At 41.4% G+C, this 72,089-nt stretch overlaps 1 protein-coding gene across 1 annotated transcript; it reads right to left on the reverse strand.

Annotated features, from left to right (window-relative positions):
* Window positions 1-16,463: 16,463 nt before the first annotated feature.
* Window positions 16,464-30,865, reverse strand: ZFP64 (ZFP64 zinc finger protein). Its single transcript, XM_086622747.1, has 7 exons — window positions 30,811-30,865; window positions 30,076-30,315; window positions 28,562-28,723; window positions 27,499-27,561; window positions 26,647-26,898; window positions 21,740-22,835; window positions 16,464-17,429 (listed from the first exon to the last, which is right to left on the reverse strand). Exons 1-7 carry the CDS (start codon window positions 30,863-30,865, stop codon window positions 17,228-17,230), a joined length of 2,070 nt encoding a protein of 689 aa, XP_086478873.1. The 3' UTR covers window positions 16,464-17,227.
* Between the last annotated feature and the right edge of the window lie 41,224 nt (window positions 30,866-72,089).

The raw sequence follows: 72,089 nt of genomic DNA on the forward strand, positions 1-72,089 counted from the left end.
CCCCTCTTTCTGTGCTTTTCCACATTGCCTGGTATTTACTATTCATTACTTTTATTTTTTTTTTTTAAAGCAGTAAAGCTTATAAGATGTGAATACATTGTTTTCTTGAAGATCTAAACATTTAACACCATTGATTTAAAGTTTCACTTCACACCACAAAAGCAATTCTTTTTGTGCTCACTTATTTTCCTAATTAACGAGCATTATTAAAGAGGTGTCCAGTCTCTGCCCACTCCTTGGCCATAATCTTTCTCTTCTCCAGTGAAGACAACTCTGAGGAATCTGACATACAGCAGCTTTTCTTGTCCTGGCAAATCTGTGCCAAGATAAGTGTGCAATGAATCCTCATCAGGTGAAAAGAGACAAAACTTGAGCTGTAGGACAGTGGCTTTGTTGACATATGACTTATGTCATCTTAGCTGCTATGTGACTTGTAGTTGTCCTGTTTGCTGCTGGGAATATATTGTAAGGAACAACAGAAGTCTCTTGCAAAAGCCACTAGTTGACTCCTATAACCATTTAAAATACTTCTACTGGTAAGGAAGTAACATGCAGATCAGATCCCAGTTAATTAATCATCTGTAGAATTACCAGGAAAAAAAAAAGTTTATATGAGAGAGGCTGGAGCAGCTGGTAGAATAGAAAAAAATAACCCTACACCAGCAGATTTGATAGATTTTGTCACAGATTTATATTTCAGTAAAGAACGTTTTAATCTTGGGAAGTTATACATATATTTTACTTATATGAATAAGACATAGATATGGAGTTGTTCACACTGTCATAGTGGCTGGACGGGAAACAGCAGGTTAGTGCAAAGAACTTAAACTGCAGCATCTGACAAAAAGAAAATAATAATGACTGGTTTGACAGAAATACAATATCTATTTATGGAGCTGAATAATAGAATAAATTTCCCAGTTTAACCTTTATTTATTGCCAGATGCTCAGGAAACATGCAGCATGCCTGAATCCTCTAGAGCAGAAACTCTATGTTAGAGTCTAGCCTTTGCAGCGCCTAAAGATTTGTTTAACAGAAAAGCCGATTCTGGCACCAATCCCAGCTATGTGAATGTCAGTATGACGGAGGCTACAGATCTAGTTTAAAGATTGCTGGAAGGTGTCAGTGGTCTCCCTTACTTTGGCAAAGTTCAGGATGGCACCAACAAGATCTGAAAGAGCTGAGAGCTAAAGAATTGGCAGCCCAAGACCTGGCACTGGTTATCATATATCAGCTGGCTTAGAACAGTCTTATCTCACTGCAAATGTAAACTGAAACATTAATATAATGTTTTGATTTAATAAACCAAAACTGTGGATTTTACGACAGATGTGCCACTGCCCAGCCTCGCTCTCGGTTACAGCAGCTTGTTGGATAAGGAATAAGGCCGTACGGATCTTTGGCTGACTTCTCAAGGCTTATCCAGGCAACCCAGTGCCTGCTCCTGCCTCTGGAGCAGGTATAAACTAACCCTCCTGCAAAACAGTCCTCTACTGGTCTCAGTATAGTATCTCAGTATAGACAGTAAAAACCATCACAGCTCTGCTGCTGAAAGAAACATATTACTACCAGGATTCAGAGGAGGCAAAGGGGGAGAGAAGCAGCAGGCTCTTGAAACAAGCGGAGGAGGCCAACACCACAGAGGGGCTTCAGTAACTCCGGGTGCAGCACGGGGAACTCGTGGAGGGCTGAAACCTTAAAAAAGAAGTGGGGGTTGAAGAAAAGAGGAGTGAAAACCACTGAGACGCTTAACGTAAGGCTCACAGTCCAGCCAGCTCTCAGCTGGGGCCCTGACACCAGCGTCACTCGGGGCACCTCGTGCCCTTGGAGCTGAGGTTCTGCCATGGGCGCGCGGAGCCCGGCACGGTTCCCGCACAGCGAGTCGCGGGTCGCTTCCCCGCTCGCCTTCTCTTGTGCTTCCCATCTATGTGGGTTAGCTGTCCCTGCAGAAGGAAATGGAAACTAAAAGGACTTTTAGTTGACTTAATTAATGCCTGTAACACTAGCCAATTGACATCAGCACCTTGTCTGTCACTCGCTGTAGGAGGGGGGAGATGTGTTAAAAATAACAACCTTCTTCCATTTCCCCAATCCCAGCTCTGCTGCAAACCAGCAGAAAAAGCCAAGGCCAAGTCAGTTAGTGACATCTTAAGGCTACTAACAGAACTGGCTAGGTAGTTTATTCGATGCATTTTGAACTATACAACAGAAAAAACAGTGTATTTCTGCTCCTCAACAGAGTACTTACAGTTGGAAACACCTGGGCATCACTTGGTTAACATGCTTGTTACCCAGAGATTGGTGTTGAAATATCCAGCTTACAAAGAAAGTTCAACTCATTTTAAAATAAAACTTAAGAAAATCCCCAAACAACAAACTACATTTCATTTAACAGTCTTTCTACTTTTAAAACTAAACTCAAGTGCCTCTAAAGTAAGCAAGCACGGATGAAGGAAGGGAGCCTCTGACACATCTCTCATCTTTACAGGGAATATTTGCAAAGCCCAAATTCAGCCTCATGGGTTTAATTTCACCGTGTATCAATGCAGAGAGAGCAGCTCTTCCAACGGGTGAGTCGAAGCTGACTCTGTTCTGACTCAGCCCCGGAGAAAACTGTTTCCCTCCACTGATATGGAGCAGGCAGGGTGTGATTAGCCTCATTAGGTGATGGCCTGCCTTTGTGACATCCCCATTAGTCCAGATTGCAAAGTTATAAATGGAGTTTTAAAACACAAATGTTTTGCAATGATTATTTCTTTTACCTTCCATTTGTAAGCCACTAAAAGAGTAGTAGGTGCTTTACAAACAGAACAAGGCCATTTTTGTCACCCTAAAGCGATAATTCTGCAAATTTCCCATCCGCACGAGGACTCACTGGTATCAGCCATGACTAATATTTGGCAGGATGTTCCCTCCCAGAGCCACCCCAGTCCAGGGCTCAGGCAGCGAGCCAAAAGGCTCACCAAGATGGTTCCAAACATTGCTGCTCTCAGCTGTCTCCTGCTTTCTTGGATGCTGCTGTTTCCAGAGGATAAAGCTTGCCCCATCACCCTGGCTTGTAGCACAGCACAACAGCTTTAACCACCAATAACAATGTCATTTTCTTTAAGAGGATAAATCGGAGCAGCAGTAGTGCTGCTACTAGTAAGCGCTTCATACAGCTAACTCCAGCTACCAGCACGGTACCTCTACCTCAGGAGATACCAAAAGCTGTATGGTAGCGAACATCATCAGCATCTTACATGGGCAATTCCTGAGTAACTGCTGTGTGCAGTAAGGAGGAGCTGGGACTGGAGAATGCACCTAAAGACATGACTTGCAGGGTGGTGGGAGCTGGTATACAGAGAAGGGAGCTGCACCTTCTCCAGCTGTGGCCCACTGCTGAAGCATGCTCACTAAGGGTGAGAAGCAGCTGGCCGCTGCTGCAGGCATTACTCAGCCTGGCCTTCAGCTGAGGATGGTATGAAAAGAAAACTAAGTGCTGAGTACTCTGCAATTACCAATACGAAGTCACTGATCTAATTCCTACAGGAATAGTTATGACTGCAAAGAAGAGAGGGTCTTCAAAAGTCCCTGGTTATATATAATGTATAACATAGCTGCACCTCAGCAAAACAAGCAGTCAAACCCTTTGGAGAATTCCAGCATTAAATTACTTCCTCCAGTCTCAGAGTACCATAATTTATGTGCGATACAGCTGAGAGAATTCAAAGAGTGAGCTGTCCTGGGGGATGTTTCATTTCACAGCCCGTGAACTCACACGCAGGCAGAACAAGCTGGTTAAAGAAAAAGGTTCCCCCCACTGAACAAAGCAGGTTCAACACCTGCTGTCTGAGGGCGGCTTCACTTGCGTCAAGTGCAGTGAAACTTTATTCACTGTTTTATATACAGTACTGCCTTAAAACCATCCTTTTAAAAGCTCGACTGATCTTTGCAAGCAGTTGTGATATCGCTTGCTTTACGTGCTGCTTATTTAAGAAGTTTAGGCGAGACAGGCTGAGTGGCTACATCCTGGCTACAACCTCACACACACAACAATGTATGATACATTTAAGTAGCTCATGCATGAAAAATACAAGTCTTAATGCCTCTCAGTGAGACACACCTTTACCTCCTGTGGTATAGGTGTTGTTTTGACAGCAAGAGCTCACAGGCTCTATCGTCACTGACATCTAGCCACACAGTTATGAGGGTGTGTGTTAAATCACTGAGTACAGGAGAACATCAGACTTCCTATGTAAATATGAGTAAGCTTGTTCCTTACTCTTTACAAGAGATTTTATTCTCATTATTTGATCGATAGACTCCTATGAGAGCCTGCTGCACGAGGCAGGCTGGTGACCCGGTACAGCACAGTAGGCTTCTGCGCCGGCATCTCGAGCGGGCATCGGGACGAGGTGTGCGAGTGCAGATTGCATTGACGTTTCTGTGGTTGATATACGAAGCTTCTTATTTAAATAACTGAGATGGTTACTCTTATCAATTTACCAAACACACAACACACCCCAGCATCTGATCCCTTCAAGCCATTGCCAGATTTTGTCAATGAAGCCTGTCGGGACCTCTGGCACACAAATGACAAATCACAGTGTTAGTAGAACTATTGACACACATTTTTAATACATAACTACTGTTGTTATATATAATCAGAGCTGATAGAGTTCAGCATAAAAGGGTATTTTAAAGTGCCAATAAAACCACTTAGCTTTTACAACACACTGCGTTTACTCCATTCCCCCCCTTCCTCCAAAAAAGCTTTTCTTTTGAACTAAGCAATTTATATATTGGGTCAGTGTTATAAAATAGGTATTTATAGCAGATTTCAATGGAGTGGAAGCTGGAATAAAGGCAACTCGCTTTTAAATGCAGCACGGAGGCAACTTTGCATTGATAAGATTATCAACTGTTTGTACATAGAAGATGATGTGGTTATTGAGGGGCCTCACATTCTGTTTCTGTAACTGTAACCCAAATTATTTGCTTTTCTAACAAATCATTTATACTTCAATCTTTCTTAGGTTCATTCAATGTCAACTGAGCAACTCATTCAATGATTAGAAGCTGAACTGAAGAATTTAGCTGATAACACTGCATGGTCTTCTTAATTTAATCCTTTTCTTTCCAAAAGCCACGATAATGCATCACCAGGCTAAGCTGTATTGTCACTATAAGGTGATCACATATGCAGACAATTGGCCATAACTTGCGCTTTGTTATGCCTCAGGGTTGCATTTCTCTTGGAAATCAGTTTGGTATTGATGGCATAACTCATCAGCGATGCTAACTAGCCCCTTACTGCCAAACTGCTCTCAATTACCATAGACAAGCTAGCTCAAAGAAGCAGGACAGGGGTCACACAAAATTAGCAAATACCTAGATTTTTACCAAGCATGGATATAGAAAATTATATACAATATTTAAACAGATCATCTTTAAAATTTAAAGGAACAGATTTAAGTTTTTGGGAAGTCCCCTTCAAAGATATTGTGCTTTGTAGTTTTTTTTCCACTAATAACAATGCAGAAGGAAAGAGAGGAAAATTCTTAACTTTATGGTACAGTCCGTATGTTTAAATATGAACTAAAATAATGATTGTCTTTGTGATTTAAAGAATTTAACCTCTTTATAACATGGAAGGTACAAAACGGAAAACCTTTGGATGAATTTGATCTTCTCTGCTTTAATGGTGAGTGCGCTTGTTCATTTTTGTTTGTTTTTTTTAACACTTGCTGTTAGTTATCATAGTACATAGAAGAATTGTGTGTGGGGGTCTTGTTTTCCTCCAAATACAAAGTATTTCTATTTAACAAACGCAAAATTTGAATGCACACAAAGGAATGTGCAGATGCATGGCGAATAATAGAAATTTGCACATGCAAATAGACCAATTATGTGTGCATGTGTCAATGGCTTGTGAAACAAATATTTGAAAACCTAACCCAAAGCAGGAAACTGGGATGTTGAAAAGGTAAAAGAACAAGTAAAACAAACTTATTTTTCTGTTTTCCTTTGTATTACTGTTAATTTCTGCACCAATCATATGCCCAAGCATATTTTAATTACCGCTCCAACATAAAGCCTGGTGAAGTCAATGGAAAGATTTCTGCGAACTTCAGTGGCCACATGAGTATTATATTCAGAGATTAATATAGACAGAACTTTGCATTTCTGCATATGGATCCTTTATAGATCATACCTTTTCCCATAAACGGGATTGATAGTTGAGTTTATTATTAAAGACTTATCCCCATGGGGAGGAAAAGAGGATTAATTCAAATTTAAATACATTGCTGCAACTACTCTGTGCTAGCTGGTGTTCAGTAACTCTGCGCAGAGCCAGCTGGGCTTTCGTCCCCAAGTCACTGTCTCTGCATGAAGGGGTTTCCCTCAAAGGAACACACATGTCCCATGCCAGGAATCCCCCACTCCTCACTGCTCCCACCACATCAGCTGCATTTACTACTATAGTGTCTGGAGGGTGTCAAAAAAAAAAACCACCCTGCTTGAGTTCTCTCCTGGCACAAGCCTTTTAATTTCCAGCCTGTTCTGTGCTGGAGCTGATGGGGTGAGGTTTCTGGATCTGCTGGCTCTTTGGCTTTGTACATCCTGAGTACATAAAAACCAGCAGAGTGAATTCAGTGCAGGGGGGATGTGTGCGTGTGTGTGTATATGTCAGTTTTTGTTAAACATGCTTTATGCACTTTTCTTAATTGTATATTGGAAGGAGGATGCTATTTCACTGGGGGGGGCCGGCGTCATTGTTAATTCGTGGTCCTGCCCTGCAGGACTGAAGGATGAAGAACAGGCAGGTGGGCTTTTGCCCAGGTTTGATACCATTTTGCTATGGTCAACGTGCTAGTCTGCACTCCTAAGAAGTTTGGGAATTGTTGCAGAGTATTTATAGAGCTGGGGAAGTTTAAAAAAAAAAAAAAAGGAAAAAAAAAAAGCAGGAAAAAAGAAAAAGGCTTGGAGGACTTTTACTCTATTAGACAGGAATATTGTGCCATTGGAGCAGAACTTAAACCTAATTTAAACAAAAGCATTCTCTTCCTGCAAAGGACTGGCTATTGAGACAGAAGCACAAGGTCTGTCCCTCTCACCTTCCGTATCTGGAACGTTTTGGCTTCATTTCAATGCCCAGAGGCTTACAGGAGCTGCTTCCTCCTACACAGGGTCACCAAGCATGGCTAACCAGCTCCAGGATTAGGTTGGAGACACCAGTAAGGTTCAGTTCCTATCAGGCTGCTGGTTTCATTGCTACACATAGATGAGCTGTGCCAGGCGTTATTTTGGCTGCAGTAGCACATACCGTGTCAAGTCCACAGACCTTATGTAGATGACTTCAGAAATTGATATGGAAAAGTGAGTAGGGGACAAGAGATGTCTCTTTTGCAGAGCGTGCCAGTCCCTGGCAGTGGCCCTTGCTCAAGATAAACACTTTTTCTACTCTCTCTTCATCACCAAGTATCTCTAATTCTTTACCTCACTCTTTTCCTTTGGACTTTCCTTCCTTGATCTCCTGTTTCTCAATGGCTTCTATGCTGAGCATTTTCCCTTATTTTTCCTTCCTTTGAAAATCTGGAAAATGCTGGACAGCGGGTAACTGGTATCCTTGAGTGTTTGGACACAAGGACTACAGAGGAGGAAACTGAGTAGTGTGTGTCTGTGGCTCAGTTTCCACAGCAACAAAGATTAAAAACAAGAAAACAGTACCTACTCCTAGTTATTGAGATGTTTTTGGATACGAGGAATTCCTTGTCCACCTTTTCTCCCATGGGCTGTGGATGCACAGTACAAGGACCAGCAGAGATGCTTTGCAGTGGTCAGTGGCTCAGTCGGAGATTAGAGTTTGAGATTACAGTTTGAGATTACAGCTCCTCTACAACATATTCTCACATGAGACAGAGAGGTAGTACTACTCACTGACCACGGTTTTAGAGCACTTTATGTAAGCACAAGGAGCAGATGGTGAGGTTGGCCAACAGGGCCAGAGAAGTGGTTGCATCTGTAACCCTGGAAGCAGTTCAGGTGGTCAAGGACTCGTTGCTGACTCACAATCAAACAGCTCAAAACCACACTTAACTATTGCTATGTAAGGAGTCCTGGGGCACATCAGAAATGTGATGTAGTGAAACAAGATGGTAATGAAGTAAGAAACTTGAGTTACTTTTGGTCAAGCTTTTATTTCAGTAGTTTTCTGTTGTGAAGACTCTTTCCCTAGGATTCTTGCCAACAGGATGGCTGTAACCACTTGCTCCATCCTCAATGAACGCTTTTCTCTCACAACGTGGTATAGTTGGCATGTGAATATATCATGGCCAGTGACTGGGAGAGTCCTGAGCAGTTCAGGCAATGAAGCCAACAAAGATGCTAACTGATCTGACAGTAATGTGTGAGGAAAGGGTAAGGCTCAGGGAAAGGCTGAGAGGCAAAGTAGCAATGGCAAAGCATGTGGGCTACCTCTGCAGGGCCTCCAGGCTGCTGCAATTCAGCCATTCTAGAGCAAAGATGACAAGCACATCATTGCTGAAGGAACCCTCAAGGTCCTTTTGTTGCCTCATGTGTTTCTAAGAGGAACAGTAGGTTGAAGCCTATATCCCTCTCACTACCCCAAAATCCCAGCCAGCTCATAAAAGGGACGGGGCAGTTGGTATGTTGCTGGGGAATGAGACTTCTGCCATCTTTGTTAGCTTTATCTCCGTGCCACTTTGGTGATTCTTACAAGGTCTGTCAAAATCCAGACTCCACCTTCAACCATCCAAGCACAGAGACCCAGGGCCAGTGCAGCTCCTGTTCCCATGCCCGAGAGGTAGAACCACCTCTCCCACATGGTAGGCAATCGGTGGTTGACCGACGTGTCTTCTCACACTGGTGCCACCTGGTCTGCAATGAGGATTTAGCTGCAGATATGAACTTGGTTTTCCAGAGAACTTCTCTGCTGTAGCTTCGTCAAAAGACTGGCTTTACCTAGGTGGCTTCAGTGCTTTGAACTTTACTCCGGAATCCAAACGAAGCACAAACGGGAGCCACTGACACTGTACTGAACTTTTAAGGCTGACACGCTATTTAGCAACTTATTAATGCTAGATCTTTTGAGGAAAGTTTTCACTCACTGTCCACTCTAAACAGCTTTGTCAAACTGTAACCATTTTAATTTTACTACAATTGCCCCTGGAGGAGCTGGTGAAAGTTATACCAGCTGTACATTTATTTCACTGGTTTTACCTCCCTTTTTTCTGATCATCAGTCTGTCAAGGCTATCGAGATTTACATTTAAATGTAAAACTGGACTGTCCACCAAATAGCCTTTGAAGCTATTAGCTGTGAAAGATAATCAATTGGGAATGGGCCCCTGCAGAGCACTTTTCAAGCAGAGTCATCACCAAAAAGCAATTTTGCTGGCAGGCTTTTTTTTTTTTAAAAAAAAAAAAGAAAAAAAATCATGAGCATCCCTAGCCAATTAAAGTTCTATCAATGGCTGATCTACATTATTTCACAACAAAAGTAAAATTCAACATTGTTTAGGCAAATTGATTCACATGATAAATTCTGAACTTTTTAGGAGGGACTAAGAAGCAAGGATTGGCAACTTTTTCAGAATCACCCAGCAACTGTTTGTAGGTAGAGAAACAGCATGATCCAATATGCCCAGAGATGAGGAAAAGCGCTACTATTTCAGACAATAAGCCTTACATCAGTCTTGTAAAAATTTAAAGACAAGGTACATTTTTATCACCTCTTTAGCTTTACAACTTTAACATGGCATTTTACATTGTTTTTCTAAAACTATGTCACCCTTTATAGTCCCTTTCCTTTATTAGAATAAAAAAGCATGTTTCACAAAGAACTTTAATCTATTAATTATGACTGCTATGCATTATGCAGTTTAGTTTTATGCATTCCTGTTCTTTCGAATTTTCCTTTAGGCCATCATGAGATGTGACTATCTGCAGTATCTATCTAGGTATTTGCATCTCGCTCATCACTGAGGTATCCAAGTTATTCTCATCCTCACAATACACTTCTGAGGTGCAAGTCACCTTCTCCAGGTGGAGAATTCAGCAGCACTGCTCCAGTGAAAACACATATTACTAATATAATAATTAAATATAGCCAGCAACAGTAAGTGGACACACACTTTGGAAGCACAAAATTGTGAGCTGTATTAAGAAAAGGTCAGAGACGAATATTTTGTTTCAGAGACCGAAATTTAAAAGGTGCAAATAGAAAACCAGGCAGAAGGAGGTGATGTTTCAGGGCTGGAATGCAGCCGACTCATGTCACTGGCCTTGCTCTGTCTCATCTGGCCCAGGGGTTCCCAGTCTTGATAAGCTTCTGTTCTGTAATCAAAAGAAAAATTATTAGAAAAATGTCTGAACAGCTCTGATCAACAGCAATACTCAGTGTAAGTCTGCTATGTAGGGCCAGTCTTTATTTCCAAATGCTGCCTATACAGATAGCACAAAGATTTTAACAGCTCTCCTTCATTTTGAACAGTATCAACAGGAAACTCAGGCTGAAAACATAGAGGTTTCTCTAAACTTTGTTTTAGGTGTCTGTCACATCAGGTTTGATAAATTGAACCATTCATGGCATAACATATTGCTTCATCTAGGAGAACAAGAGGCATAAATGCAACCTTGTATCCTTAAAAAAGCAGAAAGACAAAAACCCAGGAGGTGCCTAGATAATTATTTCTGAGATAATCAGCTTTTACTTCGGAAATTCAGTCACTCTTACCATTAAACAAAAGAGCTTTTGCTTTCAGACATTAAAAGCAAGTTTACGTGAGATCTCAAACTAGGAACTTAGAGTAATCCCTACAACATCTTGTACCTGTAATAACACAGAATTCCTGTTTCTTACAGAGGCAAACCCAATTCCTGAAGCTTATGGAATAAATTATCTGATATCACAGGTCACAGAATTCAGTGGCATTTCAGCAGCAGACTCTGAACATACATGTTATTTGTTATTCTAATGGTATATAGCATTTAAAAAAACCCAACGTTGCTTCGTCGTGGACTTTTCTACTTCCCTACAACATTTTGAAGCCTCTGAAAGATGAAAGACAGCCATGTAACCAAATACTGTATGTTTTATGAGTCCTTCTCCATGTCTAGCAACCGGAATAAAGACAAAGGCAGAACTGGATACCTGAGAGAGAAAAGTAAGCTTTCCCTGTGACAGACTTTTAATTCACAGTGATACCTGAGACATCATTTCCTCAGGTCACTATAGAAACCTTTATCACCTTATGAAAGGTCGTCAGGATAAGTGACAGGAGACATCAGTTTCTCTTAACAATATTGGTTTCTCTTCTTAAAATTTAAATAACAAGGCTAAAGATTTTCCAACTAGAGATGTAAAAGGCCATTAGAGTATCCAGTCAATATTCCTGAAATTATAGGATAGAAGCCTTTCCATTGAGGACACAGCACATATTTTTACAGACAAAGCACTGCATTGCAAAAAGGATGACTGACTATATTTTGACTGCAAACACAAATAAATAATCAGAAATATAGAATAGAATAAAATAAATGTATATAAAAGCTTTTCCAAGTTGTTTGTAATCTAAAGAAAAATGTCTTGGCATGCTTCTAACATTTTTAAAAGAAAATCTTAAAAACTCACAACAGAAGGTACTTTCCAGCACAGTCAGATTATAATAGCAATAAATAGCTCTCCCAAAACGATTGGGAAATATTCTGATTATAATTCTGTAATTGCGAAACCCATGTGTATCCAATATAAGTTTGGTTTTCCCCCAGATCCCAAAGGAGATAGTTTTAGGCCAAGTTCTTCTTGCTTTTAGGTCTCATCTCCCATGTGGACTTGATCCCATTCACTCGTCCAGGAGCGCTTCCTGGGGCATCTGCACATCCAGTGACCCCCCCTGTGCATGGGACAAACTGATGCTGGTTTTGAGCAGGAATGTGCCATTTTGATGCAAATGCCAGTTAAAGTGTTTATCAAAACCGCATAAAAGATACCAGCCACGCTGATAGAGGGCTTAATCCAGAGTGCTGCTGGTTTATTGTTAAAACTCAACACTGCGGCTTTCTGGGGACACTGTGCAGGAGCTCACGCAGATAACTGCCGCCCCCAAACACAATTAAAGGTGTTGAAGACATTTTCCTTTGGGTTTCTTTTCCTGCTGCATGTTTCTACCTCACACAAACAAGAGGGAAAAGTACATTCTAGCAGGTCTTGTGGAGGATAAGCCTCTGCTCATGTGATCCTTGGGCCTGGTTTTAAAAAGCAGAGTCATGAAGTAACAATAACAAAATGAAAAAAGGTTGGGCAGGACGCAAGAGCAGGGCATTGCTTTATGTGAAATGCGTGCAGGCGATGCACCACTGCTTGCTTAGCGTTCTGGCTAACCCATTGGCTCTGTTGAACCCCGTTTCCTCAAGCAGTCAAAGATTCATATCTGCAGAGGAGGGAGGACTGGAACCCACTGTAAATCGCAAACAGGACTCCACAAGAGAATTGTGTAAAAATCACGAGCCTGAATGTGTTGAAGGAAGCTAACCATGGAATATTTAGTTTTATATTTTCCTCTTAAGAGCCTGTTAAGTGCAACGCAGTGTAAACATCATCCATTTTGCAACAAGTGAGCAGAAGTGGGAAGCGCAGCCAGGTTTGCTCGTCCTGTGCCACTTGCGCACTGTGGGGCTTGGAGCTCGCCAGGCAGGGCTGGGAGATCTTCAGGCAAGTACAAAACCCATCCAGATATTTTTCTCTCGTAAGAGACAATGCGCTACAAAGCTCTGAGGCTATGGCAGAGCTTTAGGAAGGAATACGATTTATTTACCACACGCTTGAAAGCAAGCAAGCTCTACAAGAGACACTTGTTATGAATTAGCATGATCTCTCAGGGGATAGTTCTGTTGATAACATGAAGAATGTATTGAGTATCAGAGATTAAAACAATCTGCTTCTGCCAGCTCCAAAACACAAAGACCATTACTGTCATACATAGAAATAAAGCCAGAATATTGGAACAAAAAATTGGGAAAAAAAAAAATTACCCCCATGCTAGTCTTGCTTATCAGCTGCCTTTTTTTTTTTTTTGGGGGGGGTGTTGGGAAAAAGTCTCTAGATTGTTCACTTCAACATAATGCAATCAGCTAAACAATGTTGAAGAAGAAGCACTAAGCTTTTGTCTATTCATTCACACCATTTTGTTATCTTTCCTGTTTATCTTAGAGGCACACACAGGACCAGAATGAAGGTTAGTCTTTACAATATGACAAATCTACTGGTTTCCTATTTTAGAAGGTAAACAAGCCTTTTTGTGAAACTGAAACGCAGATAACAAAGCTGTGCAACGTTAAACGCGACATTAGATTGATCATGAGATTCCTGGACATGGTGGTGCATCCCCTGGGTGCAGGTCTGTTGGCCAAGTGCAAACACTGATACATTGCAGTTCAAACCATCAGCTTTGTCAAATCGCTCATTTTGTACCATTCTTGCAGTGCACGACAATTCTGCAGCTGCAAATTATGTACACATTAAAATTAATTAACAGGGAGTATAAAATGATCAATTTAACATAAATTGTGAGATTAAGTTTTGGCCATAGATCTGCTTCATGGGATCTTAACAGCAGAAAACTTCAGACATGTTTTTGTGTGTTTTTTTTTTATCTTAAGTGAAAGGAAGATTTTTACAGCTGAGCTTTTTGTAACGTCTTATAAAAGTGGATTCTGAAATGTTTTTACCCAGCAGAGAGCTAAAAGCAGGGAACTGTTTTAACAGGAAACATATCACGCAGAACAGGCCACTCGTACAAGTTTCCCTGGATCTCTGGCACCACCTATAGATGACACAAAATACTTCGTGCTCATGAACCCCTGCATGCAGAGTTCATTTAATACCAACGACTATAAGAAAATTAATACTACTTTCCGCTTGCCAAATTGTGGTACATTTGCACTTACAAGTTTTCAGGCTTGATGCAATTTTCTATACCTGAAGGCCTGCCTACCTTACCCACCAGTACCAGCAGTTAGTCTAACTGCATCCAAACTTTTATCTTAAGGATACCACTGTCACGTACAGCCACCAGCTCTAAACCCAGAGCAGTTACATGTCCACCAGCTCCTATCCTGTGTCCCAGGCAGAAGTTTCTTGTCCAGCTGGAGCACTTGGAAAGCTCCATCACTAGAATCTCTGACACGCAAGCCCCTCAATGGGTATACCTAAACTCTTTACGCATGTGTCTTGTGGAAATTAGAAAATAATTATCCTCGAGATTGTCAGCCTTCAAAAATCAACCAGCAGGAAATATTGGGAAGATGGCGTGTGCACAAGCAGATACAGCGGCAGACTTACCAGTGACAAAACCAAGTATGTGAGGGCAGACCAATTTAGGTTCTTCTGTCTTAAAGGGAAAATACATAACTGGTATTAAAATCTAGATCACCAATAGACTAGTTAAACCTACTCAAAGATCTAGCACAGGTTTTGAAAGCTGAAAGTATAATTTGCTATTACCTTTCGTGTCACTCAGTATTTACAATTTGGTAAAGGAAAAAATTCAAACGCAACTCATCTCTCATTTGATCTTCGTTGTAGTTTCCCATCTCCTTTGCTATGCTGGTGTAACTGGTTGTAGAGCAGTGCTGTACGCTGGACCACTGAGATGACCTGAAGGATCCTCCCCTTCCTCTGCACGTCTAAATAGAGTTGAACCTCAACTGCACCGAACTTCCCCAGGCTTGCTCCCCTGCAGCTCAGTTGTCCGCCAGCACATGCCACAGCCTGGGCAGCTCAGCCCCACCGTGCACTTGTGCTCCTGGGGAAGCATCTCCTCCTCTGCAACGCTAGTGCTGCACAGGGTCCACAATCGCTGTAAGCTGGGGGAAAAATGTATTTACTGTTCCAGGACTGAAAGTGCCCCATCTATCAGGGACCACGTATAATTAGATCAAGCACTTACCTGTGATGCCTTGTATCTTCCCAGTGCTTTACAAGTAGTCTCAACACAGCTGAAATGTAACGATGGGATCTGTGCTATAGGCACAATGACTGGAGAGCCACAAAACAGCAACGCCAGAGTTAAAACTCAAAGTATCTAGGCTTTCAACTTACTGTTCTCAATGAATGTTCTGCAGTGATCTAATGTAGTAAAAACTTCCAGCCTACTTCTAATTTGTATAAAAATAGGTTTGTTTGATGACTTGGAACTGGGTCTTGTCAGCTCCTTAAATCACCTATCTGTAGGGAAGAGATAATTAACAGGTGACAAACCTCTATCACCAGAAAAGAACAAGTGTAGGAAATAATAAACCCTGAACTACAACTGTCAGTGAACTTAGAACTTTTGCTTCATATTTCAACGCAGCAGAGGAGTAGGAAACAAGTCTTTAATAATGCTTTTAATTCAGCATTTATGGAGCTTCACCCTCTAACTGGAGTGTGGTCTTTTCTGATATCCACAAGTGTCAGACACGCTGTCAGGCAGTTCAAATCAAAACCCAGATTTTAAAACCAAGATTACTTGGAAGGGTTTTTTCTTTTAAAAGAACATTGATTTAGAATCAAACATCAGGAAGGCAGAAGATACATGGATCTGCAAAAATACTATTTTCCCATAAATAATGAAGATAGCAATATGGGAGCATTGAAATTTAAACAACCTTCATTTCAACAAAAAACAAGTCACATTTCCAAGAATCACCTGTATGACTCCACTTGTGAGTTCTGATGGCATTTTCCTACTCATCACTGTAAAGCAGGAAGCCTTACGCTGTAGGTAGAGTATGTATCACACAGAGGGAAGGAGCAGGGAGCACCCCCAGGTACACAAAATAAAACGTAAAAACTTCAAACATGAGGCCTGTTCAGAAAGTGGCCCTAATTATGTAAGTTTTTCAAGCATGTTTCTAGCACATAAAGCAATCATTCTATGTCTCCCACTAGCAAATACTGTGAAATTTAACTTGACTCTGATTCCCCAAGAGGGAATCTCCGAGCTAGTTTTGGTAACGATCTCTTTTCAGTCTTCATGTATGTTAACAATTGTCCTTGAGACGCTGCCTGGCTGTGAAATGATGTGATTTTTGCATATCCAGGCACCTAGAGAGCTGTGTACTTTCCCAAGCTGAGAGTCTGTTCTTTAACTAGATAGCTCGATAGTGAAGATATTATTAGCTACCACTACGAGAATGCTCACCAGATTGGGCTATAATATTGCATAGCTCAAAATACAGCCTAGAATTCATTCGTTACAGAAATGCACATCATATAATGGTAAATTACTATTTTGTTGTGATCCAATCTGAATTTATGCTAGAGTTTCAGACCTTGGAATCTTTATTTCAAATGAAGTGAATTCTATCTTTCCTTTCTCCTCTTTAACCTGAAAAGAACAGAGCCAAAATGTAATGCACTTTTACCACCCATGCAACTACAAAAACGTAGCATCAAAATAAAAACAAAATTTAAGTAATGTTTGTAAAAAATATATTTACAGTTGTTTTGTTCTTTAAGACACAGAGATCACTGTGCCATATACATAATTTGCAATAGTGTTCTTGCTAACAAAGTTAGTTATTACTGATGGACGGACAAAATTCTTTTGTTTTCCAAAAAAGATCACCTAATCTTCTGAGCAGGCATTTCCAGATTAAGAGCCAGGTGCTAGCAACTTCTACAGATATCAAGGAACAGTCCCCTTAAACTTTACTAGAGCTGCATTAGACCCAGCAGTAGACACTCCTGACTGATCAACAACCAGCCAGGTGCAGTTAATGCATACATAGCATGTAACTGAAACAGACTTCATTAAAAATGTACTTTGGAATGGCTTGGAGTATTACATTTTTGTGTGTGCATGAAAGAACGAGTCTGCTGTGAAGGTAATACATCGTCAGGGGTAATACATCATAAGGTAAGGCTTTCTTATTTCAGCCAACACAATACAAGAACCATATTCCGGGAAGCTTACTGCTTGGTGAGATTGTCAACAGTTGCTTCGATGCTCAGATGTTACAAAAACACAGCCTCTGATTTCAATAGAGGCACATACATACACACATCCTCGTTCTCACATACGAGATGTGTGTATCCATGTACAGACAAGTAACACATGGAAGGGCACAGTATTTGGCTTTGTAGGACAAATCCTACATTCTCTTATGTTCCATGTATTTCTGCTGAATTCAGCACTGCCTCTGAGATTGCAATTTGTTTAGTAATAGTACTTTGTGCCTAATCTGGTATGGAGTCTGCTGGACACAGCAAAGCTGTGTGGGCTCCACTTTGAATGATAGAATAGGTCTGCTTAGGGGCTTCTGTGTGAGAGGATGAGGAAAAGATAGGAGGAGGGGGAGCTGAAGTGGACACTGTTATACTTTGACCTCCGTCACTAACCACAGTCACTTCTGTTGCTCCTTCTTGTATTAAAGCATTATAGAATCATAGAATCATAGAATCATAGAATGGTTAGGGCTGGAAGGGACCTTCAAAGGTCATCTAGTCCAACCCCCCTGCAAGGAACAGGGATATCTCCAACTAGATCAGGTTGCTCAGGGCCTTGTCCAACCTGGCCTTGAACGTCTCCAGGGATGGAGCATCCACCACCTCTCTGGGCAACCTGTTCCAGTGTTCTACCACTCTCATGGTAAAAAATTTTTTCCTAATATCCAACCTGAACCTACCTCCCTCTATTTTAAAACCGTTACCCCTTGTCCTATCATAACTGGCCCTCCTGAACAGCCTCTCCCCATCTTTCCTGTAGGCCCCCTTGAGGTACTGGAAGACCGCTATAAGGTCACCCCGGAGCCTCCTCTTCTCCAGGCTGAACAGCCCCAACTCTTTCAGCCTGTCCTCATAGGAAAGGTGCTCCAGCCCTCTTATCATCTTCGTGGCCCTCCTCTGGACCCTCTCCAACTGGTCCATGTCCTTCTTATGTTGGGGACTCCAGAACTGGACGCAGTACTCCAAGTGAGGTCTCACGAGGGCAGAGTAGAGGGGGAGAATCACCTCCCTCGACCTGCTGGCCACGCTCCTCTTGATGCAGCCCAGGACGCGGTTGGCCTTCTGGGCCGCAAGAGCACATTGCCGGCTCATATTGAGCTTCTCGTCCACCAGTACTCCCAAGTCCTTCTCCTCAGGGCTGCTGTCGATCCATTCACCACCCAGTCTGTATTTATGCCTGGGATTGCCACGACCCAGATGTAGGACCTTGCATTTGGCCTGGTTAAACTTCATGAGGTTGGTACGGGCCCACCTCTCCAGCCTGTCGAGGTCCCTCTGGATGGCATCCCTCCCTTCCAGCGTGTCGACGGCACCACACAGCTTGGTGTCATCGGCGAACTTGCTGAGGGTGCACTCCATGCCACTGTCCACGTCACCGACAAAGATGTTGAAGAGGGCCGGGCCCAACACGGACCCCTGAGGGACGCCACTCGTGACCGGTCTCCACTTGGACATTGAGCCGTTGACCACTACTCTCTGAGTGCGGCCATTGAGCCAATTCCTTATCCACCGAGTGGTCCATCCATCAAACCCATGACTCTCTAGTTTAGAGAGAAGAATGTCGTGCGGGACAGTGTCAAAAGCTTTGCACAAGTCCAAGTAGATGACATCCGTTGGTCGACCCTTGTCCACCGATGTTGTCACCCCATCGTAAAAGGCCACCAAGTTGGTCAGGCACGATCTGCCTTTGGTGAAGCCATGTTGGCTGTCACCCACCACCTCCTTGCTCTCCATGTGCCTTAGCATGGTTCCCAGGAGAATCTGCTCCATGACCTTGCCAGGCACAGAGGTGAGGCTGACCGGTCTGTAGTTGCCCGGGTCCTCCTTGTTCCCCTTTTTAAAAATGGGGGTTATGTTCCCTCTCTTCCAGTCATCGGGGACCTCGCCAGACCGCCACGACTTCTCGAATACAATAGCCAGTGGCTTGGCAACTTCATCCGCCAGTTCCTTCAGGACCCGCGGATGGATCTCATCAGGTCCCATGGACTTGTGCACCTTCAAGTTCCTCAGATGTTCTCGAACCTGGTCTTCAAGTACAGTGGGCGGTGGTTCATCCTCACAGTCCCTGCTAGTTCTTTCCACAGCTTGGGTGGTAAGACAAGAGGCTTTACCAGTGAAGACTGAGGCAAAAAATTCATTGAGTACCTCAGCCTTCTCTATGTCCCGGGTAACCAGAGCACCAGTATCCTTCCGGAGGGGGCCTATGTTCTCCTTGGACTTCCTTTTGTCCCCTACATACCTATAGAAGCATTTCTTGTTGCTTTTTATATCCCTTGCCAAATTCAGTTCCTTTAGGGCTTTAGCCTTCCTCACTTGATCCCTGGTCACTCTTACAGCTTCTCTGTATTCCTCCCAGGCTATCTGTCTCCGCTTCCACCCTCTGTAGGCTAACCTCTTCATTTTCAGTTGGTCCAGGAGCTCCTTGCTCATCCACGCCGGCCTCCTGGTCTTTTTGCCCGACTTGTTCTTCGTCGGGATGCACCTCTGCTGAGCTTGGAGAAGGTGCTCCTTGAATGTGGACCAACTTTCCTGGGCCCCTTGTCCCTCCAGGGCCGCCTCCCACGGCACTTTGCCCATCAGGTGCTTCAAGAGGCCGAAGTCCGCCTTCTTGAAGTCTAGGGTACAGAGCTTGCTGAATGGTTTCCTTGCTGCCCCATGGATCTTGAACTCCACTGTGTCGTGGTCACTGCAGCCAAGGCTATCCTTAAGTTTCACATCGCCCACCAGTCCCTCCCTGTTGGTGAGCACAAGGTCAAGCATGGCACCCCTCCTTGTCGGCTCCTCTATCACCTGCAGGAGGAAGTTGTCATCCACGCATTCCAGGAACCTCCTGGACTGCCTGTGCCCTGCCGTATTGTCTCTCCAACAGATGTCAGGGTGGTTGAAGTCCCCCATGAGGACCAGGGCTTGTGACCGCGAGGCTGCTCCTATCTGGCTATAAAGCGCCTCATCTGCTCTGTCCTCCTGGCCAGGTGGCCTGTAACAGACTCCTACCGTAACATCCCCTATCCATCCCCGTCCTCTAATCTTGACCCATAAGCTCTCTGTCAGCTCGTCCTCCGACCCCAGGCGAAGCTCCACGCACTCCAGCCGGTTGCTGACGTAGAGAGCGACACCCCCTCCTCGTCTCCCCTTCCTGTCCTTTCTAAAAAGCTTATACCCCTCCATGTTGACACTCCAGTCATAGGAGTCGTCCCACCACGTCTCCGTGATGCCAATAAGGTCGTAGCCCTGCTCATGTACACGCATCTCTAGCTCATCCTGTTTATTTCCCATGCTGCGTGCGTTGGTGTACATACACTTGAGATGGGCCTCCGACAAAGCCGACTCGCTGGCTGGAGTGACAGGTGTTCTCTTGGACGGCAGTGTAAGATCGTTCGAACATACCTGCGATCCATCCTCAGCTTCTGGACCCTCGGTGCTGGCACTGGTGCCATGCTGACAGCGGTATAGATCTGACTTCTTGGCTGGAATTCCCTTCTTCTGTTCTACAGATACTTCCAGCATATCTTTACCATTCTTGATATTCCCCCCCTCCCCCTTCAAATCTAGTTTAAAGCCCTGCCAATGAGCCCTGCTAGCTTTTGAGCTAAGACCCTGGTTCCCCTCTGAGAAAGGCAGGTCCCATCCGGTGCCATCAGACCTGGTTCAGCGAAAGCCTCCCCATGATCAAAGAAACCAAATTTCCGTCGGTGACACCAGCCTCTGAGCCATCTGTTAATCAAATCTGATTTTCTATTCCTTCCTATGTTCTTTCCTGCCACTAAAGGGACTGAAGAGAACACTACCTGGGCTCCTGACCCTTCGACCAGTCGCCCCAATGCCCTGAAGTCCCTTTTGATGTCCTTTGGACTTCTCTCTGTTAGCTCATCAGTTCCAACCTGCATGACCAGTAATGGATAATAATCAGATGGCCGTACCAGAGCAGGGAGTTTCCTAGTGATGTCCCTGACCCGGGCCCCAGGGAGGCAGCAAACTTCCCTGTGGGTTGGGTCCAGTCGACATATTGGCCCCTCTGTTCCCTTCAGAAGGGAATCGCCTATGACAATTACCCTCCTTTTTCTTTTAACAGGGGCAGTCAGAAATCGTGGAGCAGACTGACTCCCCTTAGGCAACCCTCTGCGTGGGCCCTCATCTATGCTTTCTTCTTTTGATGAGGCTTTAATACCGATGGCAGTCCGACCCGGCTTTGGAGACACCTCCAAGCAGGGACAGCCATCACCCTCCCTGTCTTCCAGTTCCCCTCGCAGAGCACTGTACCTGTTACGTAAGGTCACCTGGGGGGGCAAGGGAATTGCCAGGCAATTGTGCTTGCCACGCCGAGCAGGGACCTTGTGCCATTGCTCCTCGTCCCCTAATTCCTCACATTCCCTGATCCCCTTTACCCTCTCCACTTCTTTCTGCTCTGCCACAACCAGATTATGGCAGCTGTCAAATTCCTTCTCGCTTTCCCTAATTATTCTTAACCTATTCACCTCCTCCCTGAGTTCCAGCACTTCATCCTGGAGCTGCGCCACCCGGCTTAGCAGGTCATCGACCTGCTCGCACCTCACGCAGCCCTCCTCAGGGTTGCTCCTAGCTACCAAGGATAAGCTGTGACATTCCTCACAGCCTGTGACCTGAACACCCACATCCCCTCGAGTGGGTGCTGAAAGCACATTTTTCCTCCTCCGAGTCGCCACCATGACTCCCTGATAAGATGAAGTACCTCAAATCCCGTCCAAGGAGCTGTAGACTGCATTAAGACCTTCTAAGTCAGAGCAGCTGATTCCAGAGCTGGTGATGAAAGCTTGGTTTGCTGAAGCCTCATGACTGCTGACAGGAGCAGCGGGAATCAGAGTTTGATGTAAAGCGCTTCCATCGCTTTGATCGTGGGTCGTGAGAAGAACTGCTGGTTGTGCCACAGGCCCTGCTTCACTTTGAGATATGGGAGGTGGAGGTGGTGCCAACAAACTCACTTGGCCCAGCAGCTGCAAGCGGCTGTTGGCTGAGAGATCTTCCTGATTCTGGCTAACTAATGTAGGAGGCACGACATTCACTGATGCAGCCTGAACAATACTGTTAGTCTGAGGGACCTGGTGACCCACGATGATCTTGACCCTTCCCTCATTGTATGGAGAAACCTGAGCAGCCTGAAGCGGGACCTGGAGGTGACTGACAGTAATTGGGGCACTGGCCTGCCGGCTGGGATCCATCTGGAGCTGTAGAACAGCCAGTTCGCTATTTTTACATCCATTATACATACTGTGCTGCTTCTTATGACTCCTGAGAGAATCTTCTCGGACAAAGGAAGCGTCACATAGGTCACACTTAAATGCTTTCCTGGCATCCAATCTGGCAACTTGCCTGGAGCCACCTTGCTTTGGCCTATCTCCTTCCTTCTCCACCGTTTGCTTCTTGCTCTTGACTTTGTCACCATGAGCTTTCCTCACATGAGTTGTCAGGTTGCTCCGCTGCTTGGTATCAAAGCTGCAGAATTCACATTTGAAAGGACGATCTTTGCAGTGGATGCGCTCGTGCACTTTCAGAGCTGCCTTGTTGGAGCAAGAGTAGTTGCACTCTGAGCACTTCACTGGTTGCTCGGGCTGATGAGTTCTTATGTGGTGCCGAAGGCTTGTTTTGTTTCCACACTGAAATTCACACTCTGGACACTTGAGAGTATTTTCCATGCTGTGCTTGATACGAATGTGTGATTTCAAGTTTCCTTTCATGGCGCAGCGGACCTCACAGAACTCACATTTGTAAGGCTTCTCACCAGAATGCACACGCATGTGCCTCTTCAAGTCTGAGTTGATTTTAAATTTAGCAGGACACATCTGACATTGGAAAGGTGCATCACCTGTCAGCAAAAAACATAGTTCAAATCACAGATGAGACACCAAGATCCATTGGAGAGACCAATGCTACAATGAATTATGTACAGCTCGCTTGTTCTAAATACTCATAAGCTCCAAACATGTTCTCAAGATGTGAAGAACTTTAACAGCACAGTATTTATCATGAGGTCCAACGTATTTGTGTGCAAGCTCTCCAGGAGCACGCCTGCCCTGCCCACATCTGTTGTTTTTTCATGTCTGCATCTTAGATATCCTCCATTTTCAGTTCATTTTGTGTGTAAAACTGTTCAGAGTGCTCCAGAGAAGTGACTGAAGTTTCTCATTTGTCTCTCTTTAGCAACAGTATCTCAACCAGTTTAATAAACACTAACTTTAACAACTGCTATGTTTTTGAAGTCTAAGAAAACAACATAAACAAATCCATGTCTTGGGCTTACACTACAAGATTTACAGGGAGGCTGGTAGGTTAACTGTAAGCCTAGGTAAACGGTAGGCTACTGTGGAAACAGACCTTAACAGCCACCAGTCTTACTGCTCAACCATATAGTCACGTTAGATTAGCTGACAAGAAAAACTGATTACTTTTTTGGCCTCGTTCATGTGATGTAGCACAAAGACTACTGCTGACACAGGAAGATAGTGGAAACTCTTGTCCAGAACATAAGGAGATGTAGGGATAAAAGTCCATACACAGGTCAGTGTCAGGTGACTGCACAACCATAGCATCACTACAGTTACAGAGAAAAAAAAAAAAAGAGGGATCACAGCTACATAAACGCAACTGGAAAGACAAATGTGGGACTAATGAATCATGTATGCAAGTCTGTGACTCTGGGGAAATGTGTTTACACAGAGAAGTAATATTAAGCTTTTGTTTTTCCAGAATTACAGAAAACAGGAAATATATTTGCCCCATGTAGCACGCCTAATAATGTTCCACAGATCACTTCAAGAAAATCCACTACCAGTTTGCATGCATGCAAACAGGTACACAACATATTCATAAGTGCTTGGGTGTTTTTTTTTTTGGATAGCAACACTGATCCAGAAATCTAACAAGGTAGTTGAAAGTTAGGTCACATTCTTAACTGATAAGTGTGTTCATTTTTCATGCTTTATCTGCAAGATCTCTGTGAGCCTATTCGTGTCAGACTACCTACAGGAATAACCATTTGAATTGCCTGGATCTAAACTACTATTTTGCATTTTCTTTATTTGCAGGCTTCTGTCACAACATGCATGACCAAACTAAGCTGTAGCTCTGTTTAGTCCATAGTCAATTCCAGGGTAAAGACAAGTGACTCCATTCTGAAGTCATTAAGAAAAATCCAAAGCAAACCTGCCAACCCGACTAAATAACTGCTCACTTTTTTCTTTAATCTAAATATGCAGTTTTCTAAAGTACCTGAGCATGAAGTCTTTAGGTAGGTGTTATTTTGAAAAAAGGGGAAGAATTTTATCACTAGGTTCTAAGACACTCTTGGTGGTGGAAGGAAAAAGAGTGTACTTAGTTCAGCAATCATTTATCACCTTCAATAATCAAACTGCAAACAGCTGATCTATTTTATGAGTTAATATTTTATAGAGTTTGTGATAGCTGTATAATTTTGCATAATTTGCTTATCCAGCTACATATGTCATAGGTTTAGCTGCATATTCTTCAAATCAAGTTGTGGCCTACTGTGCTAATCCATGTATCTGTTTAATAATTGAGATACATGGTGTACTATCTGTATTAAACAGATTTTATTAATGAAGATGCACTGTTTGTTCATCTAGTTTATTTTACAGTTTCATCTACACACTGCTACTGAATTTTTATCTACTTTGCTGATGAAGGCAGACTATGTATTTAAATGACTTAATTTTCACATACTGGGTAGCACAATATATGAAAAAGAATTAGTAATTTTACTGAATATAGCAAAGTATGTTGGTTCCATTTATTTAAAGAGTGGTCCATTACTTATATTTCTTTACATTTCTGTCTATATTTAATCGACACTGACAGAATACAGCTTAAAAACAAAGTGTCTGGTCCTGGAATTATTAGTTGTAAGAGTAGTTTTACTCAAATTAACAGGAAACTGATCTTTTGATGACTAGTTCAACAAGTAATGCTATACAGATGATCTCACGCTGAGTAATGTACGTTACACTCACTTTCTAGAGAATGACTAATTTAATTCCAGTAAGCAATACATTCTGCATACCAGTCTTACTTTTCCCCTCAAATTGGCTGTGTGCATAACAGCTCTGTAACCTAACAAGGATGAAATGATTACTTTCAAAATTCTTATGTCTCCTTTCAGCAAATCTAAAGAAGTCCTTTCACAAAAGAGGATTTATTTTTGAGAAATGAAAGAGATAATAAAACTACAGACTTGAATTTCAGCAGCATTCAATTGCTTAAGATACAGACTGATCTGCCAAAAAGAAGGAAGGTATCCTTCCCAACCACTGCAATATCTAAAGCCACAAAAATTTAACTCTGCTGGAAACACAAGAGAACCATGATCATTCAAAGCTTCTCCCACAGTCAAATTCAGAGCACACCTGTCCACTGCATAAATGCACAAGTATTCATGCTCTTGTATGACATGGGGAAAACACGATACCATATTCTCTGACTAGTGTTTACTAACAGATAACTTCTCATAAGAACCAATACTATTTTGACTGACCATTGCGTCTTCTCATATAGCAACAGAAAGACAGAAACTTGTACAACAAGTGCCTGACAGTCCTGCCTGTTCCATCACAGCAGATTTGTGAAGTATAAAAGATTCTTTTCTGCTAGAGACAGATTGGTTTAACCCTCCCCTCCTTCACAATGCACAAGGGATTTATTTCTTTTATCTACTCAAAATGAATCCCATCTTGCACACACCTGAACTAATGTTGTTTAGTACTCGAATTCAGAATCAGATGTAGGGTAGGTTCAAAGCTAATCTAGTAATCACTGAACCATATCCACCCTGCAGCTAAAATTCACAGAACTAATCAAATGTATAAAAGACAACACAGAAACTAATCCAGTACCCTGCATTAGGTGAAAAACAACATACAAAGACAACTGTACAAAGACAACTGTACAGCAGTATCTTTATAGCAAATCTCTTCTAGGAACAAGCAATAAAAGAGAAATCTGATTAAAATAAAAATTAGTCAAATAATGCAAATGTAAAATGATGCAATGTTTATAAGCCTGGAAGCTAAAGCTTTCTATCCGTAGAGCAAAAATGATACGGGCAGAATGTAGTTCCGGCTGCTCATGCTACACTGTTAATGTCCATCAGTCTGCACATGGAAGGTACCACAAAGAAAGGTCAAGAAAAGATGTAACTGATGTAACTTAAATTGCTAATTACTTGCTAATTTACTGATGCAAGAAAAATTAAGTTATGCAGTTGAGATTTGCACTGATATAACTAGTTCAATTATAAAGTAATTTCAGTGTTTCCAATATAGTGAACCAGATTTGAGAGACACAGATAGGAACCCTAGATACCCTTAATCAATCAGATCCTTCAGTTCTATGGGTTTAAGAACATTTAATAGGCAGTTTCAAAGTCAATTCAGAAGAAAATCTACCAAGAGTCAGATCCATCTTCTGATTGCTTCCACGTATTATTAGTAGAGCTGTATTGCCCTACTAGACTCCATGCCCAAGAAATTCACAGAAGCTGGATGTCTAGGGGACCTGTGAGAATTTAAATAGGCCCTTTCTGGCATCCTGACACCTACGTACTTTTAAAAATCTTCCCTATGACCTTCAAACCTTTACAGACCTGAATTTGAGTATAGACTTACCTGTGTGAGATCTGAGATGTACAGTTAGCTGGCTGGAGTTGCGGCTGGCATAAGGACAGATCTGGCATTTAAAAGGCCGCTCGTTGGAATGAATGCGCTGGTGCTTGTTGAGACTGCTGCTGTCAGCAGCTGCATAGTCACAGTGTTTACATTTGTAAGGCTTCACCCCCGTATGAGAACGCATATGCATCTTCAGCTTATCTTTACGACTAAAACATTTGTTACAAACTTCACATTTATGGGGCTTGTCTCCTGAAACAAACAGAAGAGCATCAACACATCAAGAATTTTTGCACCATAAAGATGTTGTTGCAATAAAAAAAGAAAAGCACGAACTAGACACTTAATAGAAATGGGACTAGTTTTCAAAAGCTGGAAAGCGGATTTCAGCAGCCATCCTATCAGGTAAGAACTCTGCTATGCTCCGGAAGGCTACATGCACAAGTGCAACAAATTTAGAAGACCCTTTGGAACCTTCTCTTTACAACTCAAATTGCGGTTTAGGGGGAAGGCAGATGAAATGTTGGAATCATTGTTTGATATGAAGAACAAACTAGCTTTATTCACCACCACCACACTGCACCCTGATAAACACATGGCCTGCACCTCAGAAATTTAACTGTGCCTTAAATCGATATACAGTGTTCATGTTTCATAGCTGTGAAGTGGTACTGCCCATAGCAGGATATCCTTTATCCCAAAAGGCACAGAGAACTACAATACTTGAATGTACAGACGTACATGTACATTCTATCCAATTTAACTACAGATACTCTATTTGTAGGAAAATTCCTTTTGGCAAAAGTCAAAAGGAGAAACCAATCAAAAATAAAGTATAGCAACTGTATAAACCTGTGTGTGTTCGTAGATGACGTTCCATATCCTTCATACCATAGGAAGTCTTGAACTGGCAACCTGAAAATGGTAAGATTAAAGACCATTAAATTCAAGGAAAATCTAACAAAATAGTAAGAATACACTACCATACTATGCACATCATGTTTTCTTTCAAGAACATTTTCTTTAAAATTCAGTATTAACAAAAACCTAACTCCCCTATCTTGTTTACTCACATCTACTTAAAATAGTGACTGGCTTAAGTAGGAACTTTAGTTTTCTAATGCTTCTCCTAGGAGGCAATTCACTCTCTACATTTCTGTTTTCTGTGAGCTTTGAAACAAGTTCTCCAGAATCCCTGCCTAGGATTTGAGATGCTCTTTACACGGGGGATGCTGGGGCAACTAATTAATTCCATGTACGACTTTAAGTTAGTGCAACTGGGAACTCACGTAACAGCTCACCATTTAGCAATTCTGTCCAAGTGGAAAATGTTACAGTTTTAGAGCACAGAAATGAATGCTAAGCATTTGAAATGTGTCTTTCAAATGAAGGCAAGTTTGCAAAAAGAGGCGGTAACTTCTATCATCATTAACACCACTACTCATCTACAGAGTTGACTCTATACGTTTTCTGCATATTGTATGGTTTTTACTCACTAAGGCCTACAAATACTTTGGTTCAATCCATCCTTATAAAAACGCTAACTGACCAGAGACAAAACAGATAAATATTATACATACATTTTGCATTATCATGTACAATGGCAGTTGGCAAAAAGGTAACAAGACTCCGCTCTTACAGTGCTATGGGTGTGGGCACAGGCCAATGTCTATGCACGAACTCACTGCAGCATTGCCAGAGTATACCCCAGTATAACACCAAAGTCTAAGGACATGTGAAATCAATAGCAAACCTACTACTGGTTATCACTGGTAGTACATCACACCCTTAGTAAGTTGCCTTGCAGGTTCTGCACATCTTAACTGCTTATGACAGACAGAGCTACCGTGCATATCGCTATATGGAACTTACCAATTTTTAAATGAAAAGGAAGTAGGTATAGTCCACATCTTACCTGGATAGCAGCAGTTTAATTTCTTCTGTGCCAGCGAGGAAGTGGATTTTCTTGAACGTGCTTTTGGTGGTGTAGAGACGATAGCAGCAGTTGGAGGCTCACTACTCTCACTGGGCAGGTAGGTTTGATAGCCATGCTCAAAAACAAACTCTGGTGCAGAAACTAAACACGTAAAAGAGCTCAATTTGAGAACATCAACTTCTCCAATCAGAAAAATCTAGTATTTTCTAGTTTCATTAATTACTTCTCTGTTACTTTTTTTTTCCAGCAACATTCCTGTTCACCTAGGGGAAGGGGAAAGGGGGGAAAGGCTTTTCTCTCCCTTGCTATCAGTGAAAATTCTGTCAAGACTTGATGAGCCACACTGAACTTGGTACAACTCTGCACAGGCCCACTTGTCTCCCCTCTGAATCTTATCTAACTGAACTGTTCAGTTTCTTAAGTTCAGTTTCTTCTGATGCCTGTCCATGTCTCACATTAATAAAGGTTTGTTTTTCAACACTGGCTGTGCTACAGCCCAAAGGAGAAAAAAACCTGAATGATTTATATGGCAAATGCTGTCAAAAAGGCATCAAGTAAAAGAATTTTTCTTAAAAATTGTTTAAAAAGTTCAGCCTTTTTCAACTATACTGTTTTTAGCTAATACTCACAACAGGTGAAACTATCTCAGCCAAAGGAGCAGCTTTTAAATCAACTAAACAACGCTGTACCCCAAAAGGGCAGAAGGATATAACTGCCCTCAGTTTAAAGATGAGCAAATATGAAGCAGAAAAATGACTCATCCAAAATCTATACCGAGTTGAGGGATTATAATACTAAAAATTCCTGGAAGTAAACCCTGAATTCAGCTTGTTTCACTGCTCTTCCAGATTCTCTGCCCTAATCTGTCTATCCAGATTACAGTCAAATAACTTGGATTTTATTAAGGTCCCAGACCAAAATGTAGTACCGTAAAACTATATACAGAAGGGCAAACCTTCACACACAGAAAAAAATTCTTGGTTTATTTCCACGTCTGCAGGATCAAGGCCTCACTTGAGCCTTTGCATAGGCAGAAATTTTGAGTAATATTTTTCCTGCCAATTAGCTGTGGCAGCAATGTTAGGGAATATGATGTTCTCACATAAAAAGGCCTGGATTGGCGCCCGACAGCAATTCTGTGTCTTTTTCATCAGGAGCACTCTTAAAAAACAAAACGTATAGTAATTCGATTATTTTTCACAAGTATTGACTATTTCAATTAGTTTGCACAAGTTAGTTGGTTAGACAACATATTAGACTTAAGCAGTTCTCTAAGCGAACTCGTATCTCAATTAGCAAATTAACTGTTGTCATACCAAACCCAGGAAGGCAGTACACCACTTATCTTCCTTGGCTTGCAGGCACATGACGACTAATGTGAAAACTGTTATTTTAGCTTAGTGTGAGGGGGATACAGGAGCAGAGGGCTACGAACATTGCCACTTTGCACAAGTTGAGCGGTTTCAAGCTCCTAGTAGGCAACACCAAAGTACCTGTGATGGTTTGGGTCTCCGAAGCGATGGTCCTGGTTGTGGTTTGCGTCTGTGTCGATGGCACCGTTTCTTCGGACACAAACTGGACCGTACTGGTGGCGCCGGCCGTTGCACCAGTGAGCTGGCAACCGCTCTGCTTGTGCCCCACGAAGGCATCGAGGTTATTGAACTGCTGCTTGCAGATGCCGCAGATGTGGATGTCGGGGGTGAGCTCCACCAGCACGGTGGTGCCACCGGGAACTGTGGGAACAGGAGCAGGGTCAAGAGCTCGTCCTGAGAAAAGGCGAATGGGTGAAACCGCTCAAACCGACAGACATCCCGGTAGCCAAACACCCCGGCTGCGGGGGAGACCCGACCCCGCCTCGAGCTGCGGGGGGTCAACTACGGCACCGCGGGACCCCCGAGGCGCTGCCGGGGAGAACGGGCCGCCCGTGCCGCCCCAGATGCTCCACCGAAGGCCTCAGGGTCCCGCGGGGGGTCCCCGCCGCCGCGCCGCGCGGAGGGCCCACCGCCCGGCCCGGCGCTCCCGGCGGCCCGCGGCCCCTCGCGGGCTGTGCGGGCCGCGCCGCTCACGCAGATTCCCGGGCTCCCCCCCCAGCCAGGTTCCCGGGCTCCGCTCCCGCCTGCTTCATGCGCCACTCAGATTTCGGGGCCTGCCCAGGCCCCGGCTCAGCCCGGCTTCCGCCGCGCGGGCCCCGGAGCGCGCATAGCCCGCCGGCGCGCAGCGGCACTTACACTGCACGGGGCCGGGGAAGGCCTGCGCCGCCCCCCCGCCGCCGCCGGCGTTCATGGCGGCAGCGAGCCCCGCGCACCGCCTCCGCCACCTGCACGGGGCTGGTTACCGGCGGGGAACCCCTCCCCCGCGCCTCGGCCGCCGAGCGGGGCGGATGCGGAGGAGCCGAGCATGCTCAGTGGCGGCGGCGGCTGCTCTCACCTGCCCCCGGGGCTGAGGGCTTCCGCGGCTCCCGCCGCCGCCCCCCGGCTGCAGCACAGCCGGACCTGCCTCTACGTTGTGCCCGGCTGCCGCCCGCACCGGCATCAGCAGCAGGCCCCGTGCGGAACGTCCCTGACGAGCCAAATGGCCGCTTGTAAACGCCGGGGCCGCCAGTTCTGTGAGAGACGGACGGCCCCAGTCGCGCCTTCCCCGAGGAGCGGGAGGCGGCTCCGGCCAGGCGCTGGGGCGGCCGAGCTGCCCCGCCATGGCCGGGGCGGCGGCGCTGAGCCCTCAGCTGTGCTTCGGCCCTCCTTCCTCAGGGGCCTTCATCTTCAACTGGAGCTTTAGTTCGCCTGGCAGTGCTCGAGGGGGTTTGTCAATGGGCTAGGGCTGGCGCTGGGATGAAACCTAGGGGTAGCAGAAGCAGTGAAAACTGGCGTCGGGTTGTGGCCTTCCTGGTTGTATTCCCGGTCTTGGTGTGGAATCATGTTCATTGCGAGCACAGCACTAAACCGTGCTGGGAACCAAACCGGTTGCGTGGATGCCAGAAAACCTCTCTGATACTCCATCTCTTTTTATCAATCTTCCTTTCTCAAGGCTTCTCTTCTTACAGGCCATGTGTCCTCCGCAAGCCACCCGCCTTTGCTTCAGTCGTGCCCTCAAACCCCGAAGACGGTTTTGTTTTGAGTGCCAATAAGAACCTGATGCCTACTGAAAAGCCTCTCCGTTGTCCGAGGGCGTTTCTGGAGGTAGACCTCAGTGTGCATTAGAGGCAGACGGTGTTCCTCATACTTAAGGTTACAGAAAACTCTTTCCTATAAGATGACACCCCATTTTAGGGGAGATTGACCTGATTTGTGCCAAGTGCGTTTAGTGCTTTGCTGCAACAAGCTGGCTCAGATGTTGTGGAGTGCCAGCTCGCTGAAAGTTATGCCACTTTGTCCCATATTAAAAATGCAGCTACTCAGGAAAGACCCACAGCATCACACATACACTGAGTAGAAAATGGAAACTGGAAAGTCAAACAGCCTTTACTTTGGTAGGTGCCTTTTTCTACTTGAATTCCACCAAGCTGTAAGACACAGAAGCCTCCGTTTGCACGTGATCAGTAAAGAGTCGGTGTTTGGCAGCTGAAGTCTCTGACAGACACATTCCATCTATGTGCACTTTGCATCCAGTTCAGGCTCCTGATACCTTCAGACTTGTATTAGGCACTGAGAATTCTTTTGTGGTCTGAGGAGTGCACAGTAGTGGGGAGGAAAACATTTACCTGGCATTACAGGGGTAAAGAGGCTGCAGGGGGAGGAAAACGGGACTAACTTGGGTAACTGAAGATCATATAACGTGGATGAACAAGAATGGGAAAACAAACTATTAATTCTGCTTTCCCCTTCCAAATTTGATTTTGTTGCTGAACTGTTTTTATAGCTGTGTGGATGTAATTGTGTGTTCATTAATACATGCAGAATAGTTTGTGTATGCACTAAACATACCCAGAATTTCAAATGCCAGTTCATATTACAGTTGAAGTTTTATTATCCTGGGAAAGTGGTGCCTGCTTGACATTTCCGTTGACCCATTTTGGCAAAACAATCTAGCACAGACCTGGGATTGTTAGCGGCCCAAGATAAGACACAAAAGGTGATAATCCTAGTTCCGGCTTTTGAAACCTACTGTGTTTGATAGCACATCATAGTGCTGGTTGCAAGGATCAAATTTATCTCACTGCAAGACTTAAGGTATATTTTAATCCAATTTTAGATTAAAAATTTGATGAGCACATTAAAACGCATTAAACACATTAACTAAGAAGGGTACTAAATAAACTCCACACAATGTGTATTGGATGTGGAACATTACTAGGAGCTTAAAAATTTATTCAGAATCCCCTCTCTCCTCCAAAATAATAAAAGTTAAGGAATTTACATTGATTAGATGGTTTTATGATAGCATGGTGCACAACCAGCACCTATAAAGTACAGCACAGAAATACAAATACAGTTAGTGCAGACGGGACTGTTTTGGGAATATATCCAAAATAAATTAAATTTTAGAGTAAGGGTAATCAACCTGAATCTATTTTTCCACAGTGTAGATGGAGCTGTAGAACTGAAAGCTGACTTTTAACTCATTTTGCTGTTTTTTCCAGAACACTATGACCCATTTCCAAATTGACAGTGTCTGCCAGTCTGTCTACCCACCAATTATAGTTGCAGTCACAGGTGTACTTTGGAGTACAGCATAACTTATTTTTATCTATTTCTCCCTCGCTTTAATGCCTTTTCAGTAGAATACAAGCCTGCTTGACTTGATTAGGAAAGAATAGGTATTGTATTTTGTTAAAAGTGAATTTTCACTTATCCAAGGACCTATAACGACAGTTAGGCAGGGTACGTGCGCCCTTTTGCCTGCCAGAATAAGTACAGCAGGGAAAGAGGGTTGCAGCTGTACTCACTGATGTGCTCGCTCCTTCAGACGGAGTGTCAGGGTAACAGTATTTAATTGATACAGGGATGGTCTGAGGTGGCACTACTGAGTCACATGTGCATGGCTTCGTGTCTGGTACATTACCAGCTCTTTTAGAAACATTTGCTGCATTATTCAATTGGACACTATTAACGAGATACGTTAACTTACAGGAAAACATCAGAGCTAACTGTACTTCCTCTGAAAGAGGAATTCCCTCCACCCCTTCCATCATTCCTTCCAGGTGTCTTGCAAAAAGCGCTTGGTCAGTAGCAAACCCAGTTGACTAGTTCCCTGTGCTGGCAAGGGCTGAAGGCAACTGGAAGGGAAGTGCTCAGTCTTGGACTGCTCTTCCATTGTTCATCCCATCTGATATTTCCCAGCATGCTGCAAATAGAGCTTGGCTGGGATTTTTCAGGCTTTTTTCATTGGGGAAAGAGGAGGTGAGGCCAAATTAATACTTTTCATAGGGACATATGGATTTTGATAATGTCTGTGCTGGTTTCTCAGGTGCAGGCAGCTACGTTGGTTAAAACCAGAGAGAAAAAGGCACCTGCATGAGAAGAACCGGTAGCTTGCAACGCAGGCGCCTGTGGTTCAAGTCCTTGGCCTTTTATATCTTAAGGGAATATTAACTGTCAAATCACTCTCTCTGGGTTTTGTTTTGCTTTTGTTTTACATGTATGGTTAGAAGAAGAAAAGACAGTCGAGAGGCACTGACTTCAATGTAATGCAGAGCTTGAAATATTTTTTAAAATTCCTGTGTCTTTAGGATAACAGCCACCTTCAGATCCACTGCTATTTACAAGATCTCCTGACATACGGCACTTCCAAATATAATGCAAGGACCTGTCTTTAAAAGCATTGGACTTACCATTACATCTCCTCTCTGCATCAGACCTTCGCAGTGAAATGTTCTCAGAAGCACACGAGTAGGTGCATAACGTGGCTTGCAGAGACCCCGGTTACCCAGTGCACATTTACAGTCAGAGCTCTTCAAGGCTGGCTCCGCTTGCTGCTTTGCGTTTCAACAGTACTTGGCCTGATAGAGGCTGGATTCTGGCTTTGGCGTGAACATTCGAAACATCATTATTATCTTATTAATAACTAATAACACTTACAGAGCAGGACTTTATTGAACGATGTTCTGGACAGAGTTTTCGTTTTACTGGATGAGGATTGATGTCTGAGAGTATAACACCGTTCTGAGCACTTGAGTCATCGAGCAGAGCTCTGCTGAGATCACACTTGACACTATTTCCAGCCTTTAAGGCATAAATCAGTATGCATGTGTAATCTTCGTCACCCTTAACCTGACTGAAATGAAAATACTGCAGTGCTCCAGGCTCCCTACAAGTGCAGTGCAAGCAAACAAGGCCCAGAAAAGACAAATGTCAATCACGAGAGAGAAAGGAAAAAAAAAATCAGACAGAGGCATAAAAAAGTCAGGCCTCATCAGAGCCTCGGAGACAGGCGTTCCCTGGCGCTGTGTTGGACAGCTGTGGCCTCGATGCTTTCCTGCAGACAGATATTTATGTATGACAAGAAATGTGTAGACTTTTCCCTTCATACAAAGCTTCCATCCACCCCCTTCGTCATCCGAGATCACACAGGGGCAACGTATCCTACCTTGCAAGCTCAGAGAAAAAAAAAACACAACCCAAACCTATTGAAGTAGTGGAAAGAGAGTTATCGGTTGAGCTAGACAGGGGAACAAACCCTGTCATAGAGAAAGCTTTTAAAATATTATACCATTTATTGTTTCATTTGCCTTTCACAATAGGTGGAGGAGGACAGGTTTAAAAGAGAAAAAAAAAAAAGAAACCAAAGGTATAAGCATATAAATGAACAGAACATACCAATAAGACGTGGAAAAAACCCAACAGTATTGCAAGGAGAGAATCTAAACTGGAATATAAACTTGGTTATAAGCTCGTGGTCACTGAAGAGAGAAAGCTTATCTCTCTTGAAGGCCCTGGTGTGAAAACATCACAAGTGAGATTGGGATGTGGCCTAGGGGACGGACAAAAAAGAAATGTAATTAAAAATTTCAGACGTTGAAGATGGAGACAAATGAACGGTGGATTTAGAGAAAAAAACATCCAATTAAAATAACTTGAAGATTCAAACCCCAATTTTTAGCATTTCATAATTACATTGATGGATAATGACATACACAGAAACATAAATGCACTGAGCTCAAATTAATTATGTTAAAATAATAGGTAATCTGTCTCTGTGTTGATAACATATAATTATGATGATGTTTTTCAAATGTTTTAAAATAATGTCATTTCAATTCATAATGCAAGGTAGGGATTTTGCTGTTTAATGTATTTGCTATTTATACAATATTTTCCATGTCATCACTTTCCTCTACAATAAAGTCTAAATAATCAGTTAGTACCTTAAGATATTTCTTACTGTTGTACGAACTGTAAAATAACTCAATATGAAAATATTATTCACTGAAATAGCACATTGACAACTGTGACTAAACCTCAAATGAACACTGTAACAAAACAGAAATGTATTTTTATGTTGAGATGCCTAATTATTCATTGTCAGAAAGCAGATGGAAAGCCACACAGGGGAAATTTTCAGGGTTTTATGGGGTTAACGATGCAACTATGCTTCACTATCTTTCACACAATGGCAAACGCACAGTTATGATTGGAAAAGTTAGCGATATTGTTTCAGGATTGAATTCAGTTTCTCAGGGAATTTCTGATTATCTGCAGTTGCTTCTCAGCATGAAGCGTCCTTTGCCCGACGCCGGGCAGCCCTGGTTGGCACAGTCTGTGCTCAGCTGCTGTGCAGGTGGCTGGAAGTGGGGGAACCAGTGTCCGGTTGCATCCATGGGTGCGTACCTGAGCTCTCCGTTTGGGTTCCTGCCACAGCCGGGTGCCCAGGCAGCTTTCAGGGGCTCGGGGTTTTGTGGGTGAAAACACTTCCAGTATCAGGCTCTCATTATCCTTAAGGAAATGTTTTATGCCCCTTTTTTTTTTTGCTGAGGGTTGTGTGGACTTTAGATTTTTGCTGAACTGGAGTATCCCTAAACTGTTCTAAAATTGTTGGATTTTTTGAAACTTCATAACCTTCTTTTTTTTTTTTTAATCTGTTATCTGCAATTCTCTTTTTTCTTTGCGAATTGTTTCTGTGCCATACATTCCCTTCCTTCCCCGCACCTCTTATCTCTTCTGCATTTGTATCAATTCTTTGTTTCCTAAATTCAAATTGGCTTCTATCATAATCTGAACAAACTTTTAAAACAAACTTACATGATTAGGATGATGAATATATCACACCTGAAAATAAACTAGTTAATTTGTGGAATATATTTCAGCACATTTTGTATAAATATAAAAGTACAGTAAAACTCCACTGGGATAAACATGATAACAAATAAATGCTGGATCTAAGATTGTACAGCTCCAGTCTAATATTTAGTCATTTTTATTATTATATTTGGGTTAAAAATGGAAAGCAACACTGGCAGAGGGACTCCCTTGATACTCAGTGGAGTTTTGCTTGCTCCCTAGCAGGGCATAGAGGTAATTTTATTCTAGAAGCTTTTGAATGCTTTACAAGTAATAGAAACCAAGTGGGAAAAGCATATTCCATATTTTAGTTCTGACATTCTCATAGAAAAGAATATATAAAAAAAAATTAAAGATTCAAAATACTTGCCTGTGATTCAGTACCTAAAGACTTTCTGGTGTTTTTCAGAATTCCCTTGAGACCTATAAATGCTTCTGAGCTGGAAGTACCCATTGTAGCTATAGTCGCTTATGCCACTTTATCAAACTAACGAGCCATTGAGTGATGCTATTCCCAGGTTCAACTCTACCGGGGAAGGAAAGTAGAAAACAAAACTGAAATTCAGACAGAATGGAATTCCTAAGAGCCAGGACAACTAGAATTTATTAATTCATACACCCCAAAGCTTACGAAAAATAATCTTCTTCCTTCCGTTTTTCTCTATAAATCTTACCATCTTTCATGAAGTCTGTACATATAGAAAAGGCTGCAGAATTTCAGTACAAGCAATGCCTATCAATTTGCCACAGAAACACTTTTATCAGGTTTCCTCGTCACCCAACCACGGGTTGTGCAAAGGGCCATAAGAGAGGGATGTTTTACCGTCAGATGGCACTAAGAAGGACTTCTGCTTCTTTCTTAGCTACCAGAGATCAAACCTCTCCAACTTTTAAATTAAAAAAATTTCTTCAGCTACATTAGCAGGTGATAGATAAAAACAAAGACAAAATTCCTTTTGTATTGCGTAATTATAGGTCATTTATTAAGTACCATGTCCTGGGCAGTGGAGCTACAGCTCCTGACGACCTCAAGTTTTTATTTCAGGAAAAGTTCTGTTCTAAATTTGGTGGGATTATTCAAGTGAGCAAGTGTTGTGTTTCTTTTTACGCTACTGTAGATTACATATGATATTGTTAGAATGATAAACAAAGTATATTTCTTTGTGTGCAAATTTTAAATTAACTTGGTCATGACACAGCGAAGTGTGACTCCATATCTTCTTTGTCAGAAATAGCGTGTGAAGAACTCTGCATTTGAACTGGATAAACATACTGCTATTTTACAGAGTGTTGGAGGATATTCCAACTAGAAAATTCCATCTATTGATCTCTAATTATCAAAGTATTTAGCTTGGTCAGTCGTGATGTAAAATAATAATAAAAAAGTATTTTGTTTTTGCCCCACAACTTAACGCCACTATTTGTGAACTCTGTACTACCCACTGCACAAAAAATAACAACAACAAATACATTCCTTCTTTCAGAAGGTTTTAGCTTTGTGTTTGTGTTACAAGATATTGGTACTTTATTTTTTCAGGCACTGAAAGATAATGAAAAGGGTAACAAGCAAGGAGGGGTAACATCTAAAGTTCCTTTAGAGTAATATCTGCATGCAAAAAATCACAGCTAAGGAAATACTGCCTGAACTTCAACCGCTACTCATTTTCATTTTACAATTAAATCTTTATAATGGTAGTATTCCCCATGGTCATACGTGTTTGCTTTCCAGGAATCCTGTAACAAGTTCATTCATCTATTATCAGGCTTCATGAGTTTCAGAAAGCGTGGCAGCATATTCATTGAAAGCAAATTTTAAATTTGCATTGGAAACTTGAACTTAAGAATTAAGTTTATTCTGTCAAGAAGCAGAAACATAAGAGCATCTTCCTGAAGAAGGCAGAATATCAAATACATAAAACATATTTGCTCATAAAGAACTACAGAATAAAACGTAGCTCTACAAACTATTTTCTGCACATATATAGTAGGGAAAAAAAGATATTTTTATGATAAGCTCAGAAATAGACAAAAATGAAGTATCTATTGGATAAAAAAAATTATTAACCCATATCTGTTGAGTGACCCATTCGAAAGGTCTTACAGTAATGATAAAACTGCAATGAAAATGAACCTCTCATAACTACAGTCTACTTTTGAAGCAAATTGGCTCTCTGTTTCTGCTGGTTTTTTTTTTCATTATTTAATATAAAACATATAGAAAAATAAAAATAGAGTAATGTTTTTCTATGTTTTTCTTGGGAAATAGAACATGAAGCATTATCTACAGCATCTTACCTTCTCTCCCTTTCTCCTTTAGGACCAGCATAGCTCTTACGACTTGCTGCAAAATCTCTATTTCTGAAAAAGCGTTTTGCATGGCTGCTAGTGTCCAGAAGAGGGTAGTATTTGGTTGTATTTGTAATTTTTTTTCTGTTTATACGGAACGATTGATACAATTGAGTATACTTTGAAATCTCTTTCCACACATTATTTTATTTTCAGCTCATTAGTGTGAAATTCCATTTTAAATAGCATAGCCTACCTCTGAAAACTTCAGTGCCAGCATAAATTCTTGCTCAGCTGTATGAAGCAGAACACTTAACAGGTTTAAATTCCAAAGGTCCTTTGTGTCTTTTGACTAGTTGCTACCTATATCTTATGATATAAAGGTAACTTCAGGTGATATAGCTGCTGTTCCCTGGGGTTTTCATAAAATTCTCGTGAAACCGAGACGCACAACTTGCAAGGCTATTTCTGTGAATGCTCACAGAGAAAAGAAAAATCTCTGAAGAAAAAGCAAAGAAATGAAACCACATTGCACACCAGACTCAGCAGTTTTTCAGTTTAAAATAATTCAACTATCATTATCTAATTATCAATCTCCTCCTCCTTGGAAATGAAGATGTTTACCTGCGTTTTGCACATAAGGGGAAACCAAGGCAAAAGGGTCTCAGCAGCAGGAGCGAGGCAGAAGCAAACGTCCTCCTTCCGACGCAGCAGCCCAGCGGAGACATTGCCATTTCCAGGTCCTTGTCACTGCTCCCTACGTGGGGCATTTCCACCTCCACCACTGTGCAACAGGGCAGCCGTAAATGCTCCCTGCTCTGTTTCAGTTAGCACGTTTGTGTGAATCATCTTTGCTCACTTGGTTGATATCGAGGGGAAGGGGTTGGGAAGCACCCAGCCGGCTCTGCCGGGGGGCTCGGAGGCTGCGGTGAGGCCAGGCTGGCAGCTCCATGGGAGCCTTTCCACTCACACAGCTGTTTCAAAGTGCAGCTTTGCTTACACCCCCACAGCTGCAGCTCAGATTTATAAGACAGGGACTATCAGACACACCAGTTCATGATATCCAGTAGTAATTACCTAATAATGGGTCCTCAAGGAGATCAGCCCCCTCGATGTTTGTGGTGCACATTTCCAGCCCCGTTTTAATTGCTGGGGAAGGGGATAACTGACCTCCTTCAGGATCACACCTGCTCATGCAGCTCATTCTCTACATACTCAAAGTGGCATTCAGTTCAGGCGAGATTTACCCTGCGCCATGGCTCAGCATAAAGGGTACGGACTCATGTCAGCCGTTCTGCCCGGGACTGACTTTTACCTCAAGTCATTCTTTTGACCCTACTGCCGAGAGAGTTGGAGAACTACACCGACTGCGTCAAAGTATGAGGTTGAACATCCTAAAAGAGCGGTGGCAGCTGAGCCAGAGCAGCAGGTGAAATGGTCAGGCAGGGATGAGCAGTGGCACATAGGGCAGTCCTGAGGCTCAGGGACAGAGGGAGAGTTGCCATCTATTTATGGAGGTTTTAGATTTTGTATTGCTAAATCTTTCAGTCACACTGAAATTCAAAAGAACTTGATACCTACAGCTATTTGTGACCTAAAGCCCCTTCATCTTAAACATTGTCAGAGTTTGACTGTGGTTAGTAACAATAAACAGCTACTATTCACCCTATAAAAAGTATTGTTTTCTTTGGAAAGCCTGGGGAGCAAGCTTAAATTTATAATTGTTACTGAATTAGATTCAGCAGATTCTGTGGGCTACTTATTTAATGGTATCTAGCAGTCATTCATAAGCCACTCACACATACATCTAAGCATAAAATGTTTGCCTTTTACTTTTTGAGGGGGAAAAAAAAACAACCCTGTAAATTTTTCTAGCTGACATTCTTTGAAAATAAGCAAAAGTTTGTGTGGAATGGTTCAGGGAGAAGTGATCAAAATTTTCCAGAATTTATGGGGCGAACCAGCTTTGTGTGGGGTTCACATTAGTACCGTCTCCTATTTACGTTCAACAAAACCTGAACTTGTCCCTGTTGTGGTGCCTTTGCTTCTCAGTTTATGCTGCAGCTGTTCTGTGCAGTAGGTAAAACGAAAGGTTTTAATTAAAACTGACATTGCTGCACCTTGTGCTGCTAGTGACAGTCCTGTTGAAAAGTATCAGGAGAAGTGTGGAAGCCCACCGTAAGAGCCTGCCCTCCTGTTTGCATCCCAGCGTTAACGTGCTTCTCAATCTGGCAAGTGAAAGCATCTCTTGAAATTTGTTTTTGATGGAAAATGACTTTTCTGACAAAAACCACTGCGCAAAGCATGAGAACAAATATTTTTCATTGCTTATTTTGGCCAAAGACTAAAGGAAAAGAAGGTCAGTGCTTTTTAAACTATCAGCAAACATGGACATTCTCCGTAATTTCCCAGTGAAACATTTGCAGCTTTTCAAGGAAAAATAAAACAGGTTCACAGATCTAACTTTTCCAATTAAAAACCAATTTTTCACAGAAAACCATTCTGATTAGTTTTAATGAGAGGTAAGCAATCGTAAATGACGTCCTGTGTCTACAAATTACGCGTTTGGGTTCAGAGCTGCCCTGCAGCCTCCATTTAACACCAGAAGGACCCTGTTCACAGTCTCGTTTTGTACCACTTTGACATTTCAAGGATTCACAGGAGCCGGTTTACTGCAGGGCAATGCCCATTAACCCTGCCTAGCAGGGCACGTGAATTCTCAGCTACACGATGCCGTGCGCCCTCTCCCCATCCGCTTTTCCATTTAAAGCCTCACTTTTCCATTATAAAGGAATTAAAATATTTACAGGAAACCGTTGCACGGTGTAGCTGTGCAGAGTCACTGCAGCGATTTTATATCCTGTTACCGTGTCCGCAGCGATTGAGGCTTTGCTGTGCAAATGGGAATCTGGTGAGAGACCCAGCAATCTTTGCTGTAATACTGCCCCATATGGACTTCATTAGCCTATTATTTCCTAATGTATGTCAGAGATGAAGCTTAAATGATCCTAAATTGTAGGGAAGAAGGCATGTCTTAAAACTACATTTTCTTCCCAACTCATTTTGTGCACTCAGCCAATAAAAATTTTTTTAGTCCTGATTGCATTATTTCTAATTGTAAATATAATTATGAATGCATAAACTAAACCACTGAGGCATGCATTTAATTCTGAAACCTGAAGTCGTATTTCTACCAACATATTATAATGAAAAGCCAAATAGCAAAGAGTTTCCCACTGTTAAGAAATTGAAAAACTTCTGTTATTCTGATAATGATCATTTTTGTTTACTGCTGCTCAAAAGTGTATTCAAAAAGTGACCAAGTTCAAAGAAGAAATACACTTTGACAATGATTTAGTGAACATAAATTATTTGAAAATATTCTGGGGAAGTCTGTAATGATTGATGTTCTTTAGTGTCCCATATTTGCCAAGGAGAAGGGGATACTGGACGCAACAGCGAGTGGAGAAAGTCTGGCAGAAGGTAGGACACCAGCCTGTGGCCCGAGCCAGTAGCAACATTTGTACATTTTTATATGTTCTTATGCTCTTCGTCATACAGGCAGAAAGAGAAAGACAATCCTAGCCTGGAGGAGTTTACAGCCCCTATAAGATCAAAATCCAGTGAACTGGCAGAGAAGAAAATGAATGAGATGACTAACGAGAGATTTCACATTTGCTTTCACAATTCTGGTTGTTCTTTTTTTTTTTTTTTAAATTGAACATTCAACTGCCAAAAGTTCTCCAAATTCATTGTTCTCCCTCCCAACCAGTTTGGAAACGGTGTTGTAATCCGGAAGGCACGTAAGGGAGCATGGAAATTCCAGAGACACTTGATCAATCCTTAACCTAAAGACATTGTTTAGTCTGCAGCTGCCACGCCGTGCTGCGATGGTGGGAGCACCTGAATGCTATCCATGATTCCTGCATATTGTTCAGATTCCTCTGAATCTCTAAGATAAATAGCACAAGCGAAACCTCCGGGTGTTTTTTCATGTTGAATAGGAAGCCAAACAAAGCAGCTACTCTTTGTAGATCAAGTGCATAACTGATGAAGAGTGAAAAAAATACAAGGGCTGACCATCACCTATTATCACTTCATTACGTGTTATTTATGTTCCACGAGCATTTGGTGGCATCAAACAGGATCCATGGCTTCACTGTACAAGGTGCTGAACAAATACAAGAGACAGTCTGTCTCCTAAGAACCTTGCAAAATAACTGTAAGATGGCAAACAACTAAGACCATATGGACGTGTAAAGCAATAGTAGGAAGCAGGAATCAGCACAGCAGTTCAGCCTGACGTGAGTCTTGATCTGCTTATGAGTTGAATGGATTCAGGCTACAGTTGATAAGCTTATCTTGAAGTAAGACAGAAGTTCGGCTGCTGAAATTCCTACCGTTTCACTGTCATTATACAGCTGAAAGTCAAGAACTGTCAAATTACATGAATAATATCTATCCATATTTAATACAGCGAACTGTTGACAATTGCCTCTCATCGTTCCCTGCAGTGCATGAGCCCCATGAAACAGTTAGGAACGATCAGACTGAATATAGGCAAATTCGTGGCCACATAACCACGCTCTAGATAAGAAACTCACTGTGTCTAAAATGGAGAAAAAGAGGAGATAGCAGCAAACACAAAAAACTAGGGAGATAATTCTTCCCAGACCACAGCAAGGAAAAATGTTGGCGATTGTGCTGACACTACTGACGTTACAAATACGACGAGGCTAAGGATAATGCAGACTGGACTTTTTTTCCTCTCCCTGTTTAGAAACAATCACATTATGTCTTCTTATAAGATATGAGAAAGATTGTTATCTCACATAATGAAAACCAAATGACAGGCAGATAAACTTAGTAGCTGTTTATAAAGTCTTGTACAGTATTCTCAATGGTATACAGATAAGGAAATCACATAATTGAAATGGCTACAAACAGCATTAAAAAGGCATATAAGAAGAAAATAAGGAGATCAAATGCAGAAGGCAGGCAAATATTGGGTTACTGATGGAGGTGTTCTTGTTAGGCAGTTTGATTTCTCATGGGAGTTGAGCACCTCCTTCTCCTCTAGGCACGTGCTGTCCGAACTCGCAGCCCCACTTCCCTCCTTCAGCGGCCCCCATCATCCTCAACCATCTCGGAGGACTCCGAGGCTTGATGATGTGGCTCCTGGAACAATCCCTAGCTTTGCCTTTTATTTTAAACTCTTTGCCCTTTAGTGTCTTCCAGGATATCGCTGCCTGGGCATCATATCGCTGCCTGGGCATCTTCAGAAAGACTAAATGGAAGGCACTAGCTGCTGCTTACTGTTGAGAAATTTGAAAATTTCAAGTCCTTTCCTATCTAAATAAGCAGCAATGTATTTTCTTAACTTTCTCAAGTACAGAAATACCAGGGAAACTTTTAACGGTAGGTAGAACAATGGCGTAAGAGTTTCTGCTTTGAGGCAGATTTAAAACTGAAAATGCACTGTTAATATGACATTCTCAGACCTCACAGTTGAACACAAACCTAAGACAGACCTATGTTGTGTGCTCCAGAGCAACATCTCAAAGGAAGTAGAATTCAGGTCAAAGTGGAAGTCCTTACACTGCAATAATCTTCTCTAATTAGAGAAGAAAAAAAGAATTCAGCTGGACAAATGAGCTAAAATCAGAAGAATCTTGAACAAACATCTCAAGCATTAATCATTTATATGGAAAGAAGAAGAAAATCATCAAAATAATTGAGCGATTGCAGACAAATACCACAATGCCTTGTATTGCCAAAACCTCATCATTGGAAATGTATACGTCTGATTTCTAGGTTTATTAATGAAACAAAAAGGCATCTACAATAGATAAATAATACATCATATGGAATTCACACAGTCTATTTATAATAGAGATCAGTGACACCTATCAACTCATATTAAATCACATCATGCATATTTTGCCTAGTCTGCACTTTGTCAATCTCTGCTTCCTATTTCATTGCTGTAGTAGCTACATTTAACGAAAAAGTAACACACAGACTAGTTGAAAGAAGTCATTTAAAAAATCCCTGAAAGAACCTTTAAAAGAACAGTGAGGATCAGCCATATTTGTAGGCTTTAATGGTAACAGTGCTGTATCACCTTTTACTTTTTGCAGACATTTAATGAGTGAGTTCTGATGTTACAGCTGTACAGCCGGCGTTTAGCTTACAGATTGGCAAATCAGAATTAAGGTCATATAATGAATCAAGGTCACAGAGTGAGTCAGTGGCAGGTTTGGTGCTAGAATTGGGGTATCCAACCTTCTGAGCTGTAAAACTGAATTACCTTCCATCCCTGACTTGTGTCCTGGTGAAAAAATGTGAGATGAAATGTTTTTTTTGAAAAAGAAGTTCATTTTTGAGTTCTTAAAAACTTCACCATTAAAACATAATTGGGTTTAGAAACATCCTTCAAAACCGGCGTAAATAAGTTATTTTGCAGAAGAATTATTTACCATAAGAAGAGACAGAAATCAGTTCAGAGATCTGTAGGGAAAAAGTTATTAATTACATCATCAGAAATGGGGTCTAAGGAAGCTGAAAAACCTGGATTTTGCATGCAGCTTTTAAAGTATAATTAGTGATCTAACATAAATAGACGTCACTGGCTGTAGTAATGTCTATGGCAAATAAATAACAGTCGAACACAATAAAACTCCCTGTAATGTACTCTGTTGTAATATTGATGGCAGCATATGGCAAACATCTGACAGCTGTTAAACAGATGTGGCAATTAGCAAACCTTATGGTCATGCTGTTAAGATTATTATGCAACACGTTCTCCAGTAAAATTAGATGACTTCCTACTTTCTGTAGCTTTACACATGTGGAGTGCTAGTCTAATGTCCCATTTAGGCAATATTGTTAGCTAATGTCTCCTAACCCATATTTTTTTAGTTGATGCCTCATAGAAGATTTAGAGAAATCCAGAATTTAAACAAGAACAATATCAATTCAGCTGTGTAGCAGATACTTCAATTATAATAGCTAATGGACAAATTGAGAGATAAAAAGACTTTTCTCTCATGTTGAAATTCAATGAACGGTTTTCAATTAGGCTCTGAGTATAAAAGGGAAAAAAGAAAGATACTTTTCCTTGATGTTAACATTGCAGGAAAAGATGAGAGTAACTTTGCTTTTTCATTATACAGAAGAGGTGCATATAATGATGCATATTTAAATTATAAATCAGGTCACTATCTGCCAAATGAAAGCAATATCAATTAGAGCTAAGGTAGATCAGGCTTTAAAACTCCTTATATTTAATGACAAAAGTATGACTGTTACCCTCACCCAGCCAACAAAGGGATAATTTAAGGCAGTAAGAAATCAAAGAGTGATGTCACAAAAATAAGCCCTCACAGCTTTTTGGATAGTATTATTATAATTAATAGACTTCCAATGACTTTTTTTTTGCAGGTTATGGGCTTTCACAAAAGCATTTATTGCAGGCATAAAATATAAAACTCTAAAGAGTGGGTTTGACTAAGGTTGACTTGAGGGTCCTTAGCCTTTCTACTACAGTAATTCCTGTAAAATAATAGTTTCATTTATAGGCTCAATTTATAACGTTGAATTTATGCCAGTTCATCTGATATCAATCATGATAATAGCATGATCTATTGTATGTCACTTGTGCTAATGCAAATTAAATATCATTACATTACAAAAAAGCCCTATGTTAAAATAACATTAAGTGTGTAACTTTAACTGAAAAAAATTAAGGATGAATTAGCAATTTGGGGTAAGCATATATACCCGTAATAAATGTAAACCTGTGCATATCTTGTATATAAAATTATATACATGCTGAAAAAGGAAAAGCTAAGCAAAATATAAAATTGATTAAGGCTTGAGTAGCAAGATTAACACTGATTTTTCTCCCTTCTTTGTAGTTAAGGTCGAGTAGCAAGCAGTTTATTATCTTTCTTTTTAACTAACCACTGTGGTTTTCAGCCTCTTTGACACGAGTGTTAGGAATCACGTTTTAAAAAAACTTCAGATCTGCAAATCCAGTCCTTTGAATACCCCTATACCTTTATAAATTATATACTTACACACTTATTGTTGTATATATGCATTTGGGTATAAAACCATCCAATTTACAGGCCAATTAAAATTGTACAGCTAGATAATATAGTTCTGAGACTAAAGTGCACCCAAAGACTTTTTAAAAATGGTTAAAAAAATGTTTAATTGTTTTCTTATTTTTGTAATTTTTAGGATTGAGTGCCACTAAAGGCTATGTTCATTCTTGCAAAAGTGGCAGGGCACTCTATTTAGATTAAGTAAAATAGATTTCTATGCATAATTGCAAGAGATTTTCCATGTAAAATTTGAGAATATCTGAAATACTTGTGAAAACCTTCATGCTACAAATATTCTGCAGTTTTAGGCAGAATAAGTGTTTATCAGCCATGCCTCTGAGTGTTAGACATCGTTTACACAGTTTAAAACACCTAGCATGGATTGTTTGCATTTTCTTCTTGAAACGAGGAGTGCGATCACTTTGCTTGAAAATGTTTGTGAATCCTCCTGGCCTTGCAAGTTGTGCAGATACGATTACGTTTCTTGGTTATAGATTAGACATGGGGATTTTTTAAAAAAAATACTCGCAATGATAAAATATTGCCCATCCTATTATAGCAGAATCTGTGGCACTCTGTACTGTGGTTCCAGTAAAGCTCCTGCAGACGTTATTTTTATTACTCCGCGATGGCTGTACATACCTCCCTTTTATTATAATGACTGAGCATTTTGCAGTCATTAGTATGCCCACCTGTTTACTGACGGTTATTAACCCATCAGGAAATGCTCTTGCTGATAGGGCAATGAAGCACAGAGGGGCCCGAGTCACACAGAAAGGGACTGCGGAAAAGAAGAGAGACTACGGACTTCCCAAATCCCCAGCAAACGCAGAATTCCTTTCTTTCTGGGAACCTTCTTGGAAAAAAAGGAAATAATTTTTCAAGTCGTGACTGCTCCAGTTAAGCTGAGATTGGCTCATGTTCCAGTGTGACACCTTTCTTTCCTTCCCAATACCTGGAAGGAAGGAAACGTGAAACAAAGTCCTTGCAATATGCTCTGCGGTTCTTTATACTTGGGTTCAGCATCTCTGGGCAGTATTTTTCCTATTGACCAAGTTTTGCATAATTAACCGCACTCCTTATAGGTGTACAGAAGAAACTCAGAAGATCAAACTCAGCAAGAGGCTTTGCACATCTTCTGTTACACAACAGGCTGCTCTCCGAAGGCATATTCATTATTTCACATTTTTCCTCCTTCAAATGGCGGCATTGCTTGTTTCAGAAGCAGAACTGACACTCTTCACCGCTACAGATGTTAGAGATATTCTTTAATGTTGGAAGGAAACACAAACCTCCTAATGGAGATCTTGGCAGCTAAGTGAAAGGAAAATAGATTGTCTTAAAATATATTTATAGGTCTTTTAACATATATATGCTCTGACAGTGATTTGGTAGTTGAAAAAGTCTATTATTAAGTTTGTTTTAAAATCTCTGTTTACGAAGTCTCATATGCTTCTTTTGTTACCTGCTTTATGTATTAAAATGCTGGGCTTTCAATTGCGTTTGAGCATACTTCAGCCTACTTTCCTGTGCATTTTGAAAATTTTATCCAAAGTTAACATAAACTTAGTGCTTGTGCCGCATGTAACTCTTTGCCACAAGATGAAGCCAAGTGTTTAACACCTTTAAAAAGGTCCTCGATGTTCATTTACATTAATACATGATTGATTTGAAGTCTGTCTGTCCACGATGTAACAATTCTTCAGATGGTAAGGCGACCAGTAAACAGCGCACTCCTGTGCTCTTGCACTTGGTTTGTACATCTGCTTAACTTTAAAGAAGTGAGTGAATCTCTGCTCACTTTATGAAAGTTCAAACATGCGGAAATATCTGCTAATACAATCTGGGAATACAATTATGAAAAAACCTTTATTCCCGTTTCTGTGCAATGCAAGAAGCTTCATATTAGACAGTGACAGAATAAACCAGTTAAAAGATTTTTCTTTTGGCTTTCCCTCTAACATCAGGTACTGGCTGGTGTCTGATGCAAGAAACTTGGACCAGATGGGAATTGTGCTGTGGTAACACACCAAAATGATACCTTAGAAAATGCAAAGTTTCTGAGTTTGCCTCACTTTCCAGAGGAGGCTGACACACTGGATCAAACCCTTCTAAATGCTTCCTGGATTTTCCATGAATTATTCAATCTGCAAATAATTTATTAAGTGAATTTAACCCCCTTTTTCTGTTCATAGATTGCCCCTGAGCATCTTCTAGTTTTTTCTTTGAAATGATTAACTGGGTACTTTTTATGAATAATTTTTAGGACAAGTTTCCCGACAACACTAAACTGTTCCAACCTGCCTGCTGCCACATGTGAGGAGCCTCTGGACTGCTGTATAGATGTGATGGGTCCGGGGTTCTGCCTGGTGCTCATACGCCTCAAGAAAGGGTGAGGAGACATGGCAGAGCTTCATCAAACCTAGTTCCCTACCATAGAGACTGTCTAACAACTCTGAATTTGCCAGATGATCCGGCAGCAGAGGCAGACATGAACCTGACTGTTGTGACCCAGCGGGTGACTGGTTGAGTGCCCTCTGTTCACACCAGAGGAGCACTGGGAATCCTGCCCTGAGTCTGCAAATTGATGCAAACAGCTCACGGAGGGTATTTGACCTGAAATATAAGCAGAAGGTACCCTTTGCAATAACCTCCCTGAAAGGCTGCATTGCTGTAAATGAAAATCAGGGCTTATGGTATTGAAAATGCCACGAAATATGGCAACAGCCGTCTGACAGTCCTCGTTTTCCTGTTTGATGAGAGGATCAGGAACACGTCTTAAAGTAGTCGATAGAGAACTCTGAGGTGGCAGCAAATGAGTAAGTGTCCAAAACTCTTAGGGAGGTCATAGATATATATTTCCTCAGGTTTCATATTTGGTTGGTAGAAGCAGCGAATGCACTCACAACTAATTCCATTCATTGGGAAATAAGAACAGAAAGAAGATGGAATGGAAAAGAGCAGCATCAAAAGTGCCAGCACCAGGAAGAGATAAAACCAAATCAGTATTCAAATTACATGCATGTCTCAATTTTGCTTTGTTATTGTGTCACTATTTTGAAAAGCCCAAATTATGCTCATAAAAACTTAAGCTATCCATACATATGTATGAAAGTATTCAGCTTCAGCAGGGTTGAGACAGACAAATCTGGTAGTAGGTTTCTTTTCAGGTCGTGAGAAGCAAATAATAATCAAGTGTAGTTAAGTTGTGTGAGATATTGGAGTCCTGGAACCACCTCCTTTGTTTTGTTTTTCTCCAAGAGACAAGGAAGAATATGAACATATTTCATGGTCCGATCTGGGGACTCGTTCCGGTTTTCAGTGAAGACAGGGGCAAATTGTCATAGAATTCAGTGCATGACAATTAGTCTTTGCTAATATCCTGTTACAAAAATTCATGTTTGCCCGCAGTGCCTAATGCACTTTTCTCAGGAGTTAGAAGATGGAGTAGTTCACGTGGGATGGCTTTTACAAATATGAAATTCCATACATGTTGTGTCATAAAGTTATAATGGATATTTTGTCAGTTAGGACATAAACCCCATCTCACGTTATCTAGTATGTCTGAGTTCTACTGGATGCCTCTGGGTGCAGATTTCTCAGAGCTATGGCCTCCAGTTGTCATGTTGTTCAGGATGGCTCACACTGTCCTCCCATCTCCAGACTAGAACGTGAGCTGTATTAACAGGAATTTAACATATCTGAGTAGATCTGGCATGTTTAATCAGCGTAATTCTCTTTAAGGCTATAAAATTAGTAACCGGAGATTCAACACTATCATATTTGTTGACTTAAATGGTATTTTAGAGAAATGACCTCTTAAAAACATTTTTCATGTATGTATATATGTGTTCACCTTACCTGATACATAATTGTCTTCCAAATAGAGATGCTTCTCACAGACGAATTGAAGAGCCTCCTCTTCCATGCCACAGCATGAGGCTAGTCCACCCCCTTCTTCTCAGAAGCCCTTCTAACATTTCGGTGTTCTCTTCTCTAGATCTTCAATGTACAAAATATTTGTATCACATCATCTTTGAAGTATGTTATTCACTTCTGTTTACCCCATACATTTACCAACAGAGTTCATATCTGGAGAACACTATTCTATTATATGCTCATTTTTCAAATAATTCCCCTTTATGTATGATCATGGTGAATGTACTACAGAGTCTTAAAATCCAAATGTACCATGACTTTCCTTTACTATATAGGCAAAAATCTGTCCTTATAAGTTGGTTACAAATCAGTTCTTGCAGCATCATTTCATGTCAGCACTACATCCCTCACAAAGACTAGTTAGAATTTCTTGGTATTTACTTTATCTTTTTATGTCTAGGACTTGAATCTTTTGCCTGATACAACTTCTACTCAGTGAGTAACATTTTTATATGTTTTTGGTTTATTTTTGTGTGCTAGTGTGCAGGACACTGAGTCACAGATCAAGATCTCACTGAGCTGTACAAACACAGATCATACAGACAGTGCCTGCCCTGGAGAGCAATATTTTAGGAGAGATTTCCTAAAAGTAGAATTCAAGCTTACCAAAAGGCTTGAGAAGGCAGCCCACTTAGACATCTGCAGCAATTACATTTTGCAGCGTTCTCCTGAGGTGTACGCACGTTTGCAGAACTTCCTCACTGTGATGGAGAACGTGGATGATAAGGGACACGGCTGCATTGTCTCCTCAAAACCACTCACCTTTGAATATAAAGTGCGAGGATGTAATAAGACAATAATAATATTTAGCAATTCTGTAGCTCTTTACAACTCCCAAGGACTATAAAACATTCACTGATTAATCTTCACAGCACCCCAGTGAGGAAGGCAAGTTACCTCTACCACGTACCTCTTCCTGGCAAGGCAAAATTGTCCCCTGCAGTGTATCATCCAGCACTTTCTCCACACTGGAACAGATGTCACCTGGAAGGAAGGTGCAGGTTTTTTTTTTATTTATTTATTTATTTTAAAGGACATTCACCTTAAACTTCTAATTTCATAAAAATGGGAAAAGGTTATTCACATGGAAACATATAGGCATCCTAAAATATGGGCTAAACCGTGCTTGTTTAAAGCATTTATGTCCAATAAGAAAAAACGTTAGAAGCTATGCTAGAGAAAACACGAAGTAAGAAACAAGTGCAGATTAAGATGACTAGAAATAATGTCAATGATACCCGTGTCACCAAAAACTAGAAGACTGATGATCTGCATGACTGAAAGGAAGCAAGTGGGTGGTGAGAGCAGAAAAGGGCTGTCAACCATGAAGAAAATGTTACAAGGACCCACGCTTTAGATGTTCAAAGCTGAGTAAAGAAGTAAGTCACACAGTTCCAAATGAAATTAGTAGCATTTGCGTGTATCTCAAGTCAAAATTGCATACTGGGAGAGATTTCACATAAACATAGTATGACATGGAGTATTCACAATGGACAGCGTCAAATAGACGACAGATGCTGAAGGTGACCGATGAATGAATATCCAAATTAAGATGTCTTTGCTGTTTAGTTTTCACATTCAAACTGACCAGATGAATTAACTCATAATTGAGGATTTGAGTCTACCCCTTTTAATCTGCTTTAACAGAAGAAAAAAAAAAACAAGGAAAAAAAGAAACAAGAAAAGATACTGGAGATGACTGACTCTCCCAGCTTGTCCACCTTCACTTCAACTCTGTTCTTACAACATCGCCGTTTTTAAAATACAGTCAGTGATGTGGCTGATAGTAAGCATGGGTAAGTGGGAGTTCATCTGCTTGTAATTTGGGCACTGTACTGTCACATGTTGTAAATGTTCAACAGATGATTACACCTTTGATTTCATTTGTCACTACATCAGGACTCTCTGAGTCTTCTCTTCCTACAAACACCTTAAGAGTCTTCTCCAGGCCGTCTCTCATATACGAAAGGCAAAGGATTCACAGCTTCTCACTCTTCTTTCTCCGTCCTTCAGAAGATCCATTTCTGTTAGAAACTACTAAGAGAAGTTGCCCAGTGTTTGAAAGCCAGGGCGACGGTCAGCTTGAGAGCTTTGGATCTAGTTTATACAATTCAAGGAAAACCAGCAGAAATTTATAAAACCAGTAACGAGTTTATTAAATGAATACATTTGACTGCTTTCCCTAACTTTGATAACAGAATTATCTTAGACTGCAGCCCCCAGTTTTGATTAGAAACTTATAATATAAATATTCAATAATAACAACCATAATAAAAATGTGTAACGTAGCTCCACCCCTTCCTTCAGGAAAATTTTATTCCACTGAATGATTGCAAAGTAGCCCCAATTTTAAGCGCCTCTGCTTCAATCTTCAGTATATTTCTTAGGAAGATTAGAATATTTTCCTCTGTTCCATGATGAATTAACTGTGTTTGGTCGTATTTTTTGAGGGGGGCAGGGGGAATTACCATATCACTATATGCACAAGAGATCAAATGTATGATTAAAAATATTTATAATACTGATGTGGAAAAGAATGATATGTTAAACAGATAAGCATATAATAATGCATGTCTTACCCATAAAATTTAATTTATCCCTTGGGCAGGGCATAAACTTTGCTCAAGAACAACATGTTTTCCATCTATAGATTGCAGAGCTAAACTGCTTAATTTTACAGCAAATTGATCACTGCTGTAATATTTCAGGAGCAAAATGATCCTCAACAGTCAGTTCAGTTTCAAAAGCCAAAATTTATAGTTTGGCTTCTGATTTAGTGATAAGGTTTTTTAACATATTGAGCATTTCATCACTTTCTATCGGGAGTCAGCGTTGAACCAACAAAGAAATATTTTTTGAAATCAACAACAACAACAACAATAAAAAGAGGAACATAAATAATATACATCCAACTGACAGAAGAGTTTAATATTCCCTTCAGACTGGTAGGAAATTACTCAGATCCCTGTCGTTGTAAACATGTGTCCTGGCCCGTACAGGAGCTGTGCTGTGCTGCTGTATGGGTGGAATCACGCAGGCTCCAGAGCCCAACCGCCTTCCTGATGCTAAGGAAACTATTTCATTTATTTTCCCAAGTGGCTAAACTTCATTTTACCCAATGCTAATAAAATTGAGTAGAACTAAAGTTATTTGACACTTTTGATATGTTTAAAATAAATGTAGAGAGATTTAATGATGTGAAAGTTCATGACTCAGTAAAGATTGCTCCCTAGCTGGGGTCTTAGGATAGACACCTATAAAATCAAATTATTATAATCACAGGAGTCATGAGAAAAAAGTAGGCCCTGCTGAGCTCTTTTCACTGAGTTTTTGCATTCATTATACTCCTTCTAGTTATGAAACAAAGGGACGAGGTAGGCTGAAATCTCAAAAGGTTTTATCAAGTAATTCTTTGCAGCAGCGTTTTGTGATTACTACAGTGAATTTTTAGAAATTCGATTCATATGCCAAGAGAAGAAGACAGGTCTTCTTCGTTACCTCAGTGCAGTAGTAAATGCACATTTTTCAACAATAACCTCCCAAATTACGGACACTGGTAAAATAAAAGTACATGCGTGGATTATATTTGTTACATTTATCAGAGAGTGTTATTCAGCTACCTCTAGAGTAAGCTACTGCGAAAAATATCTAACTTAAAGATATTATGCATGATGCAAAGGTCATATTTTAAAAGGCTAACTCCCACTGACTTATGTTATGTGTGATTTAGGAGAGAAATAGCTTTAAAAATCCTCCTTAAACATACATATCTCCCCCATCCATTTTGCTACCTAACCAGCAATACTGTGTGGTTATGTTTGGTGAGTGGCACATATTTACACACAGGAGAACACGTATATGGCTGTTTTATAATCAAGAAGATTATTTCCCAAAGCTGCCATTGCCTTTACGCATATATCTGCACACTGACCTGGGACACACGGAATGGAGACACAGTAATTAGGTCATTTGCTTGGGCCTGATATTTCTTTGAAGGCTTAAAGGGTAAAACGTCTCTGTGCACAGTGCAGAGTGTGATGGCATATTTTTCATGTTTGTGCTTCATAATGAAAACAAGGAGAAGGAAAAGGATCAAATGCCAACATTTTTTGTGAGGAAAACAATAATTATGGGTGCATATTTCACCTGCAATTATTTACAACTGGAGTTTAGATCAGGGAGATGTCTAAATCCTTGATGGAAGCTCACAGTCGGCACTGCAGACACTTTGTCTGGCCACAGTCTGTTTGGCTCAATGGGATTATGCTGGGGAAGACGATGCCAAGCGCTCTGGCTCCCTTTAAAAACTGAGGCAAAAGATTTCAGCTACAGGCTCAACTGATTTAAATGCACGTGTTCTTCTTCAGTCAGTTACACCCATTCGTTGGCCGAGCATGTAAACCCTCCTCTCATTTCTGCTAATAAGCACCTACACAGAGAATCTAGAAACATGGGTCCATGTCCTCAACTTGTGCAGTTTCACTGAGAATAGTGGGTAAAAGGTGATTCACGTTGGCCAATATTTCAAAGGCATTTTCTAAGGCTCAGAATTCAGCTTTAGAAACACATGCAAGATTTCTAATGGAAGAACGCACCAGAGGTTGTCAATCTTCTTTTAATTACAGAGTTAAGTAAAGGAAATCCTTTCCCAATCAGTTGCAATTAAAGAAGAACTGTCTGTGGACAATTTAGTGGATTTGTTTGACTTCGCATCATCTTTCTCAGGTGGTTTCACATAAAATCCCTTCTTCAGGTTTTAAGTTTTACAATCATGCTCCCAAGACCAGATCAGCTCTCCTGCAACTGGGTGCTATAGAAATCGATAGTAATAGGCAGCTCCAGCATGAACAAGTGTAAAATCTGGGTTGTGTTCAAATTAACTCTATGTCCACGTGCTCAGAATTACCCATTTACAAGTAGCCTCACAGAAAAACATGAACATATTGGTGGTCATAAATCACGTACTGTAATTATGCTTGCCAATGAATGTCCAGCAAAGTATTTCAATGAATGTTTGCACTCGTAATGACTGTGCACCCAAATCTCAAGGTGAAAATCAGGGGAAATTGCTGCGTATTGAGCCCCCGATTTGAAATAGAAAATACATATCAAGCCCAGACTCCTATGAAAATGAGTTCACATTTGCTTGGTAGGGTCATGCACCTTAAACAAACATTTCAGCAAACCAGATCACAGATCTGAAAGTGCCATCCCAAACCCAGTTTCCTATCAGAGACATTTTCTGTCTGTTGTAACCGCAGTAAGTACAGGGTTAGCTGCTCTCTACCTTTTCCCTCTTTCACGCTTCTGTGCGTTTCTCGGGTTCTCCAGCTCCCTCCCACTGTATTGCAGACTGTGTGCTCTCCTCGCATGAAATGCTCTCTGTCTATATCTCTGTTATTATTCCCTCTAAACTTTCTTTGTTACCTGCTCTGTCTCCTGTTATTTCTCCTGTGTCATCAAAAACTGACTCCGCACAGGCTGCCAATTAGCCTTTGTCTGTCAGCACATTCATCAGCATCCTGAAGAGTGATGGTGAATGGCAGAGCGTGGAAGTGCTATTTGATATGCAGCTGTGTGTCCTTGCGCATAGATATGCCATTACCCATGAAGTGGTAGGATGTGGCTTAGATTTCCTAGAGACAAAACTTTTGGTAAGAAGCGGATACAAATGAAACAGAATTAATTAAAAGAGAAGCTGGTTCAAAATTACCAGCTAATTGCACAGAACTTTTCTGCATTTAAAATAGACTTTTATGAATATGGACCTCACTGTATGCAAAGCGAAAAAGCCTGACACAGATATTTCCAGGAAACAAAGAGAATTAACGGTGTAATCTGATACTACATACCTGAAGTGAGTAATGCAAATAAAGCTGCTTCTGTACTTGTTACAGGGAAAATAATATGACTTTGGTATAAAACACGCATTGCATTCTTTTGTGAAAATATATAAGTATGCATTATTCAAAATTCAAATATTAATGATCACATAAATATTCTATGATCTTGGCTATTACTTTCAGAACAAACATTTTAATTTTAAGATGTCATATTTGTAAAAGCTGTATTTTGAGTAAGAAAGAGACAGAGAAAGAGAGAAGCAGACCCCTTTAAAGGTGCCTCAGTGTCTTGCCATGGTATCTTTGCTTAGCAAATACACGGCACGTTTAAATTTCTTTTAGCTCTACAATGTTCACCTGCTTAAACGTTTACAATGCTACTATTGAAAAAGTATAGGAAGAAATAAAAAGCAAATGTGTAACTGTGTGTTTGGATGAACTGTGGATGTCTGAAAGTGAATGCCAGTAGGTAGAATGAGATGTATGAGGCTGGGCTTATGTGTGTAAGCTTTAGAGCAAACTTCAAGGGTACGTGTGACCAGAACAGTGGGATTACATGAGCAGCCTATAAAACTATATCCTCTTATCACTACATCTTTGCTAAGGGAGGTTTCCAAATTAATCAGAAAGGAAAGCAAAATAATAAATTACAAAACATTAAGCACAAATGAGAGTTTTAACTTGTCTAGACAGCCTGGATCAGATTTTCAAAGGAAAGGTATAAGAAAATTATATTCATGCCAAAAGTCGGCTTTTGTGTATGCAAATGGATAGTTATTACAAATGTTGCAAGTGGATTTCCAGATATTATTTAAAAGTCAGCCTGCCAGATCGGAATGAGCTAGATTTTCCAAGTACTCAACACACGCCCTTGCAGCCAGATTCCCAGAAGAGCTCAGCAATGATATCACGGTGGGGTGGGATCTATGAAGCACTTTAAAAAAGCTGGCTCTTTCTTATTTAATTAAGTAGAAGCAAAGTGCTTATGGAAATCTCGAGTTGGTTGTGAGAAATAAACATATAGAAACCAGCTCTCCGGTGTTTTGAAAAATTGCACGTAAGTCTTACATCTATTAATATTTGTTGATCCTGATCAGTTCCCAGGGCTACCCGAGGAACGAGAGTGCCTCACAGATTTTCATGGTGAGACCTTGGACCCTTTGGGGGTCTGGAGCACCTGGTGAGGATCACTCTAGCACTTTCTTGTGAAGTGCATCAAGTCTCAGCTGCACAAACCTGCATGTCACAGAGAAAAAACAGCCTAGCAGTTGTTCTGGAAGGTCTTTATTCATTCTCATCATTCTCGATTCTGCTGCCGGAGCATGTGGGGGCAATACGGGCTGCAGCTGCCCAGAGGCACAGGCAAGCAGGGGCTGCTCCTGGCCAGCGGTGCGTGTGCGCTTCATCCCTGTGGTCCTGTGCCCGGTCCCATGCAGCCAGTCAAAGTCTGGGGCATCAAGCTGCATGGGCAGCCCCTGCCTTTTTAACGCTCTTGATTGTGCATAACACGGCAGAAAGATCGTTAGCGTGGAAGACACCGACGTGTTGTCTTCTGCCCACTGTTTCGTTTACTTAGTTGTAAAAATACAACCCAAAGTTTATATTTAGAAATCATTATGCTTCAAAATTTTTTATTATGGCTTTTTTGATTAACATTCATTTATTTGCACCTTTAGCCACACCGTTTCCTCATGGTAGGATAGGGTGTGCTTTGAAAGTGTTCTTTCTCCAAGAGGAAGAAGCCATTTTGAGGAGGTCAGTGGAGGCTCTGATTTTCAAAAGAGTTGGGATTTGGTTGGATGTATGAAAGAATATCTAATTAGTGCACATATCTGTCACAGTGATAAACAGGGATAGTTACAATCATTTGTATGCACAGAGGCAAGAAGTCACTTCTAATACTGTTAAAAATATTGAAAAGTCGATCTCAGGAAGGTTTCCGCAGGGGCCGGGGGACTATTTAAGCAACAAGATGCCTGGAGAAAGATGCATTGGAGTAAGATTTTATGACAGCCTATGCATATAGATACTGCTCACACCTTGGTGACCACAGCAGTCCCAACAGGCTGGGTATAAACCGGGTGTTTGTCACGCGGGTCTGCCTTTGGCAGCGCAGAGCTGGAACGAGCCCAGGAGCTGTAGGAAGCTTCTGCAGGTGCCCTGTGAGCTCTGTGTTTTCTCTTCACGTTCCTCTCGCCTCACTCTTTTTGGAAAAAGTGCAGTCCCCTGTGCAATGGGGATGGGCCCTGAGCTCCACAGCCCCCAAACTATGTTTGCTTTGCCTTGGGTGAGCATCCGGGCTGCGCCCAGGTAATGAGTGCCTGCGACCGAGGGAAACGGTCAACTTCTCCGTTCTTGCCTGATTTTCTGGAGAAATAATTTTCCTCATCTCAGTATGCTTCTCTGCCACATTTGTGTTAATTGTGAGGTTTTCACTTATTTGCTTATCGTTTTGTGCCTTTCTGTTTGTGCATGCAGAGAATGTGTGCACATTATGCCATATTTTATGTTACTGGGCAAATTTCTGTTTCTTCAGCTTGCTTTACATCGTTTACAAATTCTTGGCAGAAATCTGTATCAGGCAGTGACTGGTTAGCAGAATTAAGAAATGCTTCTTGTATTTACTCCACAGAGAAGTGCTGGTTAGTGTCCTCTGTGAAACGAGCCATCAGCATGCTGATAGCAAGAGCTTTTTATTGCTTAACACTGGCTGGGTAAAACTAGACATCAAACTTGCAGGAATAATTCTCCAGCCAGTGGGGCTGACTTCGTGTTCCTGCTATTAGCATCTGAAACTGCTGCTGACCAAATGGTGCTCAACAGGGTCACACCTCAAGGATGCAATTCATTTTCCTTATAATTACTGTTCTGTTCTCAGAGTCCAGCAGTCTCTTTGAAGACAGTTTATCTGCAGGTTCAATAAAACCACTCAAAACCTCTGAAGAACTAACCTTTGGAAGCTTTGCCTGACCACAGGCAGGATGAGGGGAACCAGAGCTCTCCTAGCAGGTCGCTTCCGATTAGCAACTCTTTGTTGGACACAGTAGTTAACACCAAATCTACTCGGCAGAGAAGGATGGTGAGAGAAGTACAGTGGTCACCAGATACTGTCACTGATTCACAAGCCTGAAGTTTGTGTTAGGGTTGCTGTAATCTGCTCTAGGGGCACCAACTGGCAGCTTGGTCTGCTCAACACTAGTCAGGGAAATTGAGAGCTCTCAACTTCCCAGTCAACCCTCATCTATATACTGGGCGTGACGTTGAATGATATGGAATGCTCCATTGGCCAATTTGGCCCTCTATCCTAAATCTAAGTTTGGATCATAAGGGGAGCTGTGGACCCTCTGTCCCGGCTATGCTCCCCTCTGTCCTGTTGTGCTCCTGCACACAGGCAAGAACCCGGCAAGCTGAAAAGTCCTTGAGGCCTCAGTGCCAACTATAAACATCAGTGTGCTATCAGCATTCTTCTCAGAACGAGTCCCAAACTAAATCCAAACCACAGAACTCTTCTAGCTGCTAAAAAGAAAGACTAACTCTGTCTCAGTTGAAAGCAGGACACAGTGTCTTCCCTAATTCTGATGCTGCTGGCTTCTTCCAGAGCAGATTTTTGTGATACGTTGGTTTTCTCTGCAGCACGCGGTGTACAATTCTGCCTTACATTTTACCTTTGCATTTTCATCTCCTTTAATTCCTTCTGATACATTTCATGACATGATCTTCAGATAGGATTTGTATTTGCTCTTGGCTGTTTCTACTGTCCTACATATGTCAGTAACTTTTTGCAGAGTCAGACTATCTTCCCTGAAGAATTTTCTATTGTCATCACTTCTGAGCCCCACTACAGTTGCTGCCCCTGTTAATTCCCTTAAAAGATATTCAGTTATGTCTTACCAGCAGGTCTGCATTGTAGTGGCTGTCCTCCACAAGCTGCTGATAGCTTGCTTTGGCACGCAATATAAATCATATTTTCTGGACATAAAAATCATACAACTTACTGGGTGATAGATCACATGCATAAATATAGATATTAAAATATTAATTTGCTATTATCTGGTTATTTGTGTGCTGCTATGGAGATACTCTTTGTTAAATATTGTAAATACTAAGCATTTGATGTAATAGCTGTTATTTTCCTTAATCCTTAAAATAAAGACATGCATTGCATTCTTCATACATTTCTGTGCACCTGCTTTTTCAGCCTAGAATTGTAACACAGTACATTGTAGAAGAGAGATTTTCATAGACACAAATGGGAATTAAGTGTCCAATTCAATTGACTTTTAATTGGAGTTGAACAACTACAAAGCCTTTGAAGAACTCTGCTACACTGAACCTCTTAATTTAGCCTGAACCTGTTTGTTGATGAAAATCCCAACTCCTAGGCAGCAGTAGGGAAAGCTTTCCTTTTCTCCAGTAGCCACGTTATCATTCACAAAATGTCCAAGGAGTTTGGTCTTAGTAAAGTTCACATCTGGCTGAGAAATAAACTTTGTCTAATTTTTTACCTTATGGTCAAATAATACAGAAATGTTATTACAGTTAGCAGGAAATGAAACATTTCTCTCTGTTTTAGCAAATAACTTATTATACTTTTCATTCAAACGTGACTTCCTATTACTAAAAATCTACCTGTTTTGTAGTGGAAATGGACAATTTCTTACCTAAAGTGGCGATATTTTGAGTTTTAAAAAAGAAGTTATTTCTTCAAATGATAGTTGTACATGTTATACATGCCTTCATAAAATCCAATTGCTGATTAATTATAGAAAGTTTTGTAACTTTTTCCAATTCTTTTGATCTGTAATCTTCTTGATATATATATAAATCTTTAATATATTAAAGGCAAACATCAAACCCAAATCTGTTACTGGTGAGGAGTGAAAAAAAGGAGGTATATTTTTGCATGATCTGATGATGAAAAGATGACCAGTATTTTAGAGATTCTGACTTAAGTCACAGATTTCCTAAAACAAGGATAAGACAGAAACACTTTTTGGGTTTTTTTTTTCAACATTATCTCTCATTGTTCTCTCAAATCCTTCACATGTCACAGCATTATTTTAAGACAGCTTTGTGTTTGCTTTCATTTCTGTTAATTTGGTACCTGAGAGAGCGGTGCAGTGGTTGGTTATTAGGTGCTGTGTTCAGTTCCTGGAAAAAAGGCAGTCCTCCTTGGGTTGATAATGTGTCTGGCACCTGCACATGTACATCAAATGCATATTTTACTTTCTTCCTTTGTATTCCATGTATACTGCAGCAGATAAGACTAGACAAATGCACTTTCATTGACAAAGACTCACAGAATGCTTTGGGGTGGAAAGGATATTTGGTGATGGTATCTTGCACAGTTTGTCCCCTCTGCACCATGGCAGGATTGATTGCTTTATCACTAAATGATCCCTGATGGATGAGTATTGGGTCTAGGCATCAGTTAAAAGTGAGGATGATAATTCAGTTTTACTGATGCCACTGAAAGGGGAAGTTAATCTATTAAATTGTTTAGAAGTTTTACAATTTCCCATAAAGTGTTTAAAGCAGAGCTTCTCAACCTTTGCCACCGCGTGACCTATTCTTTCTTCTTATCCTCCTTTTTATCCATGCATATAGCATGGAATTAACCTGGTGGCCTCCAGTATAGCATTGCAGGAAGGCAAGGTGATTTTTCCTCCTGTTAAGGACATAAAGGACCTCATATACAGATCAAAAGGAATGGGGAGATTTGTTATAACAGTTACAAATTATAGAGGGTAGTAATGGGAGGTGATGTGAGTCACAGCTAATGTCTGGGCTTGGACAACACCTCTATGGGATCATGATGTCGGATGCTTGCCTGTATCAGGGTGTGTTCCCAGGTTTTCTCTCACCTGCACGAGGTTCTTGCAAGACACCTCTTTGCACACGCCTGTGCGGTCTTCAGCACCCCTTGGCACGGCTGTCCCGGCCTGGCACGCCCTGTGGCACAGGATACCATCCGCACTGGAGGCTGACTCCTCCACATCCAGAAACACCTACCCAAGTACTACCAGCACTGACTGGCACGTGGGGAGACAGTCACACCAGCCCAGTCCAGTTGCCCTGTGACACGGAGGAACAGAGTGAGAAATGGGAATTTTTGAGACACGGTTTCTTCCCTGAGATAATGTTGCTCTGTGCCACCTCAAAGGCAATGCTTGTGCAAAGCCTCCCGAGCCCCAGAATCATGAGGCACAGGGACAGATGCAAATCAGAGAAAATTAGAATAAAAGAAATTAATATTTGACACGTACAAGCATATGCACATAAATATAAATATATTTATATCTAAAATTGAATAGTTTTTCCCCAGAGTGAGTGAGCTGTATTTGCTGCTTGGGTTGTGCCATCACTCGTAAAGATGATTGTAGAGCCACTTGAATGACAGTACAGCCTTTTACCCATGCCAGTGCCTCCCATTTCCCCTCTCTGTCTAATGTTGATTAGGAAGGTCTCTGAAAGCTCAGTAGAGGAAAAAGCTAGAGGACAGAATTATAATAATGGAGAAAGACAAAGATACAGAAGAAAGCGAATGGATACTAATGTGTTACATTTTTGTACAAGAAGTCATACAGTATTAAGCTGTTTTGAATAACACAACTGACAACTGTCATGAAGAAAATTTGCCAGTGTTGGACTCCACCCCAAAGTATCCAATTTGCTCCCTAACTGACATAAACGCAAACATTTGTTTGAAACAGGCCAGAGATGAGATTAATCACAAATTCAGTTATGCTGGGAAACCAATGGAAGCATAGTCTCCTGTTTGAAGATCAGTGAGAATCGCCACAGAAAAGTTATCTGATTTGCCAACGAGTTACCAGATTGCTGTTCGCCCTATTAATTGTGTTAGAAAGGTTTTCGGAGAAGACAAAATTGAATAATGAAAAGGTGAGAAAGTATTTAAAAAGAAACGTACAGGCCAAAGAGTTGACTGTTGATGGGATGGTGTAGTAGAGGATGGATCGCTCAGACAGATAATGGTCACAAACCAAAGCTCCTCTGTGGATAGTTTGTTCTCTTAATGAGCTGAGTGGGCCTTATCTAACATGCCCTTAGTTATCACTACCAGTGCAGGATTAGATCAATTAATAGAGCTATCTGGGTATTTTTTTTCCTGAATAGGTTTTTGCTGGAAATTCCTGATTATTTAAACCAATTTGTTGTGTGGAAATATGTCATTTTTGAATAAGTGTTTGTCAGGAAGATTTCTTGAGTTTCAAGGAGATTTTCTGGTCAAAAGCAAAATAAACCTCGGAACCAATGGTAAGCCACTCACCAGCAATGGAGATGCGAGTCCCAATGCCTCCGTGATGTTGGTAGCTTTTTAAAATTCATCTGTTGTAAGTTCCTTTCCACAGAGCAAATAGACAGAAAAATTAACTAGAAATCAGACTATTTGAAGTATTTCTTCCAGCGCAGAAAGTATCAGACCTTTGCATTCTCTGTACCTGTTCTGGTTACGTTGCGGTGAGAGGCAGCCACTTGTCCATTCACTCATGTCACCTCTCCTTCATAAAGCTCGCTGCCCTCTCCGGACTTTGTGAGAAGAAAGGAGACACCGTCAAACAGCCACTTTCTCAGGTTCAGAAAAGAAAAAGATTCGTTTCTGATTTTGTTACCAGGTCAAGCAGAAATCTGGCACTGTTATTCCCCTCTCGGCAGGCTCCGAGGTGTGCTAATGGATCCAGGAGACCACAGCGCTAGGTTGGTTGGAGATAACCCTCTGTCCATGGGCATGTGCTGCTCAGATAGGTGGGAGGAAGGCAGTACTCCCTCATCACATTTATTTCAACAGCAACCACCAACTGTTACAATTCCCCTTTCCGTCCTTGCACTGGCCAACATGCAGGTGAATGAGTGCGATTAATTTGAAAAAAATCAATGTTTGGGAATCCATTTCTGCCATTTCCAGTGATGAAGACACAGAGGTATCGTGCCTTCGTCCTCCCCCAGACACGGACTTCCTTCCTAAGTGGAACCAGATAGTGCTGGTCCATTCCCCTGGGCACCACTAGAACGCACGCACGTGCAGGTGAGTGTTGCCCTGGAGAATATCTTCTTAAATCTGAGCTTACTAAATTGATACAAGCAGGACACTCTTTTGGAATGGTAATTTTGCTTTCTAAACCAGTGTCTATTTGATCTCTATATCAACTTACCCGCAGATCATCAATGCACTGGGGAGAATGTGTGAGATCTTAAGAAACCATTTTTAGGCAGCGATAACAAAATCTGAATGATGGTCACTATTCAGCGAGCAAACAAACCTTCACTTCAGAGAAAACATACTAGAAAAATAAATAAAAACGTCTAAATAACTAAAATTGTCTGTTAGCTCAAAGCCTCAATTCATCCTTTGCAGACCTCTAGATTACTTAATGGAGAAGAGGAGAAAGAATCATTAGAAATGACAATAAATAAATCTACAGAATAAGATAGGGTTCAGATAAAGTAAAACTCTGACTGAAAGTTTGCCTCAAACTGAGCAGAACCTTTTTCAAGTTTCAGAAAACTTTGAATAATTTTTTTAGAAGTGAATAAAATTTCTGCTGTTTCTTTATTCTCTGATTAGAGGAGAGATTTTAAACAATATGGTGAGCAAAATGTTCTAAGTAACAGAGGACATGAGAGGACATCAAAGGTTCAAGGAATGAGGGAAGAGTCTGAGATTCAAAAGATCTGGGTTCAGTTTGAAGTGCTATTCCTGAGCTACTTAGAGCCTGGGCAGAATAATTCATTACTGAAACTTGAATTTCCTTTTCAGCTCTTATTGACTTAGAATATAAGAGAATCTGGACGTAGAGAAGGGCACACTGAATCCCTTACTACTATTGTAACAAAACAATAGTTGAGAAGGGTACACTGAGTCCTTTACTACTATTGTAACAAAACAATAATTGCTATTTTTTGTCTCTGTATGACAATTCTAACTTTGCGCTCTCAGGTTTAGAGGATTATTATCTTCTATGTATCCAGTTTTACAATTATTCAGATAGTGGACAGATTAAGTGCCCAGCTCATTCCTACGTGCTCTGATATTTGCACACACACTCAAATCCAATAAACAGTTATAAAATTCTGACTCAGCAGACATTCAGAGTTGAGTTTTAACTCATCTGAACCCGTAAACCTTCTGAATTCCCCCCTAGAATCAAAGGAAATGAAATGCTGATGCTATTCAGTATTTATAGTCTGCGGCTGACGATAGCTGCGAGGCACAGCACCGGGTACTCACACACCGAACACATTTTTGTTCCCAAGTAAGCCAGCCCTCCAGTTCGGTGCCTGCGCCGGCTGTGCATCTTCCCGTCTGTGCTGGCGGTGCCTCTGGATGGCGTTTGCCACCTCCCTCCGAAAAAAAATGCGTGTTACGAGACCGAATTTCCATTCTCGCTCAGGGTGCGAACGCTCCTCTCGCAGGGACACAGGCGCTCTGGGACAAGACATCTGCTGGCATCCTGGCAGGAGCCCCGGGAGGCCAGGTGTGTGCTCGTGGCACACGTGCCGTTAGAGGGCAGCCAACGCTGCTGCCAGTCGCGCTCGGATCAGCTGTTCCTCTGCCATGTTTAATAGGCTTTGTCTGGTTCAGGGCAAACCCCATTAGGCATGAAAAGGCAGAGCTATGTAAAGGAACTTGCACTGACAGCCTGTTAAATGAGTAAGATTCTGCAGGATAGCGGGATTCAGCTGTTTTGGAAAAAAAATATACACACAGAGACACACATTTTACATTTTTTCTCTTTTTTGTCAGTATAAAAATAGGATCTCAGTTTGCTGAATGTATTCTTAGCTGCGCTGTGCCATCATTCATTGCTAACATTGCAATTGCTCTGTGTTGGCCCAACCGCATGAAATAATACTCCCATGGTGCTGTAAAACACATACTTTTTGCCATGCCTTCTGATAATTTGATTTTACAGAATTAAACAATTACATCTTGTCGAAGAATACTCTTGGAGTTGCAGCAATTAATCATGCAAATGTCCAGTTGTACCTCCAAGAGCTCACTCACACCTGCAGGAGTCCAGCCTCTTCCAGAGGACCAGCTCCAGCCCTGTGCAGCCCTGCAGCTCGACTCCAGGCCCTCGCACTCAGTCACAGCAAGTTTCACCCACGATCACCAAGTCTGGTCATTGTGGGTGAAACTTGCTGTGACTTGCTGTCATTCTCACACTTCTATCCTGTGTTTAACACAGGATAACGTAACAGCGTATAGTTACAGGTCTGTGGTTTAAATAGTTGAAGCATCGCATGCCGGTGATGTGAATATAAGGCACTTTTCACTTGTAATTTCTTCACAAAAACATTTTAGTTTCTTTTTCGCCTAAGCCCATGGATAATGGAAACTCATTTTTTACTGAGCTTTCCTGTACAGTGACTGGGGTAAGTGCGTTTGAGTCTGGCCACAACCCCAATGATAGTGAGAAGCTCGAGGAAAAGGGTCCTTTAAGTGCGTTTCTGTTTCTACAGATCTTGTCGCCGACACTGCGTGCAGCTGGTGTAGTTAAGATTAGGACTGCAATTATTTTTGCTGACTCTGTCAGTTTGAGCTTTTCTAGCAGAATTTCTCTAGAGGGCAGTAAGGACTCAAAGCTGCCTCAGTATAAATATATATATATATATTTTGTAGAAATGACAGATCATCTTTGCATAGCAGTAAAGGTTACAAGAGTGGGTGCACATGTTGCAGTGCAGGGTAGAACAGCTAAAAGCACATAAAGCATACTGTACACTCTTCCTTCTCATAACATCACCCAGGCTGATATTTCATTGCACATTTGTATTCTAAATTACTTCAAGTATTCTGCTTTTAATCTTGATGAGAAAGGGCCTTTTTGTTAGGGAAGACACAGTTTGCATTAGTGGAGGGTATGGTAACAAGGAAACAAATTGGAAAAATAAGTCAAGGGTCCCAAATGGAAACCTCTGGTTAACACTCTGCAGGACTGAGACTAGAATCGCTTCCATGACTCCTACCTACTACTTCCAGAAAACTGGGGGTACTGAAGCTAGACCTAGGTCCAAATACAGTGTATGTGAACATTCTCTGGCTCCAACATTATGTTAAAAATAGCAAATATAAGAATACATATTTAACGCCTGCTGTGAAGGACATAATGCCTGCTGGATTTTTGCAAATTAGGTAGGCTTACTGGCAAGAAAGACATGAGGTAATACTGAGGCTATGGAAGTTTTGGAGCTCTCTTTCACTGTGCTCATCATCTTTGTGTGCTCTACTTGAAAGTGATGCAGTGAGGGCATCTAAGAAGATTAAATTCCCTTTAACATCTTACAAATTTCATATATCACTTCGGAAAACAGTGCGTAACGAGATCCACACAACTGCTGTTTCTAAGAGTTCATAGCCCTTTTCTCCTTGTCTTGCCCATACAGGTAGTTTTGAAGTCTGCAGAAACAAAGCAGAATGTACTAAGATTTGTGGGTCAGGTTTATAGAATCATAGAATCATTTAGGCTGGAAAAGACCTTTAAATCATGAAGTCCAACCTAACTTCTAGGTTTGCTGTCAGTGGGTAGTACCATAACCTCCCAGCACAAACACCCTCAGCCTGGAGGGTGAGAGGTAGAAGTAGCAGGGTCTGTGCATGTGTATTTTCAATCCTGTGACAATTGTACTGCAGTGGTAGCTCTGTGTCGATATACTTAAGGCAGTCCCAGCTGCACGTGTGGTCATTTGTGTGCTCAGCACTGTCCTAGTGAGTTACAATCTTCTGTGTCTTGTACCTGGATGAGCTGAAATGCAGGAATAGAGTCTCTGCGCCTGTTCCAAGAGTCCTATTCTTTGGACTCGCCCATTCTCTGCTGTCTCTATTCCTATGATTTCATGGTATTGTATTTTAAATTTGGAAAGGCTCTGGCAGTATTTTATAAAGTTCTTCCAAGACAACAGTCACGTGACAGACTAAAGCTTTCTGCTGCATCTGCTTGTGTCCAACTGGCCACAATATAAAGAAAAAAGCATGTATGATGCATACAGAAGTAGTTCAGTTCTTGCCTTCATTGTACTTAATCCTACTGGATTAGCAGAGCAGAAGATCCAGAGTAAGAATCTTGGATACAGTTGAGCAAGCTAAGGATCAATCAGGACACACCAAAGACCATGCAGGAAGACAGGTGGCCAGAGAAGGTTATCAACAATTATATCACAGCCAATACTTGATAATAAGGTGCACCTACTTAAATCCGAAATTGAAGCTGTTTAGTTGGCTTCGTGATACCAAGAATAACAAAAGATCTTTGTGTCATTCTATGATATCTTTCTATAACATAATAGAGGCTATCTCCATGTCAATGTAATAACCATTTACCACTGATTTCAAATAGGGCAGGTGTGGTTAAATTTGAGCCGTGCTGTTTTCAGTCAGATGCAGGCAGGCTCACGTTTCTGCAGGTGCCCGTTTTGTCTGTATAATGAGACAGAAAGCTCAGAGGTACGAGAGGTATAGTCAGACATAAAACTCTGAGATCCAGTTTACGGTGCCTAAACAAAACAGTTGAACCCTAAAATTTGAGTTCATCTTGGTGTGGGGATTTGGAGAACTTAACTGAAAACGTGTTTAACAAACCAGTAATTCAGGGGAGCCTGCAGATTCCTTATCTCTGCTACGACAATGAGGTTCCCCAAACTCAGTTTGATCAGGAGTTTGCAACAGCAACTGCTACTGCTTGCTAATTTTTTATTAAGTTCCAAGGCACATGTAGAGACAAAGGCATGTGTCCATCCTTTCCTTTCTCATCTTTACTGTATTTTAATACTTATTTAAAAATATTCTTATTCCATAGTATATTCTCTACTTATATTTAAAAACACTCCCTCCTTCCAAGAAGCATCTCCAGACCTCTCAACTACTTACATCTTAACTACTTACCCAACTACTTGACTCGTCGACATATCTTTCAAGTCAGACCTCTCCGGGCACCATGTTGCTCCTGGTCCCTGAATGCTCAATGTGCAGACTGCTCCTGAGAGGAGCTGCCGAAGGATCTCCGCTATGTGCCCCAGGCAGGACTTAACCCACAGCTTAGGCAAGAGCTCTACATAGGAAACAAGGAGCTGCCTCTGCACATCCCATCTGAGTGGTTCACACACCAGCCGTAGTATGCTATTATGTTTTGAGAACTTCAGACGTATATCATCATCAACATATGTGCAAGCGTTATGCCAAAAATTAAAGTCTGGGGCAAAAATATCAGCGGGACACTTTAAGTAAACAACCAAGACGCAACTTTTCAAAACAACTAGTTCAAATAGAAAATTGGAATATTATGAATGTTATGAGAGTGGGCTAGATTTTATTGTAAGATTATGTTTTAAGGAATACTAAATTAGGATCTAAAGATGTTCATACTTGAATATATTTAAATAATTACTCTGTAAAATATTCATCCTACAATCTGTATTCTTGCTTTTCAGGTGTCTTAGCATCTACAAATCTGTATTCCTGACCTTAAAAAGTATGTTTCTTGCCTGAAACAAATTTAAACAATAATGTAAGATGCCATAAAACTTGAAACCTCTTATGTCAAGTCAAGAAGAGATCCATTCAAGATAATTCCTTTCACATTTGTGAGAGAATTTGGACTTTTTAGCTCAGCTTCATCCAGCATTTTCACCTGAGACCTCTTACCTTTCCTCTCACTGGCCAAGTGTCGTCTCTTAGTCTGTAGTGTGGCAAGTACATTTAAGTGTGGGTTGACAAACATATTTTAATCCACCCCCCAGTTGTTTTCAGACTCACTGCTCTGACAGTTTTGCTGGTGCAGTTGTTTGGACACCACTCACAGACCATCCTGAAAATTTGATCCCAAGTAAAACCAATCCGGGTTAATTCACCAATCTGTCACTGGGACAAAAGGCACTAATGGAAAAGGTGCTTGATACTAGAAATGACATCTGGAATGGTTTCCTGACCCATGTACAGGTTTTGAAGTTAGAACTTTCCCCTAGACAACATGGAGATAGAATAGACACTCTTCTAGAATTTTCATGAAAATTGGGTCATCATAGGCTTGTGGTTTAGTTCTCACTAGGGCACCCAAAGTCACAGCTGCACAATGGTGAAAAAATCTCTCCCCTTTTCACCCAACACATTGCATATGATGAAAATCATCGTGGTGTGTTTACATCAAAAATACTCGGGGAGCTTTCACTCCCCCGTTAGATTATTTGGTACGAGCAGTGAGGCTCATAAATAGGGTTAGATGTACCCCTTCAAAAGAGGAATATCCACCTAAAATAGATCTATTTCAAAGGCAGTGGCCCAAGAGCAATTGCTGTTTGGGGTCCTCAATATAATTCAAACCACACTGTCTCCCAGAAAAAGCTTTTAGTTAAGGGGCTATGATTTTAAGAAGGCTTTATACCCCATATGTGCACTATGGATCATGGAACTAGGAAGCAGTAAAAGTTGAGTACAGCTAGTATACCAGGGACTGACAGCGTTATGACTTTTATCAGTTGTGTGAGAAATAAGTCCAGTCTTAGTAAGACAGTTAAGCCAATATGACCATTCTCCCATACTACAGATTTATGGTACACAGTCCACCCTATAAAGCAATTGTTTAGAAACCAAGGGCTTGAAAACCCTTGTTCGGACAAGTAGTCCTTGTTCTCAAGTTCTATTGAACTTCCTTCTCTTCAGCCAGAGCAGTCCCCAAAAAAAGCACCAGACAAGTAAGCAGGCTGTGAGAGACCCAGGCCAACAAACATATAGCCTTTCATGTCCTTGGGTAGTCCAGTTTGCCTCGCAGAAGCATGTAAAACAATAAGCCAAACATTATGAATTCATCATCTGGAAGATACATGGACCAGCAGAGCAGACCTGGACCAGCTTATTCTTGGCTCTACTGATGACAGCTTTTATTGCTCATGCCTCAGTTTCCCCACCTATGTAACTGTATAGGTAAAGCTATTTTGCAAAGCCCTTTTATATCTGTAAATGAAAAACATATAAATGCCAAATGTTGTTGCAATGAAAAGTATTTTCCTAGGCTGTTCAGAATCAGTGGGAAATCCAGATTGGACACTGGTCCTGGAATGTTATTGCAGTGGCACTTTTACAGCAAGAGTGCTTTCCTCC

Source organism: Tauraco erythrolophus, chromosome 18, assembly GCF_009769465.1.
Source record: "Tauraco erythrolophus isolate bTauEry1 chromosome 18, bTauEry1.pri, whole genome shotgun sequence".
Classification (NCBI taxonomy): Eukaryota; Metazoa; Chordata; class Aves; order Musophagiformes; family Musophagidae; genus Tauraco; species Tauraco erythrolophus.

Coding starts and splice junctions, on each gene's coding strand:
- ZFP64 (XM_086622747.1), bottom strand. CDS start 30,865: ATGAACGCCGGCGGCGGCGGGGGGGCGGCGCAGGCCTTCCCCGGCCCC. Junction 30,316..30,810: donor CTTCCCCGGCCCCGTGCAGT/GTAAGTGCCGCT, acceptor CTGTTCCCACAG/TTCCCGGTGGCACCACCGTG. Junction 26,899..27,498: donor TCATCTACGAACACACACAG/GTTTATACAGTT, acceptor TGTTTGTTTCAG/GAGACAAGCCCCATAAATGT.